This window comes from Staurois parvus, unplaced genomic scaffold (genome assembly GCF_062004578.1).
Source record: "Staurois parvus isolate SC_StPar_1 unplaced genomic scaffold, SC_StPar_1.0 ptg000422l, whole genome shotgun sequence".
In the NCBI taxonomy this organism is placed as follows: Eukaryota; Metazoa; Chordata; class Amphibia; order Anura; family Ranidae; genus Staurois; species Staurois parvus.
Window position 1 is genome coordinate 9,045,128 of NW_028318218.1, and position 72,089 is coordinate 9,117,216.

Sequence of the window (72,089 nt, forward strand, 5' to 3'; positions counted from 1 at the left end):
GTGTGGGTGGAGGCCTGCACAGCCTGCACTGTTTTCAAATCTGACAGCTAGTACGGGGGAACTTCTCCCTGTACTATGTCAGAGGGAGGGGGCGACGGGGGCGGCTGTGGCTATGGATACATGTTACATGTTCCACCCTAAAAATAGGTGAAACATGTTCTAAAGGCGAACTTATCTTTTAATAAAAAAAATCAGTGTATAGTGTGCACACTTCAGGTTGCCAAAAAACAGAAAAAAATCAAACAAGGAGTACAGATCTAAAGAAAACTTAGAGTATAGGGCCCATTCACATCTGTCACTGTCACCACTGTCAGATTTGAAAACAGTGCGGCCGTGCGGGACTCCACCCACATGGACACGTCACTCATTCACAGTGTTTTGTGAATGAGTGCCTACAAGTTCCTAGAGCGTTAGCAGCTGTGGGCTTGTAGTTTTCAATGAACTACCACAGCATTGGGGAGCACCGTGGTAGTTCATTGAAGCTTCCTGTCAGAATATCTGCTTACTCATACATCCCGTACGGCAAACAGGCACTCTGACAGGTCTGCAGGAGACCTGCATGGCATCAGCAATCTACTGATCGCTGGTGCAATGCTTTCCAGGCTCCTTTGGACAAAAATAGTAAATGCACATTTTTTTACCTGAAAAAATATGTGCATTTGTTATTTTTTCCAAAAAGTGAACTTATCCTTCAAATCTCCAGCAGTGCTTGCAACACTGTCCTGTCTTTTTGCATAGGTACAGATAATTGCATATGCTCATTTTCTCATTGGAGATTTTAGAATATGCAAAGTTTAATTTGTAATTAACTTTGATAACGGTGGTTATCCCTAATAGTGTTATAATTACGCCCCTATGCACAAAGAAACCAATTACTGCTTAGAGAGCTGCTTGAATGTGCCTGAAGCCTCCATTGCAGCCATCCAAAGGTGATACGAGGTAAAACAATTTATTGTAATAGATAGGCATCTTTTGGATAATCATATGTAAATGCTTTTAATTAGTATATACATTTGGTACCCATTTGTAGATAGTAAAGGTGACTTTGAGTTTTCTTCACTTAAGATATACCAAAGAGAAAATAAAAACCCTGTGTAGCTTATGGGTCATATATCATTTCAGCGTTATCTTGGCATTCTAACTAAATTATGCCCGGAGCTCATGACAAAGTCTACGCATTATCTCCTTAGAAAATATCACGTTCCACAGCCTATTACTGTCTATCATAGCATGACTCCTTTACAATACACAATCTTCTTAATATTTTTTTGTGACAGAATGCTATAAGAACACTTTATGGGCCAAGAGATTGCCTTAGGGCTAGGCAATGGAAAAGGGCATTTAACTAATTTTTTGCTATTGAGGACTTTTTTGTTTTAAACTAAAACAGCCTTTTCCAACCAGGGTCCGGTGGAACCCTAATGTTCCTCTAGTGGTTCTTAGTGGTTCCTTGAGCAATGGGCAATTCCGATCTCTTAAATAAGTAACCACTATCCGCTTGCTGACCGCATCACTTAAATGTGCGGTGGCAAAGCAGCTCTCCTGCGATGGATAACATACCTAGCACGTGATCCAGTTCTTTCTCGTAGGGGGCAGGTGTGCACCCACTGCTTGGCTGTGCTGTGATTAGACAATGCACAAGAACATCAGCGGGTCCCGGCCATGATTGAAGGCTGGGACCTGGTGATCATCAGAGAGGCTGGCAGGACAGAGCTCTGTGAACGTAAATAATATAGAGCTCTGCTCTGTCAGCAGGGATGTGCTGGTTTTGTTTCCCTGCAAAGAAGAGAATAAAAAGTGTCTCATCCCCTAGTAAAAGCACCTCACAGTACACACACAAAGCACTGTTAAGCATACACATAACCCTTTGATCACCCCTAGATGTTAACCCCTTCCCAACCAGTGTCATTAGTAGAGTGTCAGTGTATATTATTAGCACTGATCACTATATTAGTGTCATTGGTTCCCACAAAGTGTCCGTTAGTGTCAGATTGACTACCGTACTATTACAGTCCCACTATAAGTCACTGATCGCCGCCATTACTAGTATGAAAAATAAAAAGATATATGAAAAAAAAAGAAAAAAGTTCTATAAATTTTTTTAACCTGAGCATAATGTATAACAAATATACAACCAAATTCCTTTTACAGACAAAGTAACAGGTCCTCTTGAAAGGACACCCTGAACCCACTGATATCCACCACTCCATTCATTTGTTTCATCTGTGAAAGTTTGGTAATGATCATTTTCATTTTTGAAAAGTTTTCACCACCAGCAGGTTTACCCAAGTCTTGTACAGTTTGGTGTTGTGAGACATACAGTACTGTGCAAACATTTTAGATAGGTGTAAAAAAATGCTGCAAATTAAGAAAACTTTCAAAAATAGAAGTGTTAATAGTTTATTTTTATCAGTTAACAAAATGAAAAGTAAATGAGCAGAAGAGAAAAACAAATCAAATAAATATTTGGTGTGACCACCTTTTGCCTTCAAAACATCATCGATTCTTCTAGGTACCCCTGTATACAGTTTGTGAAGGAACTCGGCAGATAGGTTGTTCCAAACATCTTGGAGAACTAACCACAGATTTTCTGTGGATGGAAATTGCCTCAAATCCTTTTGTCTCTTTATTTAATGCCAGACAGACTCGATGATGTTGAAATTTGGAACCAATCACATGCCTCCTTGATGGTATGGCATGATGGATAAGTATCTGCCTGTATTTCTCAGAACTGGAGACACCATTGATCCAGACCAAATCTTCAACGCCATTTATAAAAGTGCAGACCCAAACTTGCAAGGAACCTCCACCAAGCTTTACTGTTGTCTGCAGACACTCATTAAATCACTCTCCAGCCCCTCGGTGAACAAACTGCCTCTTGCTACAGCCAAATATTTAAAATGTTGACTTATTGGTCCAGACACCTGCTGCCATTTTTTTGCACCCAGTTCCTATGTTTACATGCATATTTGAGTCACTTAGCCTTGTTTTCACATTGGAAGTATGGCTTTTTGGCCACAGTTCTTCCATGAAGACCACTTCTGATCAGACAGTAGATGGGTGTACCTGAGTCCCGCTGGTTTCCACCAGTTCTGTGTTGATGGCACTGCTGGACATCTTCCAATGTCAAAAGGAAGTAAGCATGATGTGTCTTTCATCTGATGATTAAGTTCCTTGGCTGACTACTGCATCTACGGTCCTCAGTGTTGCCTGTTTTTTTGTGCTTCTTCAAAAAAGCATGAACAGCACATCTTGAAACTCCATTATGCTTTGAAATCTGTGCCTGGGAGAAACTATGCTGATGCAGTATAACTATCTTGTGTGCTCAGTCTTGACATTCTGTCTGGTCTTGACATGAACACAACCTCACCTTGGTAGGAGAGTTTGGCTGTTCCTCATCCAGTTTTACGCTAACTACATAGCTACAGTATTTCTGTTTCAGTTAATGACTGTGTTTCAACCTACATATGAAATTGATGATCATTGGAACCTTCTTGTTATAATTTGTTAATCATACACCTGACTCTAATCCTACAAAATCGCTGACTTTGTGCAAGTGTACAAAGTGTGCAAGAGTAAGAATTGATGCTGGTTTGAAGCCAAAGGGTAGTTACACCAAATATTGATTTAATTTAGATTTTTATTCTGTTCGTTCACTTTGCATATTGTAAATTGATAAAAATAAACAATTCAAATATATATTTTTGCAAGCATTCTTACTTTACAGCATTTCTTCACACCTGCCTAAAACAATTGCACAGTACTGCATGTGCAGGTTTTTGTCCATTTAGACCACAGAAAATGCATTAATTAACCAGAATGTCAATAAAAAATATGAATACATCTCTAGCAACTGCAGCCAGAGTGCATAGCCTTTTAACAATTCCATCATTACTAGACTATAGTCATTGATTGGTAAAATGAGAAAGGGATGGAATCAGCAATACATTCCTTTATTATAAATGACTGAGAAGAAGTGCAGATTCATCAATTTAGTTATGAAATTTCAGATCAAGCATGTAAAAATTACAAGGTTAATTTAAAATGTTCTTGATATTAATTTAAACTGTAATCCAGTACAGATGAAATGATTACTGCAGTCTTACGCTTCAAGAAGCAGTGAGATATCAAGGCTTTATAGCAATTATGAAAGTTTTTACCAATGCAAATGGATGTTTCTGAGATTTCTGATAAGCCCGTGCGTTCTATGGAACTCTCAGAAGAGGTCATAGCAAATGACTGCAAATTAAAGTCAATGCTGGAGTAAAGGTTTGCTTGTATTAATGCATAACTTATCACTGACTCCTCCTTTTACATCTCTTTACCTGGCTGCCATATATATGTGATAAGCCATAGTCCTCTTCCCCCTTTCAGTAAAGATCACAAACCTACTCTTCCCGGTTCCATAAAATGATCAGGGTATGGGAACTGCGTTCGATAGCATTTGCAAGAGCAGTCTTTGCAGAATTTTTTGCTTCTCTTTTATTTGTTTTATTTGGGTTGGGGTCAGCTTTAAACTGGCCTGGAACAAGTCCAAATGTCCTACAAATTGCCTTGGCCTTTGGACTTGGTATAGCTACCTTGGTTCAGGCTTTTGGTCATGTAAGTGGTGCCCACATTAACCCAGCTGTAACCCTGGCCTTTATGGTGGGTTCTCAGATTTCCTTCCTGCGGGCCGTGTTTTATGTTGGGGCTCAGCTGCTGGGAGCTGTTTCTGGAGCAGCCATACTTCAAGACCTTACTCCTTTGGAAGCTAGAGGAAACCTATCAATAAATGGGGTGAGTTCATTTAATTGAGCCTTGTTTATATTGTACATATATTTTCATGTTGTACAAGTGAAGCCTAAAAACTTTCTTTTCTAGTCTTGTATAGGGCTCTATTTGTTGGACAAAATGTCACACACATGTGAAGGCTGCACATGTGTGTGTGGCCGTAATTTCTGTAATTAATTCCTATGATTGTCCGCTCCATCAAATGGCCAAATTGAGCTATAGTTTTCTGAACTACCTCAATTAGAAAATATACTGCATTTCAGCCACTAGATGAAGATGACAATCATAGGAATCAATCTGTTACCAAAATTATGGCCAAATTTTGTGCAGCCTGCACAAATGTGTGTGATATTAATCTAGTTAATTGTTTTTTTTTATAAATATCCCTTATAGTGGAGAAGGCTTAGAATTCTGGGGTTTTTACTGCTATCAGGGGGACAGTTACAGACATTTCCCCTCACTTCTTGTTCTGCTGACAATGGAAGTCAGAAAAAAAATTGCAACAGAAATACATACAGAAATAAAAATCTGACAGGGGTTCTAGTCTTCCCCCAACCTTTTTAGTGGGCAGAAAGTGAGGGTAAATCAGATACCGCCAAATAGCATTAAACTCTGACAGGGGTTCTAACTCTTTGACACCCTGTCCAGAACTAAGAAACAAAATGTGTAAGTGTAACGCTTCTAAGTATTGCTCACCATTCACAGAAATCACTGCACTCCCCCTGACAATGATTTAATCTTTTTTTTCTCTTTAGTAGGATGGCCCCATCTTTGTTCAGGCATTACCATAATTTTTGTAAGAGAATATTGCCTGTATCTTCAGCTTTATTTAGTGGCCTAAATGTGGCATTGCTTTTTGAAACAGGCATTAATCCCTTACAAAAATGACAGTCATGTTTCCTTCACCGTGCATGAATGCTTCTGATGTTCGTGCAACGGATGTCTCATAAATAGACCCCTAAGTGTACAGTCAGATCCGTAATGTCTTGTTGAACACCATACAATCTGTGGGTTGCTTAAAATGTAGTTTCAAATCAATCATTCAGCAAGAATGTTAATTGCACTTACTGATATATTCATACTGTACATAGTAAAACAATTTACAAATCTGTATGAAATATAATGAAAACATGACAAGTCGTACTGAAGATACAATAAATGTGAAGAACTGTACTTCCTGCCTAACCATAACTAGTCTAGAAGATGTCTTTTTAAATTTGATTTGCTTGTAGAACTGGTAACAGAAGGGGGTTTGGGCTGGTGTGGGATAAAACGTTTGGTATCACAAGCAGAGGACACTTCTCGCTCAGTAACAGCAGGACAAGTAAAAGGTAGACTGGAACAGTCTGTAACTTCACAGCTGGAGGCCATGAAGTAGATCTGAGTACAAGTAATGGTAGACTGGAACAGTCTGTAACTTCACAGAGGGGGCCATGAAGTAGATCTGAGTACAAGTAATGGTAGACTGGAACAGTCTGTAACTTCACAGAGGGGGCCATGAAGTAGATCTGAGTACAAGTAAAAGGTAGACTGGAACAGTCTGTAACTTCACAGCTGGAGGCCATGAAGTAGATCTGAGTACAAGTAAGGGTAGACTGGAAAAGTCTGTAACTTCACAGCTGGAGGCCATGAAGTAGATCTGAGTACAAGTAACCTTAGACTGGAACAGTCTATAGGTTTACAGCTGGGGACCATGACATAGGTTTGAGAATAGCTGGAGGCAAACTGGAACAGTCCACAGGTTCACGGCAGGGGACCATGAAGTAACTTGAAGACCATTAAAAGGTAAACTGGAGCAGTCCACAAGTTCACGGCTGGGGACCATGAAGTAACTTGAAGACCATTCAAAGGTAGACTGGAGCAGTCTACAGGTTCATGGCTGGGGAACCATGAAATGAGATGCAGCACAGAAGAGAGGCTCTATTCATAAGATTCTGGCACAAGATCAGTCCATAGGTGCATTCTCCCTCCCTAAGTTCCAGAAACCTTCCAGAAAGACAGGGGGAAGCAATCACACTCTCTGTAAAGCCCTGAACAGACCATGTGGAGAATTTTGACTTGCAAAGGGAATTTCTCTTTAAGGAGGTGTGAAGATTAGTGTGAAGATTTTTTCTGACACACAATGCTCATATATTTGGGGGAGGGGGGTGATTGTTTGGCATCATTGCCCTGGGCACTAGATGTTCCTGTCCTGGCACTGACCACAGGAGGCAAAAACTAAATTTATCTAGAAACCAAACTAAGAGGGTGCTACAGGAGCAAAACTACTGTAAAGTTAAAACTAAATCTGCAAGTACATCTAACACTTCCCATCCCCTAGACTGGCAATGCTACCATCCAAAGCCCCTGTGCTCCTTCTTCCAGAGTGGAAGCACTCTAAGACAGGAGATGTGTTACTGGCCAGATAACCAGGTAAAAACAGAAAAAGCCTAAAAAAAAAGAAAACTAGCGCAGCCACCGCATCTGATGACTGGTAAGCTGCAATATATTGAATTTTTGGTTTAGGGTTTAATACAACTTTAAGTATCTATTACAATACTTTATTGCCTTGATGTGAAGTCGGAACTCATTCTAACTGGGAATTCTTGACTCCTTTTCTGAATCTTGTTTTATTCATAACCACCAAATTACAGCTTCCCAGATTACATAAATGTGATAACTTCTATTTATACAACAAAATCCATTTTTTCACACTTTCTTTTAAATCTCTTTTTTTTTTCCTGCGTCCTTCTATCTGTTTTTATTAACCACAGAAGAGGTATTAATTTTCCTTGCTTTGAGAAATGACATAACAGAACGATTTTCTGCATAAAGTGTGCAGAGCACAAGGTTATATCCCAGGGCCAGACATACAAAACTGTGAAAGGCAATGTAGATTTTATGCTGGAAGACACGGAAGACTGCAAAACACAAAAAGCACTAAACCTGGTAAACTTTGAGGAACATCTGCAAACCAAGACAATGGTCCTCATTCATCACGCTGTGATATCACCTACAACCTTCAGTATATATTCCATGGAATATGAAGCTTATCTTCAATCATCTTACAAATTACATATCTTAAGCTGCAACTCCCTGCACAGTGGTTTAGTGGCTAGCACTTATGTCTTGTGGCGCTGGGGTGCTTGATTCAAATCCCTGGACACTACCTGGAGTTTTCATGATCTCCGGTTTCCTTCCACACTCCAAAGACATCCCGGTAGGTTAACTGAGGCTTGTCTAAATTTGGACCTAGTATGCAAATGTATGCATATAAGGTAAGGACCTTAGATTGTAAGCTCCTTGGGGACTGATGTGAATGTACAGCCTGTAAAAGTGCTGCATATATTGTTAGTGGTGTATAAATACCTATAAAAAATGTTACGATTAGCCCTCCAGTGGCCCACATTTTCTACCTTCTCTCCATTCCAGCACTGCAGTCTCTGCCAGAATTTTCAGCAATCAAAACTTCTGGGGGTGCCAAATGCCTGTGTCGCTCAATGTGCTGTACTTTCACCCTCCAACCTCTACGTCATTGCAAGACATACCATTGACGCAGGGGTCATGGGATAAAACTGCACCAGACAGTGGGGGTCACAGCATCTGACATACTTGGCAGAAATTAGTTCTTAATAGAGATGAGCGAAGAAATGAAAAATTCGATTCGACTGATTCGGCGAATTCGTGGACAATATTCGATTCGAGTCGAATAAATTCGCTGTGAATTTAACTTAAAAAAGGGTGTTTCTAGGCTTCAGAGAGACTTAATATTAGTGCAGAACACTGTACCTTTAATTTAAATGCCCTTGGAGTCTGCTGGGGAAGAGAAATAATACTGTCAGTCAGTATGACATGCAGATGAGTGCCGTCGATCTTAGAATCACCGCACACTTCACTCATTTGGGCAGTCACGGGGCCAAAACCAGAGTGTGGAGCCACAGTGTGGCGGTGGAGGCAGCAGCAATGGGAGGCCATACAGCACCCTATGACAAAAATGGAAACCACCAGCAGTGTGAGGAGACCTGAAAGTGGCACATGGCAGAGTGTGGCGATAGAGACAGCAGCAATGGGAGGCCGTACAGGGACCCATGACACACTCTGGACCTGGCAGCAGCATGAGGAGGCGGTACAGGGGCCCATGACAGATTACGGGCCTGGCAGCAGCATGAGGAGTCGGTACAGGGGCCCATGGCAGATTACGGGCCTGGCAGCAGCAATGGGAGGCCGTACAGGGACCCATGACACACTCTGGACCTGGCAGCAGCATGGGGAGGCGGTACAGGGGCCCATGACAGATTACGGGCCTGGCAGCAGCATGAGGAGTCGGTACGGGGGCCCATGACACACTCTGGACCTGGCAGCAGCATGAGGAGGCGGTACAGGGGCGCATGACAGATTACGAGCCTGGCAGCAGCAACTTGGACAGGAGGACGTTCAGCTTCTGCACCGTCGGGTGCGTGCTCGCAAACTGTTGTCTCTTGGAAACGGATTCCAAGAAAGACTGCTGACGGAATCCGTGAAGAGGAGTAGCAGGAGAAGGAGCATCTGAACGAGCGGAATATGCCAACAAGCGACAACAGTGGCCCATGACAGATTACGGGCCTGGCAGCAGCATGAGGAGTCGGTACGGGGGCCCATGGCAGATTACGGGCCTGGCAGCAGCTATGGGAGGCCCGTAATCTGCCAGCACCCTATGACAAAAAATGGAACCCACCAGCAGTGTGAGGAGACCTGAAAGTGGCACATGGCAGAGTGTGGCGATGGAGACAGCAGCAATGGGAGGCCGTACAGGGACCCATGAGAGACTCTGGACCTGGCAGCAGCATGAGGAGGCGGTATAGGGGCCCATGGCAGATTAGGGGCCTGGCAGCAGCTATGGGAGGCCCGTAATCTGCCAGCACCCTATGACAAAAAATGGAACACACCAGCAGTGTGAGGAGACCTGAAAGTGGCACATGGCAGAGTGTGGCGATGGAGGCAGCAGCAATGGGAGGCCGTACAGGGACCCATGAGAGACTCTGGACTTGGCAGCAGCATGAGGAGGCGGTATAGGGGCCCATGGCAGATTAGGGGCCTGGCAGCAGCTATGGGAGGCCCGTAATCTGCCAGCACCCTATGACAAAAAATGGAACACACCAGCAGTGTGAGGAGACCTGAAAGTGGCACATGTTTGGGGCATGATTCATGGCGGATTTAGTCAGTTGTGTCAGGAACTGGTGGTTTGAAATCCAGACTAATCCACGCCTGATTCATTTTCACAAACGTCAGTCTCTCCACACTTTGGGTGGACAGTCGTGTCCTCCGCGGAGTTGCAATACCTCCTGCCGCACTAAACACGCGCTCCGATGCCACGCTACTGGCCGGGCATGACAGCCTTTCAAGGGCAAATTCAGCTAGTTGGGGCCAAAGGTCAAGTTTCGTTGCCCAGTAGTCAAGGGGATTGTCTACCTCGGTTGGCAGGGTGCTGTCCAAGTAGGCCTAAGCCTGTTGTTTGAGGTCCTGCTCCAGGTCCACCTGATGCTGCTGCTGCTGCTGCGGCTGGTTAGTAGTTTCCTCACTGCGCTGGTGAAGAAAGCTACTCATCATCGACTGCAGACTGAGGCAGCCGCTGCTGGTGGAGCTGCCACTGCTCCTACCACCCCACCCCTCCCCTGCTGCCATGGCAGCGGAACACGAGCGCACAGGGCCCACAGTGTCTGAGGATGGACGTTGGCGCAGACAGGCAGAGACCAGCTGACTACATAGGTGTTTTTTATAGTACGTTATTTTGGCCTCCCTCTCAGCAGGTGTGAAAAAGGCCACCATTTTTGAACGGTAGCGAGGGTCCAACAAGGTGGACAGCCAAAAGTCATCCCTCTGTCTGATGGTTATTATTCGGCTGTCGCTACGCAAGCAACCGAGCATGCTATGGGCCATTTGTGCCAAGGAATGCGAGGGACTCCCTGCCTCCATCTCCACAGCATACTGCCACGGTGCGTCTGGGTCCTCTGTCTCCTCTTCCTCCTCCTCTACCAGATGCTCCTGCTCCTCCACTCCTGTCCGCTGAGTGGAAAAACCACCCATTTCACTCAATAATTCCTGAGCACCAATGTCCTCCTCTACCTCCTCCTCTTCTTCCAGTCCTGCCCCCACAGGGGCCATGTGGCGTTGAGATCTGTGCGCCACGTCTACCGCACCCTGACCAGCCATTGTTAACAGCATTTGTTCCAGGACGTGCAACAGAGGAATGACGTCGTTCATCCCATAGTCCTGCCGACTCACGAATAGCGTGGCCTCCTCAAAGGGCCTGAGCAAGCGCAGGTGTCACGCATGAGCTGCCAATGGCTGACATCTAAGTTACACAGGGAGTACCTTTATCTGCTTTTAACATCAGGAAATCTGTGATGGCCTTTTGCTGTTCGTAAAGGCGGTCTAACATATGTAGGGTTGAATTCCACCTTGTTGCAACGTCACAGCATGAGGAGTCGGTATAGGGGCCCATGGCAGATTAGGGGCCTGGCAGCAGTTATGGGAGGCCCATAATCTGCCAGCACCCTATGACAAAAAATGGAACACACCAGCAGTGTGAGGAGACCTGAAAGTGGCACATGGCAGAGTGTGGCGATGGAGACAGCAGCAATGGGAGGCCGTACAGGGACCCATGAGAGACTCTGGACCTGGCAGCAGCATGAGGAGGCGGTATATAGGGGCCTACGGCAGATTAGGGGCCTGGCAGCAGCTATAGGAGGCCCGTAATCTGCCAGCACCCTATGTCAAAAAATTCAACACACCAGCAGTGTGTGAGGAGACCTGAAAGTGGCACATGGCAGAGTGTGGCGATGGAGACAGCAGCAATGGGAGGCCGTACAGGGACCCATGACAGACTCTGGACTTGGCAGCAGCATGAGGAGGCGGTATATAGGGGCTTATGGCAGATTAGGGGCCTGGCAGCAGCTATAGGAGGCCCGTAATCTGCCAGCACCCTATGTCAAAAAATTCAACACACCAGCAGTGTGAGGAGACCTGAAAGTGGCACATGGCAGAGTGTGGCGATGGAGACAGCAGCAATGGGAGGCCGTACAGGGACCCATGACAGACTCTGAACTTGGCAGCAGCATGAGGAGGCGGTATATAGGGGCCCATGGCAGATTAGGGGCCTGGCAGCAGCTATAGGAGGCCCGTAATCTGCCAGCACCCTATGTCAAAAAATTTAACACACCAGCAGTGTGAAGAGACCTGAAAGTGGCACATGGCAGCAGAGTGTGGCGATGGAGACAGCAGCAATGGGAGGCCGTACAGGGACCCATGAGAGACTCTAGACTTGGCAGCAGCATGAGGAGGCGGTATATAGGGGCCCATGGCAGATTAGGGGCCTGGCAGCAGCTATGTGAGGCCCGTAATCTGCCTGCACCCTATGTCAAAAAATTAAACACACCAGCAGTGTGAAGAGACCTGAAAGTGGCACATGGCATGAGAGACTCTGGACCTGGCAGCAGCAGGAGGAGGCGGTATAGGGGCCCATGGCTGATTAGGGGCCTGGCAGCAGCTATGTGAGGCCCGTTATCTTGCAGCACCCTATGTCAAAAAATTTAACACACCAGCAGTGTGAAGAGACCTGAAAGTGGCACATGGCAGCAGAGTGTGGCGATGGAGACAGCAGCAATGGGAGGCCGTACAGGGACCCATGAGAGACTCTAGACTTGGCAGCAGCATGAGGAGGCGGTATATAGGGGCCCATGGCAGATTAGGGGCCTGGCAGCAGCTATGTGAGGCCCGTAATCTGCCTGCACCCTATGTCAAAAAATTTAACACACCAGCAGTGTGAAGAGACCTGAAAGTGGCACATGGCAGCAGAGTGTGGCGATGGAGACAGCAGCAATGGGAGGCCGTACAGGGACCCATGAGAGACTCTAGACTTGGCAGCAGCATGAGGAGGCGGTATATAGGGGCCCATGGCAGATTAGGGGCCTGGCAGCAGCTATGTGAGGCCCGTAATCTGCCTGCACCCTATGTCAAAAAATGTAACACACCAGCAGTGTGAAGAGACCTGAAAGTGGCACATGGCAGCAGAGTGTGGCGATGGAGACAGCAGCAATGGGAGGCCGTACAGGGACCCATGAGAGACTCTAGACTTGGCAGCAGCATGAGGAGGCGGTATATAGGGGCCCATGGCAGATTAGGGGCCTGGCAGCAGCTATGTGAGGCCCGTAATCTGCCTGCACCCTATGTCAAAAAATTTAACACACCAGCAGTGTGAAGAGACCTGAAAGTGGCACATGGCAGCAGAGTGTGGCGATGGAGACAGCAGCAATGGGAGGCCGTACAGGGACCATGACAGACTCTGGACTTGGCAGCAGCATGAGGAGGCGGTATATAGGGGCCCATGGCAGATTAGGGGCCTGGCAGCAGCTATGTGAGGCCCGTAATCTGCCTGCACCCTATGTCAAAAAATTTAACACACCAGCAGTGTGAAGAGACCTGAAAGTGGCACATGGCATGAGAGACTCTGGACCTGGCAGCAGCAGGAGGAGGCGGTATAGGGGCCCATGGCTGATTAGGGGCCTGGCAGCAGCTATGTGAGGCCCGTTATCTTGCAGCACCCTATGTCAAAAAATTTAACACACCAGCAGTGTGAAGAGACCTGAAAGTGGCACATGGCAGCAGAGTGTGGCGATGGAGACAGCAGCAATGGGAGGCCGTACAGGGACCCATGAGAGACTCTAGACTTGGCAGCAGCATGAGGAGGCGGTATATAGGGGCCCATGGCAGATTAGGGGCCTGGCAGCAGCTATGTGAGGCCCGTAATCTGCCTGCACCCTATGTCAAAAAATTTAACACACCAGCAGTGTGAAGAGACCTGAAAGTGGCACATGGCAGCAGAGTGTGGCGATGGAGACAGCAGCAATGGGAGGCCGTACAGGGACCCATGAGAGACTCTAGACTTGGCAGCAGCATGAGGAGGCGGTATATAGGGGCCCATGGCAGATTAGGGGCCTGGCAGCAGCTATGTGAGGCCCGTAATCTGCCTGCACCCTATGTCAAAAAATGTAACACACCAGCAGTGTGAAGAGACCTGAAAGTGGCACATGGCAGCAGAGTGTGGCGATGGAGACAGCAGCAATGGGAGGCCGTACAGGGACCCATGAGAGACTCTAGACTTGGCAGCAGCATGAGGAGGCGGTATATAGGGGCCCATGGCAGATTAGGGGCCTGGCAGCAGCTATGTGAGGCCCGTAATCTGCCTGCACCCTATGTCAAAAAATTTAACACACCAGCAGTGTGAAGAGACCTGAAAGTGGCACATGGCAGCAGAGTGTGGCGATGGAGACAGCAGCAATGGGAGGCCGTACAGGGACCATGACAGACTCTGGACTTGGCAGCAGCATGAGGAGGCGGTATATAGGGGCCCATGGCAGATTAGGGGCCTGGCAGCAGCTATGTGAGGCCCGTAATCTGCCTGCACCCTATGTCAAAAAATTTAACACACCAGCAGTGTGAAGAGACCTGAAAGTGGCACATGGCAGCAGAGTGTGGCGATGGAGACAGCAGCAATGGGAGGCCGTACAGGGACCATGACAGACTCTGGACTTGGCAGCAGCATGAGGAGGCGGTATATAGGGGCCCATGGCAGATTAGGGGCCTGGCAGCAGCTATGTGAGGCCCGTAATCTGCCTGCACCCTATGTCAAAAAATTCAACACACCAGCAGTGTGAGGAGACCTGAAAGTGGCACATGGCAGAGTGTGGCGATGGAGACAGCAGCAATGGGAGGCCGTACAGGGACCCATGACAGACTCTGAACTTGGCAGCAGCATGAGGAGGCGGTATATAGGGGCCCATGGCAGATTAGGGGCCTGGCAGCAGCTATAGGAGGCCCGTAATCTGCCAGCACCCTATGTCAAAAAATTTAACACACCAGCAGTGTGAAGAGACCTGAAAGTGGCACATGGCAGCAGAGTGTGGCGATGGAGACAGCAGCAATGGGAGGCCGTACAGGGACCCATGAGAGACTCTAGACTTGGCAGCAGCATGAGGAGGCGGTATATAGGGGCCCATGGCAGATTAGGGGCCTGGCAGCAGCTATGTGAGGCCCGTAATCTGCCTGCACCCTATGTCAAAAAATTAAACACACCAGCAGTGTGAAGAGACCTGAAAGTGGCACATGGCATGAGAGACTCTGGACCTGGCAGCAGCAGGAGGAGGCGGTATAGGGGCCCATGGCTGATTAGGGGCCTGGCAGCAGCTATGTGAGGCCCGTTATCTTGCAGCACCCTATGTCAAAAAATTTAACACACCAGCAGTGTGAAGAGACCTGAAAGTGGCACATGGCAGCAGAGTGTGGCGATGGAGACAGCAGCAATGGGAGGCCGTACAGGGACCCATGAGAGACTCTAGACTTGGCAGCAGCATGAGGAGGCGGTATATAGGGGCCCATGGCAGATTAGGGGCCTGGCAGCAGCTATGTGAGGCCCGTAATCTGCCTGCACCCTATGTCAAAAAATTTAACACACCAGCAGTGTGAAGAGACCTGAAAGTGGCACATGGCAGCAGAGTGTGGCGATGGAGACAGCAGCAATGGGAGGCCGTACAGGGACCATGACAGACTCTGGACTTGGCAGCAGCATGAGGAGGCGGTATATAGGGGCCCATGGCAGATTAGGGGCCTGGCAGCAGCTATGTGAGGCCCGTAATCTGCCTGCACCCTATGTCAAAAAATTTAACACACCAGCAGTGTGAAGAGACCTGAAAGTGGCACATGGCAGCAGAGTGTGGCGATGGAGACAGCAGCAATGGGAGGCCGTACAGGGACCATGACAGACTCTGGACTTGGCAGCAGCATGAGGAGGCGGTATATAGGGGCCCATGGCAGATTAGGGGCCTGGCAGCAGCTATGTGAGGCCCGTAATCTGCCTGCACCCTATGTCAAAAAATTTAACACACCAGCAGTGTGAAGAGACCTGAAAGTGGCACATGGCAGCAGAGTGTGGCGATGGAGACAGCAGCAATGGGAGGCCGTACAGGGACCCATGAGAGACTCTAGACTTGGCAGCAGCATGAGGAGGCGGTATATAGGGGCCCATGGCAGATTAGGGGCCTGGCAGCAGCTATGTGAGGCCCGTAATCTGCCTGCACCCTATGTCAAAAAATTTAACACACCAGCAGTGTGAAGAGACCTGAAAGTGGCACATGGCAGCAGAGTGTGGCGATGGAGACAGCAGCAATGGGAGGCCGTACAGGGACCATGACAGACTCTGGACTTGGCAGCAGCATGAGGAGGCGGTATATAGGGGCCCATGGCAGATTAGGGGCCTGGCAGCAGCTATGTGAGGCCCGTTATCTTGCAGCACCCTATGTCAAAAAATTTAACACACCAGCAGTGTGAAGAGACCTGAAAGTGGCACATGGCAGCAGAGTGTGGCGATGGAGACAGCAGCAATGGGAGGCCGTACAGGGACCCATGAGAGACTCTAGACTTGGCAGCAGCATGAGGAGGCGGTATATAGGGGCCCATGGCAGATTAGGGGCCTGGCAGCAGCTATGTGAGGCCCGTAATCTGCCTGCACCCTATGTCAAAAAATTAAACACACCAGCAGTGTGAAGAGACCTGAAAGTGGCACATGGCATGAGAGACTCTGGACCTGGCAGCAGCAGGAGGAGGCGGTATAGGGGCCCATGGCTGATTAGGGGCCTGGCAGCAGCTATGTGAGGCCCGTTATCTTGCAGCACCCTATGTCAAAAAATTTAACACACCAGCAGTGTGAAGAGACCTGAAAGTGGCACATGGCAGCAGAGTGTGGCGATGGAGACAGCAGCAATGGGAGGCCGTACAGGGACCCATGAGAGACTCTAGACTTGGCAGCAGCATGAGGAGGCGGTATATAGGGGCCCATGGCAGATTAGGGGCCTGGCAGCAGCTATGTGAGGCCCGTAATCTGCCTGCACCCTATGTCAAAAAATTTAACACACCAGCAGTGTGAAGAGACCTGAAAGTGGCACATGGCAGCAGAGTGTGGCGATGGAGACAGCAGCAATGGGAGGCCGTACAGGGACCATGACAGACTCTGGACTTGGCAGCAGCATGAGGAGGCGGTATATAGGGGCCCATGGCAGATTAGGGGCCTGGCAGCAGCTATGTGAGGCCCGTTATCTTGCAGCACCCTATGTCAAAAAATTTAACACACCAGCAGTGTGAAGAGACCTGAAAGTGGCACATGGCAGCAGAGTGTGGCGATGGAGACAGCAGCAATGGGAGGCCGTACAGGGACCCATGAGAGACTCTGGACTTGGCAGCAGCATGAGGAGGCGGTATATAGGGGCCCATGGCAGATTAGGGGCCTGGCAGCAGCTATGTGAGGCCCGTTATCTTGCAGCACCCTATGTCAAAAAATTAAACACACCAGCAGTGTGAAGAGACCTGAAAGTGGCACATGGCAGCAGAGTGTGGCGATGGAGACAGCAGCAATGGGAGGCCGTACAGGGACCCATGAGAGACTCTGGACTTGGCAGCAGCATGAGGAGGCGGTATATAGGGGCCCATGGCAGATTAGGGGCCTGGCAGCAGCTATGTGAGGCCCGTTATCTTGCAGCACCCTATGTCAAAAAATTAAACACACCAGCAGTGTGAAGAGACCTGAAAGTGGCACATGGCAGCAGAGTGTGGCGATGGAGACAGCAGCAATGGGAGGCCGTACAGGGACCCATGAGAGACTCTGGACTTGGCAGCAGCATGAGGAGGCGGTATATAGGGGCCCATGGCAGATTAGGGGCCTGGCAGCAGCTATGTGAGGCCCGTTATCTGGCAGCACCCTATGTCAAAAAATTAAACACACCAGCAGTGTGAAGAGACCTGAAAGTGGCACATGGCAGCAGAGTGTGGTGATGGAGACAGCAGCAATGGGAGGCCGTACAGGGACCCATGAGAGACTCTGGACCTGGCAGCAGCAGGAGGAGGTGGTATATAGGGGCCCATGGCAGATTAGGGGCCTGGCAGCAGCTATGTGAGGCCCGTAATCTGCCTGCACCCTATGTCAAAAAATTTAACACACCAGCAGTGTGAAGAGACCTGAAAGTGGCACATGGCAGCAGAGTGTGGCGATGGAGACAGCAGCAATGGGAGGCCGTACAGGGACCCATGAGAGACTCTGGACTTGGCAGCAGCATGAGGAGGCGGTATATAGGGGCCCATGGCAGATTAGGGGCCTGGCAGCAGCTATGTGAGGCCCGTTATCTTGCAGCACCCTATGTCAAAAAATTTAACACACCAGCAGTGTGAAGAGACCTGAAAGTGGCACATGGCAGCAGAGTGTGGCGATGGAGACAGCAGCAATGGGAGGCCGTACAGGGACCCATGAGAGACTCTGGACCTGGCAGCAGCAGGAGGAGGTGGTATATAGGGGCCTATGGCAGATTAGGGGCCTGGCAGCAGCTATAGGAGGCCCGTAATCTGCCAGCACCCTATGTCAAAAAATTCAACACACCAGCAGTGTGTGAGGAGACCTGAAAGTGGCACATGTTTGAGGCATGATTCATGGCGGATTTAGTCAGTTGTGTCAGGAACTGGTGGTTTGAAATCCAGACTAATCCACGCCTGATTCATTTTCACAAACGTGAGTCTCTCCACACTTTGGGTGGACAGTCGTGTCCTCCGCGGAGTTACAATACCTCCTGCCGCACTAAACACGCGCTCCGATGCCACGCTACTGGCCGGGCATGACAGCCTTTCAAGGGCAAATTCAGCTAGTTGGGGCCAAAGGTCAAGTTTCGTTGCCCAGTAGTCAAGGGGATTGTCTACCTCGGTTGGCAGGGTGCTGTCCAAGTAGGCCCAAGCCTGTTGTTTGAGCTCCTGCTCCAGGTCCACCTGATGCTGCTGCTGCTGCTGCGGCTGGTTAGTAGTTTCCTCACTGCGCTGGTGAAGAAAGCTACTCATCATCGACTGCAGACTGAGGCAGCCGCTGCTGGTGGAGCTGCCACTGCTCCTACCACCCCACCCCTCCCCTGCTGCCATGCCAGCGGAACGCGAGCGCACAGGGCCCACAGTGTCTGAGGATGGACGATGGCGCACAAAGGCAGAGACCAACTGACTACATAGGTGGTTTTTATAGTACGTAATTTTGGCCTCCCTCTCAGCAGGTGTGAAAAAGGCCACCATTTTGGACCGGTAGCGAGGGTCCAACAAGGTGGACAGCCAAAAGTCATCCCTCTGTCTGATGGTTATTATTCGGCTGTCGCTACGCAAGCAACCGAGCATGCTATGGGCCATTTGTGCCAAGGAATGCGAGGGACTCCCTGCCTCCATCTCCACAGCATACTGCCACGGTGCGTCTGGGTCCTCTGTCTCCTCCTCCTCCTCCTCTACCAGATGCTCCTGCTCCTCCACTCCTGTCCGCTGAGTGGAAAAACCACCCATTTCACTCAATAATTCCTGAGCACAAATGTCCTCCTCTACCTCCTCCTCTTCTTCCTGTCCTGCCCCCACAGGGGTCATGTGGCGTTGAGATCTGTGCGCCACGTCTACCGCACCCTGACCAGCCATTGTTAACAGCATTTGTTCCAGGACGTGCAACAGAGGAATGACGTCGTTCATCCCATAGTCCTGCCGACTCACGAATAGCGTGGCCTCCTCAAAGGGCCTGAGCAAGCGGCAGGTGTCACGCATGAGCTGCCAATGGCTGACATCTAAGTTACACAGGGGAGTACCTTTATCCGCTTGTAACATCAGGAAATCGGTGATGGCCTTTCGCTGCTCGTAAAGGCGGTCTAACATGTGTAGGGTTGAATTCCACCTTGTTGCAACGTCGCAGATCAGGCGATGCTGTGGAATTCCGTTCTGCCGCTGCAGCTCAATGAGGGTGTTCTTTGCGGTGTAGGAATGGCTGAAATGCATGCACAGTTTACGTGACATTTTAAGGATGTCTTGCAGTGGGATGGTGGATTTTAGGAACCGCTTGACAACCAGATTGAACACGTGAGCCATGCATGGCGCATGGCACAACCTTCCTTGACGCAGAGCAGACACCATGTTCTTTCCGTTGTCAGTCAACATGGTTCCGATTTTTAGTTTGCGCGGAGACAGCCATCTGTCGATTTCTCTGTTCATTACACTCAGCAGTTCCTCCCCTGTGTGACTACGTTCGCCAAGGCATACCAGGTGCAGCACAGCGTGACACCGTTGCGCCCTGCACATGTGATATGCCGGTCGGGTAATGGGACTTGGCACGGGGGTGGCGGCTGAGGACACGGCGGAAAAAGAGGTGGTAGAGGCGGACATGCTTGCTGGACCAAGGACGTGCAAACGTGGAGGCAAAAGCGTCGTGACCTGTCCAAGTTGCTGGTGCGGCTGTGCCGGCACCACGTTCACCCAGTGGGCCGTAAATGACATGTACTGTCCCTGACCGTAGTTACAGCTCCACACGTCGGCGCTGCCGTGCACTTTGGCAGAGACCGACATGCTCAAAGACTGGCCCACCATCTCTTCTACATGTGAATGCAGGGCTGGCACTGCCTTTTGGGCAAAGAAATGACGGCTTGGCACTCTCCACCGCGGCGCGGCACAAGCCATCATTTCTCGGAAAGGTGCTGAGTCCACCAGTTGGAAAGGGAGGGACTGCAGCACCAGCAACTTGGACAGGAGGACGTTCAGCTTTTGCACCGTCGGGTGCGTGCTCGCAAACTGTTGTCTCTTGGATACGGATTCCAAGAAAGACTGTTGACGGAATCCGAGAAGAGGAGTAGCAGGAGAAGGAGCATCTGAACGAGCGGAAGATGCCAATGAGCGACAACTCCCCTCAGCAGAGGTGTTGGAGCCTTGACTGGCTGATAGAGGGCGATTGACGACGTCGGGTGACGGAGCAAGTAACGGAGCGGGTGATGGAGCGGGGGCTGGGGCAGGCAGAACCGCCGTATGTTTATCACGGTTTTCCCAGGCTACCGAATGGTGACGCTGCATATGCTGACGCAACGCTGTAGTCCCAACATGGGCCCCCTGGCCACGCTTGCATTTCTGGCCACATAGTCGACATACGGCTACGTTTACTTCCTCGGGCGGCTTGAGGAAAAATTGCCACACCACCGAGTAGGAAACTTTGCCCCCGCTACTCTTCACTGGCTGACTGCTACTTCCTCCGTGCGCACCGGCACCACTACTGGCCGTGGTGGTAGGCTGCAGTGGAGCTGGTGCTCTACTCCGTGGACGTTTGGCTCCACTGACACTGATGCGACCCTGCTGCTGTCTCCTGGGCAACCCACCGACTGTTTTGCTCGCTGCCAAGCTGCCACCCTCTTCTCCTGATGATGCGGAAGAAATTGCCTGATGACGACGAGGCTGCCAAGTGCGATCAACCTCCTCATCATCAAGTAGGGTCTCCGCCTCACTACTAGCCCCCTCGGCTGCGTCTGGGTCAGGAGACAGACCTGTCTCTAGACCGGCTACCGAGCCACTCTCCTCGCCAGTACTTGTTCGCTTGGCTGCTGAAAAGGCCGATGTCTCCCCCCGTTCCTGACCGCCCTCTGTTAGCTCTTCCTCACTGTACAGTGGGGCTGAGCCCACAGCATGCGATACTTCGCTTGGTGAGGGAACAGCAAAGGACAGGGGCAGGTAGAGGACACGTGATTTCAGTGGGCTTGGTCCCGGGCCATGCCAACTAACGGTTGTGTCTGACGTACCCACCGACCGTTGGCTGTAGGTGTCAGAGGTGACCTGGGAAGAGGAAGACGACCGAGCCAACCAATCAATGACGGCAGGGTTGTCGGTGGAGACACGACCGCTGGATGACACCGGGAGCACTGGCCTCTGGCTGCGAATACTGCTGCCTCGACCCCTTCCTCTGCTGCCACGTCTGCTCGCTCCTAAAACATTGCCTCCTCTGCCACTCCTCTGCATGTTGTCTGACATACTATTTAATTCAACGATTAGGTGTCCCTGAGTAACAATTCTCTGGCACTCAGTAACAATTCTGTCTGTCCCTGAGTATGAATTCTGTGGCCCTGAGTAACAATTGTGTGTCTGTGCAAGTAACAATTCTGTGTCTGTGCAAGTAACAATTTTGTGTCTGTGAGAGTAACAATTCTCTGGCACTCAGTAACAATTCTGTCTGTCCCTGAGTAACAATTCTCTGGCACTCAGTAACAATTCTGTCTGTCCCTGAGTATGAATTCTGTGGCCCTGAGTAACAATTCTGTCTCTGTGCGAGTAACAATTCTGTGTCTGTGCAAGTAACAATTTTGTGTCTGTGAGAGTAACAATTCTCTGGCACTCAGTAACAATTCTGTCTGTCCCTGAGTAACAATTCTCTGGCACTCAGTAACAATTCTGTCTGTCCCTGAGTAACAATTCTCTGGCACTCAGTAACAATTCTGTCTGTCCCTGAGTAACAATTCTCTGGCACTCAGTAACAATTGTGTGTCTGTGCAAGTAACAATTCTGTGTCTGTGCAAGTAACAATTTTGTGTCTGTGAGAGTAACAATTCTCTGGCACTCAGTAACAATTCTGTCTGTCCCTGAGTAACAATTCTCTGGCACTCAGTAACAATTCTGTCTGTCCCTGAGTATGAATTCTGTGGCCCTGAGTAACAATTCTGTCTCTGTGCGAGTAACAATTCTGTGTCTGTGCAAGTAACAATTTTGTGTCTGTGAGAGTAACAATTCTCTGGCACTCAGTAACAATTCTGTCTGTCCCTGAGTAACAATTCTATGGCACTCAGTAACAATTCTGTCTTCCCTGAGTAACAATTCTCTGGCACTCAGTAACAATTCTGTCTGTCCCTGAGTATGAATTCTGTGGCCCTGAGTAACAATTCTGTCTCTGTGCGAGTAACAATTCTGTGTCTGTGCAAGTAACAATTTTGTGTCTGTGAGAGTAACAATTCTCTGGCACTCAGTAACAATTCTGTCTGTCCCTGAGTAACAATTCTCTGGCACTCAGTAACAATTCTGTCTGTCCCTGAGTATGAATTCTGTGGCCCTGAGTAACAATTGTGTGTCTGTGCAAGTAACAATTCTGTGTCTGTGCAAGTAACAATTTTGTGTCTGTGAGAGTAACAATTCTCTGGCACTCAGTAACAATTCTGTCTGTCCCTGAGTAACAATTCTATGGCACTCAGTAACAATTCTGTCTTCCCTGAGTAACAATTCTCTGGCACTCAGTAACAATTCTGTCTGTCCCTGAGTATGAATTCTGTGGCCCTGAGTAACAATTCTGTCTCTGTGCGAGTAACAATTCTGTGTCTGTGCAAGTAACAATTTTGTGTCTGTGAGAGTAACAATTCTCTGGCACTCAGTAACAATTCTGTCTGTCCCTGAGTAACAATTCTCTGGCACTCAGTAACAATTCTGTCTGTCCCTGAGTATGAATTCTGTGGCCCTGAGTAACAATTGTGTGTCTGTGCAAGTAACAATTCTGTGTCTGTGCAAGTAACAATTTTGTGTCTGTGAGAGTAACAATTCTCTGGCACTCAGTAACAATTCTGTCTGTCCCTGAGTAACAATTCTCTGGCACTCAGTAACAATTCTGTCTGTCCCTGAGTATGAATTCTGTGGCCCTGAGTAACAATTCTGTCTCTGTGCGAGTAACAATTCTGTGTCTGTGCAAGTAACAATTTTGTGTCTGTGAGAGTAACAATTCTCTGGCACTCAGTAACAATTCTGTCTGTCCCTGAGTAACAATTCTCTGGCACTCAGTAACAATTCTGTCTGTCCCTGAGTAACAATTCTCTGGCACTCAGTAACAATTCTGTCTGTCCCTGAGTAACAATTCTCTGGCACTCAGTAACAATTGTGTGTCTGTGCAAGTAACAATTCTGTGTCTGTGCAAGTAACAATTTTGTGTCTGTGAGAGTAACAATTCTCTGGCACTCAGTAACAATTCTGTCTGTCCCTGAGTAACAATTCTCTGGCACTCAGTAACAATTCTGTCTGTCCCTGAGTATGAATTCTGTGGCCCTGAGTAACAATTCTGTCTCTGTGCGAGTAACAATTCTGTGTCTGTGCAAGTAACAATTTTGTGTCTGTGAGAGTAACAATTCTCTGGCACTCAGTAACAATTCTGTCTGTCCCTGAGTAACAATTCTATGGCACTCAGTAACAATTCTGTCTTCCCTGAGTAACAATTCTCTGGCACTCAGTAACAATTCTGTCTGTCCCTGAGTATGAATTCTGTGGCCCTGAGTAACAATTCTGTCTCTGTGCGAGTAACAATTCTGTGTCTGTGCAAGTAACAATTTTGTGTCTGTGAGAGTAACAATTCTCTGGCACTCAGTAACAATTCTGTCTGTCCCTGAGTAACAATTCTCTGGCACTCAGTAACAATTCTGTCTGTCCCTGAGTATGAATTCTGTGGCCCTGAGTAACAATTGTGTGTCTGTGCAAGTAACAATTCTGTGTCTGTGCAAGTAACAATTTTGTGTCTGTGAGAGTAACAATTCTCTGGCACTCAGTAACAATTCTGTCTGTCCCTGAGTAACAATTCTATGGCACTCAGTAACAATTCTGTCTTCCCTGAGTAACAATTCTCTGGCACTCAGTAACAATTCTGTCTGTCCCTGAGTATGAATTCTGTGGCCCTGAGTAACAATTCTGTCTCTGTGCGAGTAACAATTCTGTGTCTGTGCAAGTAACAATTTTGTGTCTGTGAGAGTAACAATTCTCTGGCACTCAGTAACAATTCTGTCTGTCCCTGAGTAACAATTCTCTGGCACTCAGTAACAATTCTGTCTGTCCCTGAGTATGAATTCTGTGGCCCTGAGTAACAATTGTGTGTCTGTGCAAGTAACAATTCTGTGTCTGTGCAAGTAACAATTTTGTGTCTGTGAGAGTAACAATTCTCTGGCACTCAGTAACAATTCTGTCTGTCCCTGAGTAACAATTCTCTGGCACTCAGTAACAATTCTGTCTGTCCCTGAGTATGAATTCTGTGGCCCTGAGTAACAATTCTGTCTCTGTGCGAGTAACAATTCTGTGTCTGTGCAAGTAACAATTTTGTGTCTGTGAGAGTAACAATTCTCTGGCACTCAGTAACAATTCTGTCTGTCCCTGAGTAACAATTCTCTGGCACTCAGTAACAATTCTGTCTGTCCCTGAGTAACAATTCTCTGGCACTCAGTAACAATTCTGTCTGTCCCTGAGTAACAATTCTCTGGCACTCAGTAACAATTGTGTGTCTGTGCAAGTAACAATTCTGTGTCTGTGCAAGTAACAATTTTGTGTCTGTGAGAGTAACAATTCTCTGGCACTCAGTAACAATTCTGTCTGTCCCTGAGTAACAATTCTCTGGCACTCAGTAACAATTCTGTCTGTCCCTGAGTATGAATTCTGTGGCCCTGAGTAACAATTCTGTCTCTGTGCGAGTAACAATTCTGTGTCTGTGCAAGTAACAATTTTGTGTCTGTGAGAGTAACAATTCTCTGGCACTCAGTAACAATTCTGTCTGTCCCTGAGTAACAATTCTATGGCACTCAGTAACAATTCTGTCTTCCCTGAGTAACAATTCTCTGGCACTCAGTAACAATTCTGTCTGTCCCTGAGTATGAATTCTGTGGCCCTGAGTAACAATTCTGTCTCTGTGCGAGTAACAATTCTGTGTCTGTGCAAGTAACAATTTTGTGTCTGTGAGAGTAACAATTCTCTGGCACTCAGTAACAATTCTGTCTGTCCCTGAGTAACAATTCTCTGGCACTCAGTAACAATTCTGTCTGTCCCTGAGTATGAATTCTGTGGCCCTGAGTAACAATTGTGTGTCTGTGCAAGTAACAATTCTGTGTCTGTGCAAGTAACAATTTTGTGTCTGTGAGAGTAACAATTCTCTGGCACTCAGTAACAATTCTGTCTGTCCCTGAGTAACAATTCTCTGGCACTCAGTAACAATTCTGTCTGTCCCTGAGTAACAATTCTGTCTGTCCCTGAGTATGAATTCTGTGGCCCTGAGTAAGAATTCTCTGGCACTCAGTAACAATTCTGTCTGTCCCTGAGTATGAATTCTGTGGCCCTGAGTAACAATTGTGTGTCTGTGCAAGTAACAATTCTGTGTCTGTGCAAGTAACAATTTTGTGTCTGTGAGAGTAACAATTCTCTGGCACTCAGTAACAATTCTGTCTGTCCCTGAGTAACAATTCTCTGGCACTCAGTAACAATTCTGTCTGTCCCTGAGTATGAATTCTGTGGCCCTGAGTAAGAATTCTCTGGCACTCAGTAACAATTCTGTCTGTCCCTGAGTATGAATTCTGTGGCCCTGAGTAACAATTGTGTGTCTGTGCAAGTAACAATTCTGTGTCTGTGCAAGTAACAATTTTGTGTCTGTGAGAGTAACAATTCTCTGGCACTCAGTAACAATTCTGTCTGTCCCTGAGTAACAATTCTCTGGCACTCAGTAACAATTCTGTCTGTCCCTGAGTAACAATTCTCTGGCACTCAGTAACAATTCTGTCTGTCCCTGAGTAACAATTCTCTGGCACTCAGTAACAATTCTGTCTGTCCCTGAGTAACAATTCTGTCTGTCCCTGAGAATGAATTCTGTGGCCCTGAGTAAGAATTCTCTGGCACTCAGTAACAATTCTGTCTGTCCCTGAGTAACAATTCTCTGGCACTCAGTAACAATTCTGTCTGTCCCTGAGTAAAAATTCTGTGGCCCTAATAACGTTTCTGTGGCCCTAAGTAACAATTCTCTGGCACTGAGTAACAATTCTGTCTGTCCCTGAGTATGAATTCTGTGGCCCTAACTAGCGTTTCTTTGTCCCTAAATAACGATTCTGTGGCCCTCATTAACAAGTCTGTGTCCCTGAGTAATGGTTCTCTGTCCCTAAGTAACTTCTCTCTGTCCCCAATTCTCGTTTCTGTGGCCCTAACTCTGTCCCTGTCCCTAGTACAGAGCGGTCTGCCTCTGTTCAATGACTGCAGGCAAATGAAGATTTCCAAAATGGCCGCTATATATACCTCGACCATTACACAGTGCTGGCTGGCTGGCTGCTGATTGGCTGATGCGATCACATGTCGTTGAGGAATGCATTATGGGGCAGCGCGCCTTGTCTGCGCGCCTTCCCCGACATCCCCGCTCCGTCGCCGCACATGTCAGCCGCCATTTTCGGAAAAATTTCGATTCGCGCGTCCGAATTAGGCTGTTTTTCGGATTCGGCACGAATCGAAATTTTTCCGAAATTCGACTCGAATTCCACTTCGGATACTTCGATTCGCTCATCTCTAGTTCTTAACGTCTTGCCAACCACATAACACATATGCGCAGGGGAAAGAAAGGTGGGCTTTAACCGCTTGCCCACTGCCCTATAGCAGAAATACTGCTACAGGGCAGCACGGCTGCGCAAAATCACGTATATATGCATGATTTTGCATTTCCGGATAAGGGGCGTGCATTGCCGGGTGGGGCATGCATGCAGCAGTGTGCTGGAGCTGACAGGGGAGAGATTTGTATTGTTTACATACTGACCTCTCCCCCGTCAGTGATACTCGGGGAATCACCAGCCAGGACCTGATGATCAATAGCTGAAGCCGCCAATGGCAGCGCTGCCATTGGCAGCTTCAGCTGGAATCTCGACCAGTGATTCTTCGCCAGCACCGGGCGATCACCAAGTATCACTGACGGGAGAGGTCTGTATGTAAACAATACAGATCTCTCCCTTGTCAGCTCCAGCACACTCCTTTGTATTGCTCTGCATACCAATACAAAGCAGCATGCTTAAACTGTAAAACACACACAGACAACACAGTACAATAGCACACAGTTAACCCTTTGATTGCCCCAGATGTTAACCCCTTCCTGCCCAGTGTATTAGTGTCATTGGGCTGTCAGTGACAGTCAGTTCCCCCCCAGTGTCAGAATGCCTGCCACAGTCCTGCAGTCCCACTATAAGTCGCTGATCATTGCCATTATTAGTATAAAAAAAAACATTCCAGTAAATATACCGCCATTTGTAGACGCTGTAACTTTCACGTAAACCAATTAATCGCTTCTCGGCCTTTTGGCTAAGATCAAGTGTAGTATCTGTTCTTATCAGTGTCCAGTGGGGGTGCTCCCGGCCATTCTAGCTTTGTGGGGATGGCTGTTGTATAGTACCCTCACTGGTATGATGGGGGTCTGGAAGGCTAGTACCGGGGGGACAGAAACCGGGGAGCCCACGAGTTAAGCTGGGGCCCTGGGAGTAATTCCCCCGAGAAGACCGGAAGGACCCAGTACCTCCTGATTTGGACGGATCTACCTTGTCTGGCCAGGGGCTGGGAAGGCAGAGAGTCCGCAAACACAGTGCCCCCTGAGTAGTCGCCTCAGGGGTGTTCTGAGTAGCACTTGGGTGTGGGACCCCATGTTGCGAAAGAGCACATGGTCACTGAGTTTAAACACTTTTTGCACTGCGCCTCTAGGACCGGGCCTTTTGGCTAAGTTCTGGGCAATTTTTGCTACAGGCCTCAGGGCCTGGTTAGTGCACAATTTGGCACGACCACTTTTTTAATTTTTTTAGATATATATATTTATTTATTTATTTTATTTATTTTTTCACTCCCACGTTTGTCACTTTTTACTTATGTGTGTGTTTTCTTCACATGATGGAGGGTGTGGGTCCTCGGGCCTGCCCTGAAGTCTAGGGGGAGAATGTGTGGCCTTTTGGTTCCTTCCTCCCCTGTCCCTAGGGGGTTTTCTCTTCGGGAGAGCCCCCTGACCAAGTACTGGGTGTCCAGCTTCGGCTGGACACAAGGAACGGTGGTCCACCAGGCCTTTTGGCCAGGAGGACCAAATGGGAACCTTGTCCCTGTCAGGAGCTTCGTGCCCCGGGGGATCAGGGTAGTGGTCCAACCCCTTTGGGGGTAGGACAAAGCACACCCCTAAGTGCACTTTTTGTGTGGTGTTTTGCACTTGCACTTTTTTGTGAACACTTACGGGTTTTTCGTTGTAGTTTGCACGTTTGCGGACTTAAAAGAAAAATAAAAAAATAATTTACATGTAATTGACCTAACTGTATGAAGAAATTTGATTTTTAAAAATTTTCTACTGGACATGTTTAATAGCAAAAAGTCAAAAATATAGTTTTTTGTTCTCAAAATTGTTGGTCTTTTTTTGTTTATAGCGCAAAAAAAAATAATGCAGAGGCGACCAAATATCACCGAAAGAAAGCCCATTTGTGAGGAAAAAAGGACATAAATTTAATTTTGGTGCAGCATTGCATGACTGCACAATTGTCAGTTAAATTAATGTAGCGCCGTATTGCAAAAAAAGGGCCTGGTCAGGAAGGGGGGTAAATCCTCTGGAGTGCAAGTGGTTAATACCTAGCTCCAGTGCATATGTGTTCATGGCGGCAGGAGGTTGTGTGCTGAAAGTATGCGAGCTTCCAGCACACTGAGCAAGCTGTCACTGACAGCTCTTGTTCCAGGCTTCTGATCAGAAGCCAACTGGATGAGCTCCCAATCATGTGACCACTGCAAGAGCCAGTGGTCATGACTAACAAATTAAAGCTGAACTCTAGCTAACGCTTTTTTATGTACTTCGCACCCGTAAGATGTCATATGACAGTCTAGACTTTCAGTGGTTATAAAGGGGAGGATGCCTGAAGCTGCAGGCATCATTACAGTATCAAAATTCTCAGCTGGCGATGATGAAAAATGCAAATGCACCTGAGCTGCAAATAGACGCTGGATTTTAAATGTGAAAGGACGGGGTCCCCCCCCCCTTTCCACCTCCTTCCAGTTCCAGAACTTTCCCGATTACACTGTTCAACAAATTTTTATTTTTTGCCAGTTTTGGAAACAAAAGGATCCATTTCTTAATGAATTTCACATTCTGAGTTCATATATAACAATGAAATTTGTCAATTGGCTCTAGTTTTTCTGTAAACGGAAAGTTTTCTACTATAGGCATAATGACTACATAATGCACAATAATTATATAGATAGATGTCTTTCCACAAATATAAAGCAAGTGATATTGACTACATAACAAAGCCTAAATGGCATAATATATTGCATAGGATTACCAAGAAAAATTATAGCCATAAGCTAAGTTGAATCATTTTAATACTTAGGATTCTCACTAGTTTTGTCTTCAGTTTGTGTCGGTTTTGCTTCTCTTGGCTTTTCTCTTGTATTCGAGGAAAGGGCTATCTCTTACAACTGTCCAGCAATAGTCAGCAAGCATTGATGGGCTCCATTTACCTTGATATCTTCTTTCCATAGCTGCAATGTCTTGATGGAAGCGCTCTCCGTGTTCATCACTCACTGCTCCACAGTTTGGTGGGAAAAAATCCAGATGCGAATGTAGAAAATGAATTTTTAGAGACATGTTTTTAGAGAATTTTTAGAGACATTTTTAGAGACTCTCCAAATCATTGGCACAGCGAAAGGCATAGATGCCTTTTTTCCATTCAACCATTGCTCCAGTGCCGTCCCACAAGAATTGCAGCATATATGTGGTGCCCAGCTCTTGTCCTGGTCTCCTATCTTGCAGCCAAAATACAAGTTGTAGGCTTTCTTAATCATTCCTGTTATCCTCCTTTTTTGTGAGATAAAAGTTATTTCACCGCAGATATAGCAGAAATTATCTGCTTTATTCACACAAGTTCGAGGCATTACTGAGTAGCCTATATAAGCATAAAACGAAATGTAAAGACGCTGTCGAACTACAATCAGCTACAGATACTGCAGCTTTTATGCAGTGAAGTGATGCAATTAAAGGCTAATATTGCATCATCTCAGTATACATGCAATTTTCTATTGGTCACCAGTATCAATTGCGCAATATGCGGCTGAAGTTGCATCATAATTTTGAATGGCTTACGTCATTAGATGGGTGAATATATCATGGAAACTAGAGCCAATCAACATTTTTTAGGGTCATTTTCGTTTTCAGCACCCCAAAATTATGTAAGATTAGCTAATTTTATGCCCAAAACGTTTTACCTGTTGAACAGTGTTATCTCTATAGTATAAGAAACTAGAAGCAATGAGGGTTTTGACACTTCTGGTTTCACCAGGATGTATACAAGCCATTACTGCCTTGTGAAAGCATCTGATCAAACCCGATTTGGTTTGATCAGATGCTTTTAAGGGCAGAGGAGAGATCTGGGATCTAACAGACCCCAGATGTCTCAGTAAAAAGAACCTGTCACTTCTCCAGCTATTGTCCATCCCTTGTGATAGCAATAAAAAAAAAATTAAAGAGACAATGTAAAAAATGTTTAAAAAAATGAAATAAATAATAAAATAATTAAAAAAATGTAAAGTGTCCCTGCCTCCATGCTCATGCGCAAAGGTGAACGCATACGTAAGTCCAGCACGCATGTGTAAACGGAGTTCACACCACACATGAGGTATTACCGTGATTGTCAGAGCAAGAGCAATAATTCTAGCACCAGACCTCCTGTATAACTTTAAACTGGTAACTTATAAAGGCTTTTAAAGCATTGCCTATGGAGATTTTTTAGGTACCATAGTCTGGTGCCGTTCCACAGGCGTACGCAATTTTAAAATGTAACATGTTAGATATCTATTTACTTGGTGTAACCTCGTCTTTTATATTTTGCTAAAAATGGGTATTATATTGTGTTTGTGTGCACCAAAATTTTTCTTTTCAAAAAATTTGCATTTAAAAATTACTGTGCAAATATCATATGGCATAAAAAATTGCAACAATCACTATTTTATTCTGTTGGTCCTATGTTTAAAAAAGTATTCTGTTAAAGGAAGTTGAAAAATAACAGACTTAGAATAACTGGCAAACTGCAATATAATACATAATATAAATAATTGTATTTTTGGATATAATACTGCTTTAATGATGAATTCTGTTCCTAGCACAAAGTTTATCAATGCATTAATTAACTGCAGATTGTTTGTGATCACATATTATTGTACTATTACTCAGTTAAATAAAATATCCATAATCATGGTGTGTTTTTTTGTTTTTGTTTAGTTATTTAATAACACGGAGGCTGGAAAGGCTTTTACCATTGAGCTATTGCTAACTCTTCAGCTGGTTCTGTGTATATTTGCCTCCACCGATAATCGAAGGACAGATAATTTGGGATCTCCAGCTCTGTCTATTGGTTTTTCTGTGGCTTTTGGACACCTACTTGGAGTAAGAATTAGATATGTTCTTTACTAGTTGTGTAAGCAATGGGATATGTATTTGTTTTGTTCTCTTTTTTTCAGGCTTTTCCCATTTTTTTTTATTTTTTCATCAAGTATATAACACACTTCCTATCCTAGGGGGCAACGCTCACTCACTGCACTGTATCTATGTTGGGAACACTGTTAGAGCTTATTCACACATATGCGGTGCGGATTTGACTCTCAAAATTATAGTGTTAGGACTGCAGTACACTGGGGTGCCTTGACATAGTCACTGCAGCTTACACAAATATTTGCAAATTTGTGTGACTAAACCCCTTGTTTTTAACGTGAACTGTTAGACAGGGTCATTTGGTTTGTTGCAGGTTGGCTGGTAAGTGAGTTGGGAATTTTTTTGTTGTTTTTTGACATGCCTCACCCTTCCATGTGCTCCTTACTGCAAAGGTCAGTTATAGGTTGGGGTGGTTGCCATTTGTTTATAGAGTTATTACCCTAGGCTGCTCTCCTGATTTGGGCTACAAACACCTCCTCCTTTCCTCATCTCCTTTACATAGGGAGGAGGGGTTAGTAGTTCACAGAAGAGAGCTCAGAAAGCTAGGTGTTTGTAATCCAAATCAATACAACAGCCCAGGGTAGCAATGCTGTACCTCCTTAGATACAGTACAGGTGTGAGCATTGTCATCCTAGGACTGAAAGTGTGTTACTGGCAGGATCACCGGACAGAACTGAGGGACTGAAATGTAGAAAAATAAATCTAAAGCAGCCACCACATTAAAAGTGGTTGTAAAGGCTGAAGTTTTTTTCCTTCTTGCATTGTATGTATGCAGATAAAAAACCTTTTGTATGCAGCAGCCCACCCCCCCCCCAAAACTCATCGCGATTCAGTGATGTTCACGAGAGTCTCAGCTCTCCAGGGACTCTTCCTCTTCATTGGCTGAGACAGCAGCGAGAACCATTGGCTCCCACTACAGTCACTCACAGGCAGTGAGCCAATGAGGGTAGAGAGGGTGCCAAGGCTTTGTGTGTGAATGAGCAGCCTGTTTAGGTGCCCCATAGTAAGCTAAAAGCTGTGGGGGCACTTGGCAGAAGGGAGTGGCCAGGAGCACCAGCGGGGATCCGAGTAGAGGAGGAGCGGAGCTGCTCTGTGCAAAACCACTACACAGAGCAGGTAAGTATGACATGTTTGTTATTTAAAAAAAATGCTGCTAAGACCACTTTAAGAACTAGTAAACTGCAATACATTAATTTTTTTTGTTCTTGGGTTTAAATATCCTGTAAAGGGGATTTCTACTTTCTAACAAAAATTTAGCAAGGACACTTAGTCAGGCAGTAGAGGGCGCTCCACTGCTAGAACTGTGGGAATCTAAGAAGCGATCTAGAGCAGCCTTGAAACGATGAACAGCAGAGAAAAAAACATATGTATCAATATTGGTACAAATAAAAGTTTCCCAGCATATTGCAGCGACATAGGGGAAAATGAGAACTCATTTAACCAAACCTTTGACATTCAGGGGTGATTCCAGCATAAGATGAACAAAATATAATCAAGGGTTCCTATCAATGAAAACTGCACAGAAAAATGATCCGCAGATCCAGAAATATTGGGGTTGATTTACTAAAGGCAAATCGACAGTTAACTTTGCAAGGAAATTATCTTTTTATGCAGAAATGAAGTTCCGCTGTGACAAACAGTGAGCAGGCAGGCTTTCATTGCAGAAGAGACATGAAAAGTTTGCCAAAAAAAGCTGCAAAGAAAAGCAATCATTCAGAAGGTGGCTACATTGCCTCCTGAATGTCTGCCAGCTGCTACTCTATCCCCCTCTAAAATGTGATCTACTGCCAATCGCTTTTCAGAGGGGGGGGGTAAGTAGATAATGCTGGAACTTGGAGCTGGAAGTGAGTGATAGCCTTGTGTTCAAACTGTTATGTTAATATGATCCTTGTAGAGCATCTGATTGATAGGTTGGCCACATCCGCCAACAAAGGAGTCACAACCCTGGGTTGTGTAGGCAAAATTCTGATCTGGAGATGAAGTGCCACACCAAAAGATTATAATCAAGAAAGACATTTATTGATTGGGTGTAGTATCCAACGCATTTCAGGGGTCCAAAATCATCCCCTTTATCAGAGCATAAAGGAATGTGACTGGTGATATAGCTGGTTTGTGTACACATTGCGGCACGGTTCTGTTCAGCCATTAGTTTGAAAGTTTCCCAAACTGAACAGCACCATGCTGCATTGTGTACACACACCAACTACATCACCAATTACCTCGGGATTTCCAGACTGGAAACCCCAACATTCTTTTAAAGTGTAACTAAAGGCAAAACTTTCTGTTTTCTTGTTGTTGATAGGGTGGAGATGCATTGGAACACTTGTCAGTTTTTATTGTTGTTTGTGCCCCCGTTAACTGCTTCCGCGTCGCCCTGTAGCAGGAATACTGCAACAGGGTGGCACATGTATATATATGTGATTTTGCAGTTCCGGGTAGGGGCCCCATCCACGGTGCCATTCACGGCCTTGGCTTTCAATCATCGGGTCTTGGCCAGTGATTCCTCCCTGGCAATTGGTGATCACCAAGTATTACCAATGGGGGAGAGACCTGTATATAAACAACACAGATCTTTCTCCTGTTAGCTCCTGCACAATGCATAGCAGAGCCATACAAAGCAGTGTGCTTAAAGTGAAACACAGCACACACAACACACAAAAAACCAAAAAAAAAACCAAAGAGCACACAGTTAACCCTTTGATCGCTCCAGATATTAACCCCTTCCTGCCCAGTGCCATTAGTACAGTATCAGTGCTTTTTATTGGCACTGATCACTGTATTGGTGTCTCTGGGGATGTCAGTGACTCCAAGTCAGTTCCCCCCAATGTTAGAATGCCCGCCGCAGTCCCACTATAAGTCGCTGATCGCAGCCATTGCTAGTGAAAAAAAAAATTTAAATTCCAGTATATATACTGCCATTTGTAAACACTATAACTTTCACGTAAACCAATTAATTTACATGTATTGAGATTTCTTTTTAGCAAAGACATGCAGCAGAATACATTTTGCCCTAAATTTATGACGAAATTAGATTTTTCAAATTTTTTTACTGGACATGTTGAATAGCAAAAAGTCAAAAATAAGTTTTTTTTTCTCAAAATTGTTGGTCTTTTTTTGTTTATAGCGTAAAAAATAAAACAAAAAGAGGTGATCAAATACCACTGAAAGGAAGCTCTATTTGTGGGAAAAAAGGCTGTAAACTTCATTTTGGTGCAGCGTTGCATGACCACACAATTGTCAGTGAAATTAACGCAGCGCTGTATTGCAAAAAATGGCCTGGTTAGGAAGGGGGGTAAATCCTGAGGAGGGCAAGTGGTTAAGGAGACTCACCCTCTCTATTTGTCCTGTTTATCATAGAAATTGAAAGTAAAAGAAAATCACAAATTTTAGGTTGACATTGGAACATCAATAGAGGGGAAATCTTCCAAAGAGGATACTAGTTCTGTTGACTCTGGTGACCAGGATTTCCTCATTTTGGAGGGATTTCCTCTCACTTCCTGTTTCGGCTAACGGACAGGAAGTGAGGGGAAATCTCTCCAAGAACAAAGATGAGAAAAAAAGCTAACAGGGGATATAATCCTCCCTTACAAAATGAAAAAGAACACTTTTTTTCAACAGTGTAAGGGTGTAGCTATGGGAGCCAAATATGCCCCTAGTGTTGCCAATCTGGTGATGGCTAAATGGGAAGAGGAATGTATCTACAATAGATGTCCAGAGATGGCACTATATATAGGAGGTACATTGATGATATTATTATTGTTTGGAAAGGTACCCAGGATGAACTTGAAGTGTTCTCCAGGGTTATTAATAATAATAATAATAATAATAATAATAATAATAATAATTTTTACAATGACTAGTGACTTGAATCAAGTAGATTTTTTGGACCTCACCTTATTTAAGTTTGAAGGTCAAATTTATACCAAATCTTTTTTCAAAGATGTTGACAGGAATAGCTATATACCTGTATTGAGCTTCCACCACCCTAGGTGGCTTTATAGTACCCCTAGGAGTCAATTCACCCGAATTAGAAGAAATTGTAATAGAAATACAGATTTCATAGCACAAACTGATACGCTGATAAGGAGGTTCATAGAAAAAGGATATAATAGTTCATTTTAGAAAAAAAAGAGATCTTACAAAAAAATAGAGAGTCCCTTTTTGAGAAAAACAAGGATTATAGTAAGGTAAATGAAGGAGTTATGTTTATTACAGATTTCAATGCCCAATATAAAGACATAGAAGAGATTTTTAAAAAATACTGGCCTATTCTATTGAGAGATGAAACATTAAAGAATATCATTCCCAAAAGACCGAAATTTGTCTATAGGAGAAATAAATCATTAATAACGAGAATTATGCATAATATCATTGATCCACCAAAATCTATCAGCCTTTTTCCAGGGTTGGAAGGTTTTTATTGCTGTAAGAAATGCAAGGTTTGTAAAAATACCTTGAAAAATAGGAATAGAACGGTAAAGAATTTTGTATCAACTTCCACTAAAAAGAAATATAAGATCAAATCATTAATATCATGTGACCCTACACATGTGTTTTATGTGTTAGAGTGTCCTTGCCATTTTCAATATGTGGGAAGAACAATTAGGTCATTGAAAACTAGAATAGGAAAACATATTAACAATATAAAAAAAGGCTTTGATAAACATAGTGTTTCTAGACACTTTAAGTTACAACATAATTGTAATCCAAATTTACTGACTTTTTATGGTATTGATAAAATTGTTCAACATTGGAGAGGAATAGACATGTTAAAGGAGGTTTCCAAAAGGGAAACTTATTGGATTTATAATTTAAATACTCTGCGACCCCAGGGGTTAAATACTGACATCGATCTTAACTGTTTTCTCACAGATTTCTAGATGGAGTTGATATAGATGTTAATTACTTTTGGTGTCACTTATTAAGTGTTGGCCATCATAGATATTACCTCGGCCTGAGTTGGTGGGGCAGATGGGCTGACATTGATATTTGTGGCATAATATGGATATTAATTTATATTCTTTGATTGCATATTTGGATAATATATACATGTTTGATGTATCAGAGGATTGATCCCCTTTTTCAGCGCACATTTTTTAATATATTTTTGATAATTTTTTTATGTATATTTTTTTATTTATATTATTGTACGTTGAGAGGTAGAGTTCTGCTTTAATATTGACTGGCCCTTTAAATGATAATTGATTCTTATATTGCCCAAATCGAGTACATAATGATTATCATATAAGTATATGGGTTAGGATATTAGAATGCTTTAAAGTTGCTCTGAAATGACATTTATATATGCATTTTTGCCAAACTAATTTGCTCTTATACATCTATCATGTGGAGTATAAATTGTTTGTATGCGGTGATGTTCACCCTTCCACTCCGTGAAGACATTAACCAGCTGCCGACCGCAGATAGCCGAATGACGGCTTCACTGCGGCCGGCCAGTTCTGAGTGGACGTCATATGACGTCCTCCCAGATCGCGCTCTCCTGCGCGCCCCAGGGGGCGCGCACCCGGCGATCTCCGTGATCGCTGTGTCCTACGGACACAGCTGATCACGTGATGTGGTAAAAGGCCAATCACAGCGGCCTTTTACCACCTGATCAGCGGTGTCCAATGACACGCTGATCAGAAGGAAATGCAAGTGCCGGTTCTCGGCTGCACTTTCCTCACGCTGTCAGATCGTGAGGAAAGTACTGCCGAGAACCGGCAGTTGTCAGAGCGGGGATCGGCAACGATCATCAGGGCACTGATGATCAGTGCCCTGATGATCGGTGCCCAGCAGTGCCACCCGCAAGTTCCGCCCAGCAGTGCGCCCACTAGCTCCGCCCACCCGTGCCCATCAGTGCACCCACCTGTGCCCAGCAGTGCACCCAGCTGTGCCCAGCAGTGCACCCACCTGTGCCACTCTGCAGTGCCACCTACATGTGCCCAGAAGTGCCACCTACATGTGCCCAGCAGTGCCACCCACCTGTGCCCACCAGTGCCACCCACCTGTGCCCACCCACCAGTGCTGCCCACCAGTGCCACCCACCAGTGCAGCCCAGCAGTGCTGCCAGTCAGTGCCACCAGTCAGTGCCCAGGGGTTGTGCCAGTCAGTGCCGCCAGTCAGTGCCCAGCAGTGATGCCAGTCAGTGCCGTCTATCAGTACCCATCATCAGTGTCACCTATCAGTGCCGCCTATCAGTGCTGCATATTAGTGCCGCCTATCCGTGACCCCTAATTAGTGCTGTCTATCAGTGCCGCCTATCCGTGCCACCTCATTAGTTCTGCCTATCAGTGCCCTTTAGTGCTGCCTATCAGCGCCCATCAGTGCCTCCTATCAGTGCCCATCAGTGCCGCCTATCAGTGCCCATCAGTGCTGCCTCATCAACGCACATCAGTGAAGGAAAAAAAATACCTGTTTGAAAAATTTTATAAAAGAAACAAATAAACTTTTTTTTTTTTTTCAAATTTTTTGCACTTTTTTTATTTATAGCGCAAAAAGTAAAGCGCCCAGTGGCGATTAAATACCACCAAAAGAAAGCTCTATTTGTGAGAAAAAAATGATCAAAATTTCATATAGGTACAATGTTGCATGACCGCGCAATTGTCAATCAAAGTGCGGCAGCACTGAAAGCTGAAAATTGGCCTGGTAAGGAAGGGGGTATAAGTGCCTGGTAGGCAAGTGGTTAAGTGACGAAACGTGTAGGGTGGAGCCTCGGAGTGACGTTGCCACGTGCCATAAGCTGCTGGCGCCTCCGGCTTTTAAAGCGGTTTTATGTGTTTGCGGTTTATGCTAGTGTCGGCTTATAGAACTTAAAAATGTGAGTTGTTTGGTTATAAAACTTTTAAATAAAAACCTGCTATACAATATTACACTATTTCCTGCTCTGTTCTCTTCCTTTGAGCCTATATGATATACGAAGATCCGTACATTATAAGAAAGACGTTCTGCTGCCGGTCATCAGTCTGCAGACCATTGCTCCCAGAGTTAACATGCAATTTGCTAGTTTATAATTTTACTAGCAATTTGCTCTTGTGAGTTTATTCAGTTCTATTGGTGATGGAGTTTTGCAGAACTGGTGGTGGATTTTCAACATTATGACACTTTTGAATTGAAAGACATTAGAGACATTGTTTGACTCACTTTATTAAATATTCTGTATTTTTTATGAATATTTGCACAATTTTTTATTGTATTTATTTTTATATTTTGTGCATCACTGTCACAAAAATAAGTTTGTTTAATTAGCGCTAGCTTTTCACTTTGATTTACATTATTACCTCTGGTAGAGGGTGAGGTTTAGCAGCTTGAATTTTATATTTTATTTTTTGGCGCTGTTTTCACTCATATGTTATCTCAATACTTTAAGCCCTGATGAAGGTGTGATTTTTGGCTCCTGAAATGTGTTGACTACTACAATCAATTACTAAACCTCAGTTTGAATGATAGCCTTATGGTTTGACACTTCCATCTCTGGATCAGAGGATTGCACATATAAACGTTATCTTATCTTGGATTGTTGCCTTCTCTAATGAAGCAAAGAGATTGATCTCTGATCATTTATTGATGTTTACTGACGCATTGAAAAATTTCTATGATAATGAGCACTTTCATTGTTTGCATTATTACAGATGTGTTACTCCCCAGGACTGCCTGATTATCACAAGCAGTATCCCTTGTTCCCTGAACTCATGTTCTCTCGTATTAGTCTACCATCGCAGGGTTATGATGTCTATTGGTAGAAACAGGAATCCTCATTTCTTGTTCTGTAGGAATCTTCTAACAATATAGATGATTACCAACTCTCTTTTACTCAGCTTCTGGGAAGCTTTGATATCCTACAACTACTAAATGCGTCTTTCAATAATAGTGAAAAAAGACCATTCAGTTAATGGCAGTGGGTATATTATTGCTCATAAATTAGCTATATGCATAGATAGACACATACTTCAGCATATTGTATATTCATAAACCATAATTTATAGCTACACCAACAATAACTATCACGCTAGGCAATAGCCTTCACAGATACAATTATGTTTCATTTACAAGTCAAGGAGAATCTCTTGGTAGGAAGAGAGGAGTACTGAGATAATAAACCATTAAAGGATCTAAAGAATGCTTATTTTACTCTCTGTAATATAACCGCTATATTCATATATTAACTATTAAAGCCTAACTTCATCCAAACTTCTTTTTTTTGGTTTTAGATACAGCAAGGAGGGGTTGCAACAACGCCCAGGTTTATACTTCTGACTGTGAGCCCACTGGCCACATTTTCCTTCACTTCCTGCCCTAGTGACACCAGTACAGAAAATGAGAGTAGTTTCCATCAGGAAAGGAATGTACAGACAGCAGCAGTAACAACAACAACAATAAAAATGTCAGAAGTTCTAAGTTTTCACACTTTTAAAAATGTATTTTTGTTTTTGTCTGTGTTGGGGAGATTATTCATCACTTCCTGTAAGGAAAATCTCTCCAAAAGGCTTACAAACAGCAATAAAGAGCTGGCAAAGACCCTAACTTTTCCTTTCTATAGCCAATGAAAAAAAAAGGTTTTATCTGTACTTGGGCTTAAAGAATGAGGCCCATGTATTAGACGAGATATCAATGAAAAAAAGTAGAATAGACAGAAAAGGTTGTAGCGCTATACTCGTATCAGCTGCTGGTTGAATGGGTCCTCTGTTCCTTGCCTCAACCTCCTCAAGAGCCTTAGCCCATCTGACACAGTAGATTGAATACACAGAGCATGCGATATCACAGAAAATCACTGAAGGCAATACCTGATACCAAGTAGTGGTACTATATCAAGAAACAGGCTCTAAACAAGTTAGTAAAGGCAAGTCTTAATGTATTGTCACTCTATATTGATGGTGATGAAAGAAAGCATAAAATAGATCTGCAATAGTAATGACACAATTTGATATAAAATTAAATCAGTAGCAAGCACTAGACATGAGATGGCACTTTGTGGCAGATCAGCGTAAACAGTAACAAAGTCACTGAAGAGCATCAATGGAGATTAATTTATGTTCAGGAGACTATACTGCCTAGGTGATTTACTGGGGACTATGCTAGGCCTAGCCTCACTGGGTGGAGGTACCCGATAAATGAATAATGAGAAGGGACTAGTAGAATGGTTAGGTGAGGGACAGACTTTTATAATGTTCTTCTTCCGGCTATAGAGGGGGCCCTTTGAGAAGAGTTGGTGCACTAAATAACAGTCTTGCAGTCATGCAGTATAGGTGCAGTCTAGGTGTGGAATAAATACAGTATAGGTGAAAAGTATCCTGCTTCCAGCAACCGTTGGGTGGGTGAGTATCTGAAATGTGCACAACACAACACAGAGTAATCAGGGGTTTTAAAAAAAATGAGGGAAGGGTGAAAATTCACTTTAAATTTTGACCATTGACAATACACAATGTGTTTGTAAAGTTTTATTTTTTTATTAAAATAATAAACATGCTATGCTTACCTGCTCTGTGTAGTGGTTTTGCACAAAGTGGCCCTGAACGTCCTCTTTTTGGTCCCCCCTAATGCTTCTGGCTCCTCCCCTCCACTGAGTGCCCATATAGAAAGCCGTTTCCTATGGGAGTACTCGTGCATGCTTGATCCTGAGCTGGGCCGTTTGTCTGTTCAGACACTGATGGTCAATGGCTCCTGCTGCTCTTAGTCAAGCCTGTGAGACTGGGGAGAAGGGAGAAGAGGTGCTACAGAGGTGCATGGCACTGAATCAAGATTTAGTGGGTTTTTGCAGGGCTGTGGGGGAGCTACTATTAAAAGTTTTTTTTTTTTACCTTAAAGTGTTACTAAACCCACAACAGTAAAATCAGTCTCTATATGCAGTAACACATGCTTGCAATACTCAATGAGGAGCTCCCCTCCTCCACTCCTGTCCATCCCAGGTTCTTGTATGTGACATCAAATGGGGTGAACAGGAGGGGAGGAAGGACTGGTGGGGGACTGCATGCCAGAAGAGGACTCATCACAGGCACGTTCCTGCCTAGCTCTGCATATGAAGGAGGACACTGTCCTGCCATGTGCCCTTATCCCATGTAGGGTGCTCTGCTGTGTGCCCTGATCCTATGTAAGGTGCCCTGCTGTGTGCCCTGAGGCCATGTAAGGTGCCCTGCTGTGGATCCTGATCCAATGTAAGGTGCCCTGTGCGCCCCATAATGTGCCTTGATTCCAAATATTGTGCACTGATCGCATGCAATGTACTCTCATTTCCATGTAATATGTCCTGCTGTGTGCCCCAAAATGTGGTCTAACCCAATGTAATGTGCCCTGCCCCCACGTAATGTGCCCTACGCCTATGCAATATACCCTACTCTCATGTAATGTGCCCTGCTTTCATGTAATCTGCCCTATTCTCATGTTACATAGTTACATAGTTTGACTGAAAAAAGACAAAAGTCTATCCAGTTCAACCATTAAAACAAAAAAAAGTTATAATTCTACACCCACAGTTGATCCAGAGGAAGGCAAAAAAAAAACTAGCAAAGCATTACCCAATTTGCTTTGCAGGGGAAAACATTCCTTCCTGATCCCCCGAGAGGCAATCAGATATTCCCTGGATCAACTTTACCTATAAATGTTAGTATCCAGTTATATTCTGTGTATCCAAGAAACAATCCAGGCCTTTTTTGAAGCAATCCACTGAGCTGGCCAGAACCAACTCTTCAGGGTGTCTATTCCACATTTTCACAGATCTCACTGTGAAGAAATCTTTTTGTGTTTGGAGATTCAATTACTTTTCCTCCAGACGTAAAGAGTGCCCCCTTGTCCTCTGTGATGACCTCAGGGTGAATAGCTCTACACCGAGTTCACTATATGAACCACTGATGTATTTATACATGGAGATCATATCCCCCCTTATCTCCTCTTCTCAAGAGAGAATAAATTCAGTTCTTCTAATCTTTCCTCATAGCTGATCTCTTCCATGCATCTTATCAGTTTGGTTGCCCTTCTCTGTACTTTCTCCAGTTCCCCAATGTTCTTTGTTTCATGTAATGTGCCCTGCTCCCATGTAATGTGCCCTATTCTTATGTAAAGAGCCCTTACCCCGCGTAATGTGCCCTTCTCTCATTTAATGTGCCCCGCTCTCATGTAATGTGCCCTGCTCTGATGTAATGGACCTTGCTCTCATTTATTGTGCCCTACTCCCATGTAATGTGCCCTGCTCCCATGTAATGTGCTCTATTCTCAAATTAAGAGCCATTACCCCATGTAATGTGCCCTATTCTCAAGTAAAGAGCCCTTACCCCGTGTAATGTGCCCTACTGCTATGCAATGTGCCCTGCTTTCATTTAATGTGCTCTGCTCTCATGCTATGGACCCTGTTCTCATGTAATGTGCCCTACTCCCATGTAATGTGCCCTGCTCTCATGTAATGTGCACTATTCTCATGTAAAGAGCCCTTATCCCATGTAATGTGCCCTACTGCTATGTAATGTGCCCTGCTCCAATGTAATGTGCCCTATTCTCATGTAAAGAGCCTTTACCCCATGTAATGTGCCCTGCTCTCATTTAGTGTGCCCTGCTCTCATCCTATGGGCCCTGCTCTCTTGTAATGTGCCCTGCTCTCATTTATTGGGCCCTACTCCCATGTAATGTGCCCTACTCCCATGTAATGTGCCCTGCTCTCATGTAATGTGCCCTATTCTCATGTAAAAAGCCCTTATCCCATGTAATGTGCCCTACTGCTATGTAATGTGCCCTGCTCTCATTTAATGTGCCCTGCTCTCATGTAATGGGCCCTGCTCTCATTTATTGTGCCCTACTCCCATGTGATGTGCCCTTCCCTCATGTAATGTGCTCTGCTCTCATGTAATGTGCTCTACTCTCATGTAATGTGCTCTACTCTCATGTAATGTGCCCTGCTCTCATTTAATGTGCTTTGCTCTCATGTAATGTGCCCTGCTCTCATTTAATGTGCTTTGCTCTCATGTAATGTGCCCTGCTCTCATGTAATGTACTCTACTCTCTACTCTTTAAAAAGCAAAACGTTGCATTTTTGGTTCTATAAATTTTAATGGATACGCTGCAGAAAAGCATGTAGTGTGTTTTTGATGTGTTTTTGAAGCGTTTTTGATGCGTTTTATTCTGCCCAGCAACAAGTTGAAAAAACCCCAGAACGCATCAAAAACGCACAGCAAAAAGCACTGCAGAAACAGATCAAATGCAAACTACATAGGTGTGAAACTAGCCTTAGAGTGGCCTCATTCTGGATGGATAACCACAGGAGGCACCTTTGGACAGCAGCACAGTCAGTCTGGGGGAGGGGAGTGTTAGAAATACTCACGGATTTAAATACACTAACAAATTAAAGCGAAACTCCAGCTAACATTTTATAATCAGTTACAACTAACAGCTTTTTTTCCTTTTGGGATAAAGGTTTTGCATAACTAAATAAAAGAATAATAATTTTAGCACCCCTGTCTTAATGCAGTGAATTCACTAAGGTAAAAAAAACCTCATGCCTTTATAACCACTTTAAGGGTCACATTGGTTTGAGGGCACAGGCAGTTTCAAAAGCAGGTTCTGGTCAGGCTTTCCGGTTGTAGATATGGCTCAGGTCAACCTCTATGAGTTTGTTTACCTGTACAAATTTCTAATCCCTAGTATCTTGAAGAATAAATTCCATGCTTCTTTATAATGTGAAAATAAATGATAATGTCTTTGCTTGCAATAATTGTCTTCTGTCTTAGATCCATTACACCGGCTGCTCCATGAATCCAGCAAGATCTTTTGCACCTGCAGTTATAACGGGAAACTTCACTGCCCACTGGGTGAGAATAATTGCTCCACTCCTTCATTTAACTCTGCCATGATTGCTCATGTGTGGACCGCTTGTCCGTTTTTCATTCATCCATTGATGGACGAAAAACGGACATCAATGCATCTCTGTGGAAAAACGTATGTAAACTAATGGTCATCTGTTTACATCAGCCAACATCCATTTTTTTTAATGGATCGAAGCCCTATTTTTGGTTTGTTAAAAAAAAACGGAACAGACGGAAAACGGATATAATCGGATAAACAGTGCATTTTTACATTCGGTTTTGCATTGGTAGTTACATAGTTAGTCTGGCTGAAAAAAAGACAAAAGTCCATCCAGTTCAACCATTAAAAAAAAAAAAGTTATAATCCTATACCCACAGTTGATCCAGAGGAAGGCAAAAGAAAACAGCAAAGAATGATCCAATTTTCTCCTGCAGTGAAAAAAATTCCTTCCTGATCCCCGGAGAGGCAATCGGATATTCCCTGGATCAACTTTACCTATAAATGTTAGTATCCACTTACAGTACTGCGTGTAAAAAACTGATGAGAAACTTGTGAGAAACTGATGATAAGCTGATGCAAACCTGATGAAAAACTGATGATAAACTGATATGTAGCGCCCAGGGGCGGACTGACAACTCATGGGGCCCCCGGGCAATAGGGGATCATGGGGCCCCTGTGTCCTTGCCCAAACTCAAAAAAGCCTATGAAAAAGGTACCAGGGGCATCTCATGGGGCCCCCTACTGACCCCGGGCCCTTGGGCAGTGCCCGAATTTCCAAATGGTCAGTCCGCCCCTGGTAGCGCCCTCCAGTTAAGGGAGAATTTTTGTCTATTAGTCAGAGGTTTGTTAAAAGTCTGGTAAGAATCAGCCTGGAAGGTTGTACAGGTCAGGGCTTCTGGAGCCCTCCCACCCTTCTAGAAAGCTCTGGCACTTTCTAGAAGAGGGGCAGTGGAGGGGAGGAGGCCTGGATTTGCATGGTTGACAGCTGTCTGATTTGACTGTGATATTACAATTTCTGGATTACTTCAATCTGGTGCCCACAGAACTGTTATAATTTGAAAACTGTCAACCTGCACAGATTAATACAAGATTATTTAGTGCACTGAAGACTGTGTGTATGATTACTCCTTACCTGGGTACCCGGGCCAAGTCCCTGCCTACAAGCCGCTCAGCAGAGCTCTCAGAAGCTAGTGACAATCACTGTAGTAGGGGTATCTATTACAAAGATTTCCAGCTTCCACAGGGATTCCACAGGTATGGTACATACAGTACATACTTCCATTGCTTCAAGCTGGATCAATATAACAATGTACAAATTGCCATACCTACGCTTCAGCTTTTTTTCTATAATGGTATGAAAAAAAAATTAGGATTCTTAGGTCTAAATGTGTCAGTTAAAGTACCTGTGATATGTCTCGAGAAAAAACAACACAGCAATCACAATTTCCAGGTCACCTATATATATATCCTATAATATCTCCACTATACATCAGGCAACATTTACAATAATGTACTATAATAAAACAAAGGATGTTGCTCTCACACCAGATATACAAGTAAATAAAGTGTGGTACATACAGCAGCCTCATATGATAATTGCTGGTAATTTGTGATTGTGTGTATATATATATATATATATATATATATATATATACAGTGGGGGAAATAATTATTTGATCCCTGCAGATTTGCAGGTTTTCCTGCTTACAAAGAAAGGGTCTATAATTTTGATTATATTTTAAATGATAGAAACAGAATATCAACCAAAAATCCAGAAAAAACACATGATACAAATGCTATAAATTGAGTTGCAAGTCAGTGAGTAAAATAAGTATTTGATTTCCTACCAACCAACAATACTTCTGGCTCCCACAAACTGGATATGTGCTCATGTGGTACACAGATTAGTACTCTCAATTAAAAAAAGGTGCTCCTAATGACAACTCTTTATGTGTATAAAAGACACCTGCCCACAGAATCTCTTTCTTGGGCACCACCATGGGCAAGACCAAAGAGCTGTCAAAGGATGTCAGGGACAAGATTATAGACCTGCACAAAGCTGGAATGGGCTAGAAGACCATCAGCAAGAAGCTTGGTGAGAAGGAGAAAACTTTTGGAGTTATTATTCGCAAATGGAAGAAATACAAAATAACTATTAATCTCCCCCAGTCTGGAGGTCCATGCAAGATTTCGCCTCATGGGGTAAGGACGTTCATGAGAAAAGTGAGGGATCAGCCCAGAACTACACAGGAGGAGCTTGTGAATGATCTCAGGGCAGTTGGAACCACAGTCACCAAACAAACCATTGGTAACACAATATGCCGCTGTGAATTTAAATCCTGCAGCACCCACAAGGTTCCTCTCATCAGGCCCGTCTGGAGTTTGCCAGTGAAAATCTAAATGATTCAGAGAAGTATTGGGAGAAAGTGCTGTGGTCAGAAGAAACCAAAATTGAGCTCTTTGGCATAAACTTGACTCGCTTTGTTTGGAGGAAAGAAAAATGCTGACTATGACCCTAAGGACACCATCCCTACAATCAAGCATGGAGGTGGAAACAGTATGCTCTGGGGCTGTTTCTCTGCTAAAGGTACAGTCTGATTTAGCCGCATTGAGGAGCCAATGGATGGGGCCATGTATTGTAAAATCTTGGATGAGAACCTTCTTCAGCCAGAACACTGAAGATAGCTTATGGATGGGTCTTCCAGCATGAGAAACCCAAAACATACCGCCAAGGCAACAAAGCAGTGGCTAATGAAGAAGCAAATTAATTAAAGTCATGGAGTGGCCTAGCCAGTCTCCAGACTTTAATCCTATATACAATTTATGGAGGGAGCTGAAACTCGAGTTGCCAAGTGACAGCCAAGAAACCTTAAGGATTTAGAGAAGATCAGTGAGAAGAGTGGACCAAAATCCATCCTGAGATGTGTGCAAACCGGGTAACCAACTACAAGAAAAGTCTTATCTTTCCATCAAGGGTTTCTCCACCAAGTACGAAGTCATGTTTTGCTTGGGGATCAAATACTTAGTTTACTCACTGAACTGCAACTCAATTTATAATATTTGTATTTACTTTTTCTGGATTTTTGGTTGATATTCTTTCTCTATCATTTAAAATACACCTAGGATAAAAATTATGGACCCTTCATTTCTTTTTAAATGGGCAAACTCACAACATCTGCAGAGGATCAAATAATTACTTTCCCCAATATATCTATATATATATATATATATATATATATATATATATATACACACACACACACACTGGCCACTTTATTAGGTGCACCTGTTCAACTGCTTGGTAACACAAATGGCTGATCAGCCAATTACATGGCAGCAACTCAATGCATTTAGGCATGTAGACGTTGTGAAGATGACTTACTGAAGTACAAACAATGCATCAGAATGGGGAAAAACGGAGATTTAGGTGACTTTGAATGTGGCATGGTTATTGGTGCCAGACGGGCTAGTCTGAGTATTTCAAAAATTGCTGATCTACAGGGATTTTGAACCATCTCTAGGGTTTACAGAGAATGGTCTGAAATAGAGAGAATATGCAGTGAGCAGCAGTTGTGTGGACGAAAATGCCTTGTTGATGTCAGAGGTCAGAGGGGAATGGGCAGACTGCTTTGAGATGATAGAAAGGCAACAGTAACTCAACTGCTCGTTACAACCAAGGTATGCACAATACCATCTCTGAATGCACACCACCTCGAATGTTGAAGCAGATGGGCTACAGCAGCAGTAGACCACATCAGGTGCCACTCCTGTCAGCTAAGAGCAGGAAACAGAGGCTATAATTCACACAGGCTCACCAAAATTGGACAATAGAAGATTAAAAAAACTTTGTCTAGTCTAAAGAGTCTCGATTTCAGCTGCGACATTCAGATAGTAGGGTCAGAATTTGGCATAAACAACATGAAAGCATGGATCCATCCTGCTTTGTATCAACAGTCCAGGCTGGTGGTCATAGTGTAATGGTGTGGGGGATATTTTCTTGACACTTCAAGGTGGACCTAATAAAGTGGTGTATATATATATATTTATATATATACACACACACATACACAGTATATACTGTATATGTATATTGCTGCCTTTAAAATTGATTTGCTGCATTTATACAGTCAATTCACTAGCCAGATTTATCCCTGTTTTCCTTGCTTAGCGTGGAACTAGAGGGGTTAAACTTACCTTTCCAACACACCAGCATCTTCTGTGTCTCGGTTTCAGCCATTTTCATTGGCCAGCATGGGATGTCGTTAGTCCTGCGCATGCAGGTTGTTATTCCGGCACACAGAGACTGGCCTGGCACTTTAAGCTGAGTTTACAGCATCAGAAAGGACAGCAGGCAGGTAGGGGCATTATATTGCAGAAGGGACAGTGCATATCTTGCATATCTATTCTGCAATAAAAGCCTTTCTGCTTGCTGTTTGTTACAACAGAAATTCAGTTCTGTTTAAAGTGTATGTATAGCAAAACACTTTGTTTTTATTTTTGGGGCTAGATTAGGGAATGAAGGCCCCTGACCCCCCTCCATCCTCCTAGGGAAAGGGAGCCTTGACTTGGCAGCTACGTGTGAGTAAACCTAAAACAGGGATGCTAAGTGGCTCCGATAGGATTGACCACCCAGACATGAGGTGACTGGGTGGAGCCTAAACTATAGAAAAAGGTTACTCAGGAGCACGTCCCACTATTCTGAAGAGATTCAGACGTCACAAGAATTTCCCACCCATTGTGAGTTTCGTCACAGCTTTATTGGCAGTTTTACCTTGCCAGTGCTTGATATTGCTTTATGGGCTATGTCCTCAAGTTTAAGGGCTCATGTACACTGCAGCTGATAAACTCACGTTTAGGAGCCGTTTAGCGTTTTTTTCAGCAGCCCCTGAACTCACCCAAATTTTTCCTATGTGTCCATGTACACATCTTCGTTTACAGGCATTTGAGTTTACAGTCTTTTTTTGAATGCAGAAAACTTACGTTCAGCAGTCGATTTTATCAGCATTTCAAATGCAAAACACTTGTAAACACAGAACAATGTGGCAAATCACGTTTTTAAGCGTTTGCAACATTTTTTTAACTCTTCCAGTTCCCGATGCTTTCCAGAACCTTTTTTCATCATGAAAAATGCATGCAAAGCATTTTCAAGGTACTCAGATGGACAAAACACTGAACACAGGATGTTCCTACCAAGCTGGTCACACACTGTAATGACCTATTCACACCTCAGACCTCTCCCACCCTTGGAAACTAAAGATATGTTAATGACCATTCACACCTCAAATTCCTCCAGGTGGCCTTAATGACTCACTCCACCAGACACCTTTCCCACCCTTGGAAACAATAGAAATGTTAATGAGCAACTCACACCTAAGCTAATCTCAACGCATACTGCTGTCTTTGCTTCTACTCTCTGTATTTCTCTGAAACAGTCTGAAATAGTTAATAATTTACCACTTCCCAGTGCATTCTGGGCATTTGGGAGGTTCTCCTGTGCTAATATTTAAAAAAAACTTCTAAATGCAAACGCACATAAATGCGCATAAACGCGTCATGCAAACACGGCTAAACAGATGTTTTTTAACCTACGTTTTCCAGCAGTCATTTTCCATCGTTCAGAAGTGTCCCGTGTACATGAGGCCTAATTCTGGGGTCAGTTTAATGCCTGTCTGGCACTGATGGTGAAGACAGGCTTCTTAGACTGTGTTTTTGTTACAGATGCTCACAGTATAACTGTGACTGGCATTGTTATATGGTTTTTTGAATGTTGCTACATTTTGGAAAGTTCAATACACACAGAGCAGGTAAGTATAACATGTTTGTTATAAAAAAAATAAAAATGAAAAAAATTATATATATATATATATATATATATATATATATATATATATAATTGTTTTTACCTACACTGCCCCCCCTACCTGAATTGCAGGAGGGGAATCCTTTGATATACACCGCGTTCCAAATTATTATGCAAATTCTATTTAAGTGTCACAAAGATTAAATATTTTGTTTTTCAGTTTAAATCATGGATGGCATTGTGTGTCAGGGCTCTTTTGATCACTGAAAACAATCTCGGACACCTGTGATAATTAGATTGGCCGGTGAGCCCAATTTAAGGAAAAACTACTAAAGGAGGGTGTTCCACATTATTAAGCAGAGCACCATTTTCAAGCAATATGGGGAAGAAAAAGGATCTCTCTGCTGCCGAAAAGAGTGAAATAGTTCAATGCCTTGGACGAGGTATGAAAACATTAGATGTTTCACAAAAACTTAAGCATGATCATCGCGCTATTAAGAGATTTGCGGCTGATTCAGAGCACAGACGGGTTTGTGCAGATAAAGGCACATTGAGGAAGATTTCTGCCAGATCCATGTATCGGATCAAGAGAGCAGCTGCTAAAATACCATTACATAGCCGCAAACAGATATTTGAGTCTTGCAACTGTGCATAAACCTTCTATTCAGCCACCAATAACCAGTGCTCACAAGGAGAAACGGCTGCATTGTGCAGAAAAATACATGAAGACTAATTTTCAAACAGTCCTGTTCACTGATGAGTGCCATGCAACCATGGATGGTCCAGAAGGATAGAGTAGTGGATGGTTGGTGGACGGCCACCCTGTTCCAACAAGGCTGCGACGTCAGCAAGGCGGTGGTGGGGTCATGTTTTGGGCCGGAATCATGGGAACAGAGCTGGTTGGCCCCATTAGGGTCCCTGAAGGTGTAAAGATGACCTCTGCAAAGTATATGGAGTTTATGACTGACCACTTTCTTCCCTGGTACAGAAGGAAGAACTATGCTTTCCGTAATAAAATCATCTTCATGCATGACAATGCACCATCTCATGCTGCAAAGAATACCTCAGCATCAATGGCTGCTATGGGGATAAAAGGAGAGAAAGTCATGGTGTGGCCTCCATCCTCCCCTGACCTCAATCCTATTGAGAACCTTTGGAGCATCCTGAAGCAAAAGATATATGAGGGTGGGAGGCAGTTTACATCCAAACAGTAGCTCTGGGAGGCTATTCTGACATCTTGCAAACAAATTCAAGCAGAAACTGTCCAAAAACTCACAAGTTCAATGGATGCAAGACTTGTGAAGCTGCTATCAAATACGGGGTCCTATGTTACAATGTAACGTGACCTGTTAAAATGTTTAAAAAGTTAAAATGTTGTTAAAAGTTTGATTGAAATAGCTTTTGATTTCAGTAAATATGCTGCAAACACAACAAATTACAATTTTCATTTCTTTACAACTTATAAAGTGTTTTGAAACTTCCTGTGCGTAATAATTTGGAACAGTGCATTGTAAGTGTTTTATGTTTAACAAAAATCCTGTTATCATTAGGAGGTTTGTTCAATAAAATTTGAATTGTACTCTTAATAGTTGATAACATAAGAATTATGCTGACTGTTATTTACATCAATTATTTAGGTAAATGAGAAAAATATAATTTGCATAATAATTTGGAACACGGTGTATACAGTGAGGAACAGAAGTATTTGAACACCCTGCGATTTTGCAAGTTCTCCAACTTAGAAACCATGGAGGGGTCTGAAATTCACATTGTAGGTGCATTCCCACTCTGAGAGACAGAATTTAAAAAAAAATTCAGGAAATCACATTGTATGATTTTTAAAGAATGTATTTGTCTTGCACTGCTGAACATAAGTATTTGAACACCTGAGAAATTCAGTCTTAATATTTGGTATAGAAGCCTTTGTTTGAAATTACAGAGGTCAAATGTTTCCTGTAGTTCTTGACCAGGTTTGCACACACTGCAACAGCGATTTTGGCCCACTCCTCCACACAGATCTCTAGATCTGTCTGGTTTCGGGGCTGTCGCTGAACAACACGAAGTTTCAGCTGCCTCCAAAGCTGTTCTATTGGATTTAGGTCTGGAGACTAGCTAGGCCACTCCAGAACCTTGATATGCTTCTTACGGAGCCACTCCTTGGTTATCCTGGCTGTGTGCTTATATATATATATATATTTTTTTTTTTTAATTCACACATTGTGTGGCACCACCTGAATGCCATCTTTTCTAATTTTGTTACTGTTTACCTGCCACTGTGGCAGTTCAGCTGCAATTCCTGCAGATAAGTTAGTACAGAGGCTGGTAGGGGAGCTTTGCAAGAGCTTTTGTACTACACCCTTGACCAACTGATCACAGGTGCAAAGCTCTGTATGCTTCATTGCAAAAACATTACTAGCTGCATTTACTCATTGTTTGAAAAAGGTGGACTTAGTTCGATCTATGAGACAGTGCTTTAAAGAATGGTTATTGCTGGCACTGATACATTCTGGGAGTTGTCATTTCTGGCAATGACACCAGTGCTGAGGGTTATTTTGCTGTCACTGACACCAACAATGGAGCCTATTTTCCTCCAGTAATCCCTTTGCCCTATTTATCATGAATCAACACCCACTCTATTGATCACATCTACTTTTTTGGGGCTTAGAAACACCTACCCCCTCCCCAGGGACAAATCTATGCCCCTGGCCATTCAGAAATAGATTAATTACATTGCTTATCTTTCCCAACTGCATTCATGTGGTAGCAATGCTCAGTAAGAAAGGTCCCATGACTGGTTAGAGACTGTATGTCAGGGATCGCGGCTCCTCTCCCGGCGCACGCGCACTGGCGGCAGATCATGCCGGGACACAGGCACTAGGTCCCGGCGAGCCGCGGCTGACAGGGCGCCGAGCATGCGCAGTAGGAGCCGCGGGCGCGCCTCGAGCGGCCAATGACAGCCCGGGGGCGCGTCCTGGCCGGCCAATGACAGTGAAGGGCGCACTATTTAAAGATGCCCTGCACTGTCACAGATTGCCGCAAGGTCTATCTGTGATCCTGAGTTCCTGTACCTGTTTAGTGACCCTGATTTCCCTGACTACGCTGCCTTCTCCTGTGATTTGACCCGGATTGCCCTGACTACGCTGCCTTCTCCTGTGCCTTGACCCGGATTGCCCTGACTACTCTGCCTTCTCCTATCCTGACCCCCGGCTTGTCTGACCATTCTGCGGACTGACTTATCCTGCTGACCCTGCGTGTGACCTGACTACTCTTCGCCTGCCGATTCGGTACCTCGCTTACCCCACGGGACCACGGCTCGTGACCATCCTGCTAGGTCCCGCCGTCCTCTTCACATCTGGCTCTCCCGGTACCTGCATACATCCCCGGAGGCTCCCTCTGCCACTGGTGGGCCTGCTCGGAGGTCGTGACCTGGCCCTGGTCTGTTACAAGTCCATCCCCACCATCAGGGGCCCTGGTGAAAGCACAGACCGGGCTTAGACTCCATGCTCTGGGTAGGTCTGTCCAGTGGGCAGCCTGAGGCACCACCTGGCAGATCCTAACACTGTAGCACCAACCAGAGGAACTTAGCAAAAATATTCAAGTTAAATTGATTGCCCTGGTTTAAGCAGAACCAAAGTGTTTACAGGGTAGCTTTAGCAGTTCATTCAATAATTTTATTGGAGTTGATCTCTAATTTGGCACTTTCATTTCAGGTGTTCTGGTTAGGACCGATGCTTGGAGCAGCCTTAGGATCTCTAATCTATCACTATGTCCTCATCCCAAACACCAAGACCTTTTCAGAGAAGCTGGCAATCCTGCGAGGAGAGTTGGAACTTGAAGAAGACTGGGAGGAGAGGGACATACGTAGAAGACAATCAGTAGAGTTACACTCACCACAGACAATGCCAAGGATTGGGATCGGGATGACAGAGAAAGTTTGACCGGAATGAGAAAAATCTTCTGCACAAAATAGTCATGAGGTCTAAATGACAAACAGTTGAGACTTTAAAAGTTTAGTAATACACATTGGTTATCAAAGTAATTATCAATATTTTTTAGTCAGGACAAATGACAAAATAATACAAAGCAACAGCTTTGTGACTTTGCACATATAATATATAGTCACACAGTATGCTGTTGAATCTGGAAGGACAGTCCTAGTTTTATACATTTGCCCTGCCACCTAATATCTCTACATGGATCTGTGTTCCCAGTCACAAACTACTAAATGCATTCCAGTTGGCAGTTGGTTAGCCCTTCTGCTAATTTTGCAGATAATGCATATCCACGAGACATATATTTTAGCTGATAACGGTGTCTATGTTGTAGTTTCAATGGAATTCATCTAGTACCTGCTGGCCAAAACACTGCACAATGTAATGGCCTTTATAATTACTGAAACCTCTTTACTCCATTACAATTCATTATACTGTTTTCACAATTTTGAATTAGCCATTAAATGGTACAGAATACATCAAATCTTTGTTGTATATTATGACAATGTTTATCTCTAGCTAACATAGGATCAAATAAAAAAGAAAAGTTAAATGGCAAAGACAACGATTTCTATGAATACAAAAAAAGCCACCCCTATCTCTTGTGCCAATTACGCACATTCATATCATCAAGGAACATACATGTCTACAAACACTTGTGAGCGTGGGGCCTGGTATTGGATACCTAGAAGGGAGGAAAGACACACAGAGATCCCAGATTACAACGTAGTGTATTAACGCTCCACCAACACAGTACAGAGTCTAGGTGGAAGTGGTGAACTAGTAACAACACTCACAGTGAGCTGTGCAGCTCTTGCGGAAAGTGACACTTGAATGCCGACAGTACCTGACATAGAAGGCAGCTTGTAGGCAGTGTTACAGCAAGAAGTTGTAGCAGAGAGGTTCCATCCTGAAGAACTTGCGGACAGTCCCTATTCTGTCCCTCCTCCACTGTAACATCACCCTACACCAAGCACACTCTCCCTGACCAGTGGATTCTTGTCCCTGTTCTAACCAATACGCCAACTGTAGGGAGTCAACGCTTTTGTAAGCGCTGCCCTCACTAAAGATGGCTGCGGGGTCATCCGAGGCAGCTGTGTCTAATCGGAAAGCCACTCACCTGATGACCCCTATGGAATCCTAAGAGGAACTTGAAATCCTCCTGTTCTCCACTCTTCCAGCATGGTGGTGCTGTCAGTGCTACCTGTGCAGGGAGGCCAAACTACACCTGCCTACACACTAAAACCACCTCAATATGCACTTATTATGTGGAAAGATCCAGAAGGCTTTTTTGTTTAAAATGACCCTGCTATGAATATGAAAGTTGCCAAAATGAATACCCTGCGAAGGAAGAATGTAGATACTTACCTTCCCACTGTTCAAGCAGCTGAATATTGCTCTGTTCAAGAGGAATGGTCTCCCCAGGTCTGCTGGGAAATCAACATTTCTAGGAAAGTCAGGCTCATGTGCAGTTGATCCCTTGTGTACAAAAAAGATATCTGTGGAATCACAGGACACAAATAAGAGCCTCAATCCCTAACCCCCCCCCCCCCCCCCAAGGTGCAAGGCTCCTGACCATGGATATAGCATACTATGGTCTGTCTTGCCAAAGTCAGGTGGACCCCGATATTTAGGGTCCTGGAAAAGCATGTCCTCCAAGTACTTGTTGGGAGCTACCCTAGAAACATGTGCAAGAAAAGTAATAAGTGCCATTGAAAAACACAATGGTGTACTGCAACCAAAGTGTTTTTTCTGGCACCCCTGGGACTCCACTCCAAGATGGCACATCACCTGGAGCTCCTTGCACCAGACAACATAGAAGTGCTGTGTGGGTTGGGAGGAGAAACCAGTGAGCGCAGCGAGGGACCCGGATAATCAACACTTCCAGAAGTATTGGTTTCCTAGTAAACTTTGAGAGACTATTTCTCTTGAACGGAATGGCATTTGGAGGCATGGTGAGCAGTATTTGCATTCTTCTTTTGATGTAGACAGTGTATACACTCACCGGCCATTTTATTAGGTACATCTTGCTAGTGCCAAGAAAATATCTCCCACACCATTACACCACCATTGATTCAAGGCAGGATGGATTTATGCCTTCATGTTGTTTACCCCAAATTCTGATCCTACCATCTGAATGTCGCAGCAACCAGTCTGCCCATTCTACTCTGACCTCTTACATCAACAAGGCATTTTCGTGCACACAACTGCTGCTCACTGGATATTTTCTCTCTTTTGGACCATTCTCTGTAAATCCTAGAGGTGGTTGTGCATGAAAATTCCAGTAGATTAGCATTTTTTTTAAATACTCAGACCAGCCTGTCTAGCACCAACAACCATGCCACTTTTAAAGTCACTTATATCCCATTTCTTCCCCATTCTGATGCTCGGTTTGAACTTCAGCAAGTCTTCTTCACCACATCTAGATGTCGAAATGCATTGAATTGCTGCCATGTGATTGACTGATTAGCAATTTGTGTTACCAAGAAATTGAACAGGTGTACTGATTAAAGTGGCTGGTGAATGTATGTTGTGGCAATTTCTCATGACAGGATCACATTCAAGAGAGCATGCCAGTCTATCCTGAACTCAGCGGCTAGACTCATCCACCTCACCAACCGCTCCACATCTGCCACCCCCCTCTGCCAATCCCTTCACTGGCTCCCGATTGCTCAGCGCATCAAATTCAGATTACTAACTCTGACCTACAAAGCCATTCATAACGCTGCCCCAAAGTACCTAACTGACCTGATACCCAAATACCACCCTACCCGTGCCCTTCGCTCCTCACAAGACCTCCTACTCTCTAGCTACCTGGTCTCTTCCTCCCACGCCAGACTCCAGGACTTCTCCAGGACGTCCCCCATCCTCTGGAACTCCCTACCCCATCCATCAGACTGTCACCTACCCTCCTCACCTTCAGATGCACCCTGAAAACCCATTTCTTCAGGGAAGCCTACCCCACCCTCACCTAACAACCGATCTCCTCCACTCCTCCCACCACTCCATCCCCCACAGCCACTTCCTCCTGTACCACTATCCCCTCCCTCCTAGATTGTAAGCTTGAAAGAGCAGGGCCCTCGAACCCCTCTTGTATTGTACTGTTACTGTATTGTCTCATGTTCTGTCCCCCTCGCTATTGTACAGCGCTGAGCAAACCCTTTGGTGCTATATAAATACTGAATAATAATGCCATGATACAAAATATGAAACCTGCTAACCCTGACTTTGCTTGTTCATGGCTATACAAAATCTTTCTTTTAACCCTGTCCAGGAGCATATTCTCACCTTCCCTTTGCTCCCCTGGCACTCCATGTAGTGTTGGAAGCCAATGGAAATAGCCAGTACTTGTATGAGCCATGTGACAGAGTTGGATCAGTAGTCATCATTTTGCATAAGTTAGGACTCCAGCGACACATAGCTTGCACAGAGTTTTTCTTTCAGTCCTGGTGCTGGACATGCCCAAGGGAAACAAAACAAATTTTAGTTTATGGGTCTCTGGAAGTCTAAATTAAAGTAATTCTGTTGTTTAGCCCTGCATGGGTAAAACACAAAGAAGGTATTGACTTCGCCATCTGCAAAACTGTTCACACAATGTTTGAGCCTACATCATTCTTCTGGTAATGTCCGTGCTGTTTCTTATGGTTATCCATGTGTGAGAAGAAACAAAACAAAAAAGATCTCAAGGTTATGAAAGTGAATTTATTTGCTTACTGGCCTGAGCAGCAGATACTGTGGAATCATCAGCCTGTTGTTCTTGTTCTTATCTCCCGGGTGTCATTTTCATTAGATAACTCTGCCAAAAGCTCCAGCCAGACAAAAGTGCAGGCCATATTGGCCAAATTCTAGACAGCACTTTATAGACAGACTTTCCTAGCCTCGGTGCTGATTGCATTGCTGCTTAGTGCCTGCTGTGATCATTATTTTATTGCACAGTTGTGACTGCTCTTACATTTGCCTGGGTTTCAATGTTGAAAAGTCCATTTGACTTGGAAAAGGTTCATTTAGGCAAAATGTTTTACATAAACAATACCGAGAACAAGTTTTAAAAGAACAGAACTGAAATCCTAATACCTTTTTAAGGCTTATTTTGTCCCTTTACCTGTCAACCTTTTTTGGTCTCTACATTTTAAATTTATGTCTTTACACCACTCTATAAGCAAGGAAAAACTACCTTCAGCAAAGACTGCAATTTACAAATTAGCAATACCCCTAGTGCCAAATCTGTAGCTTAGGGACCACATGTGGTCCTTTGGCACTTTTCATGCAGACACTAATCTATGCTTCCCTATTTCCCTATTACAGCAGTTATCTCTAGTCTCATGTAATATGTCTCTAGTCTCTGAATGTCTCCTGCAGCATGTCCACAATCTATGATCATCTCTTGTGTCATGCTCACAGTCTCTGACCATCTCTTGAATCATGCCCACACTCTGACCATCTTACCATGTCTGCAGTCTCTGACCATCTCCTGTATTATGTCCACAGTCTCTGACCATCTCTTGAATCATGCCCACACTCTGACCATCTTACCATGTCTGCAGTCTCTGACCATCTCCTGTATTATGTCCACAGTCTCTGACAATCTCCATGCTCATAGTCATTTATTATATTTATTGAGTGCCTGCTGTCTCTGACACTGAATATTCACTGAATGTTGTGAGTGGACCTTTGGTGATGTTGGGGGCCACACTTAAGGCCCTCTATATCAAGAAAGTTGAACCCCTATCTGCCCACCCATCAACCTATAATATCTATCTATCTATCTATCTATCTATCTATCTATCTATCTATCTATCTATCTATCTATCTATCTAGAGACAGGAAACCAGTCCTTGAGCTTTGTTTTGAAGTTTTATTAGGGATGTGGGGTAAGGGGTGCATGGGATGCCTAAAGGAATGGCAACTGAAGACAAACTTCCTGAGCTATGTTACAAGTCTCATAGTCAGACCTCTTCCAGGAGAGCTCTCTAGCCTCTCCTGGTGCACTATCCCAATCATCTTCTTTATCCAGCTGTCTAAAGTAATCCCTGGGCAAGGGAGCCCAAAGCTGCCACTTAAAATGTAACAGTCCCGGGTGCAGAGATAGTCAGGTTCCCCACCCAAATGCTCTCTCCCATTTCTAGCCCAGGGAATGTAGGAGTACTTACTGAGTCCTTCTCCTGTGCTGCTGTTAGATAGGTGGCTGCTACTAGGCTATTAGCTGGGCCGCTCCTTCCCTGCTGCCAGGTGGTCCTCTCTCAGGGGGCCAGTGAAGTCCACAGCTTTCTTCCTTTCAAGATCCCTCTGCCTGGAGGTGAGCCCCTTCCAGCCTGGGCTCCTGCATCTCAGCCTCACTTCTCCATATTTCACCTGCACTTCTCCTTCAACTCTCCTCCAACCCTCCTGCTACTAAGCAGGCTCCAACATTTTTAAGGGTGCCCCAACCCCTTCACAGGGTTTTTAAGGTTACAGCCAAAAATTGCTGGATTAATTCAGGTAGGACATCGCTGAAGGCCTAGGTGTGAAATGCAAGGCCCGCCAGTACTATCTATCTTCTGTCTTATTTCAGTGATATTATGCAATTCATGTATTGAATCATTGACTTATGAATTTATATATTGAAGCATGCTGAATAATGTGAGAAATGATAAAGTGCAATGTTAGGTCAGTCATAATACTGTCATGCTCCATACAAGGCTAAACAGAGTAGCAATACAGTGCAGAGGGACAATATAGGCTGGGTGCATGCATGTGTTCCTGCCTAAAAGTGCACCAACCACCAATCAAAATTAAACCTGATCTGAAAGTTTCAATCTGGCTGATGGCTATAAGGAAGTAACTCAAGTTCTTAAAAGTTCTGAAAAATGTACCTGTAAAGAAAAAAGTTAGTGTTTATACTTACATTGCAGCAAAAAAAACCTTTTTTTATTTGTTTTTTGTTAATCCATTCTCCTTTCCCTCCTGTGGCTGTTCTACCCTTATGTGATAATGTCGTCTTCTCTCTTAAAGCGGAAGTTCATTCAAAAGCTAACTAAGGCTAAACCTACTCCCACACCTATTCTAAGCCAATTCTATCTAACAGTGTGAAAGGAAAGATCTGTATACTTACCTATTCTGAGGCCGTTCTGGTCCCATGAGCAGCTTCAATGTAGAGAAGAGACAGCTGACATCAGATGCCCCATTGTAAGTCTATGGGCAACGTCATTGGCTGAGCATTTGCAGCCCTTGTCAGTGATCCCTACACAAAAGCTGCAGCTGAAGAGATCATGTGACTAGACCTTAGCATCCCTTAGAATATGTTAGTATATAGATCTTTCTTTTCACAGGGTTAGGTACAATAGGCTTAGAATGGGGGTGGGAGTAGGTTAACGTTTGACTAAACTTACACTTTAAGCCACCTGGGATATCCACATCACATATTCCAGGAGGCTGAAGGAGCAAGGACCCAGTGGGAGGAGCTAGTGTTCATCTTCAGGGGTGGGCTACCTGAACCCTTAAAAGGCAATCAATTCCTGATGACATCAGAGAAAAAGACGGGGCTCAGGCTGTTGCACCTGATCAGCAGATCACAGCAAGACAACACTGGATTCAGTAGGCAAGTGTGTATTTGTATCATGGACAACCCAGCATAACAGGTAAGTATGGGGGTGGGTAAAAAAAAGTAGGGTGGAGTGAAGTTCCTCTTTAACATACAGTATATCTTCCGTGGGAATTTACCAGTTAGTAATTGAAATCCTAGTTTGAACTGGTGAAAGACTGGAATCAGATCCATGCTGGTGCTTTCACATTTAGCTTGACCAACATGCAGCACCAATGGGAAGCAATACTCAATAGTTATTATTGTAGCATTGTAGTGTCCTCTGTTTCTCCAAGATGCCACCTCCTCTAGCCTCATTATTGGCTACTTTGCTCAGACTGGTGGCAAGACCAATAAAAGTTCCACTACTAATTGACATTTTACAGTAGTAGGTACATTACCATCCATGAAAACCTTCTCTAGATCATTTGTGCACTATTTATGGACTACACATGGAGAAATGTGTCGGGAATTAAAATTCAGCTCTTTATTATGTGCTTTTATTATCATGTATTTGAATTGGCTGATCTAGGAAGCCATAAAATAAAGTATTGTACAACATATTTCATTAGGTAAGACACAAGGGAATGACAAGGAAATGGATACACTGAAACGTAAATCAAAACACTGCGACAGAATTTAGTGCCAGCGCAATATTTTATGTTTACATCACAAGCAAATTAAATAGAAACATTAGCATTGCTGTTCAGCTCTGAAACATCTCTCCACTAAATCTTCTGAGCTGACTATGTTACCATCCACTAATAATATTAATCTAGAGGAAAATGTCTTTCTGTGGAATGTTCTTGGAATAAATCCAACGTTCAGGGTCATGTAAGAATAAGGAAAGGAAAAAGATCTAATGTTTATGGATTTTTTCAGAAGTATTTGGCATTTTATATTTTATGATATTGATTGTAAGTAAATGGCTTTTTCTTTTCTGTAGCAGCCCTTGTCATCAGAAATGTTACAGAACTTTGTATGGCAGATAACCAAGACTTCTACACTTTATGGGACATAATAAAAATGGCAGGTTCGGTGACCTGAACATTTACTACACAGGTACCCTTTTGCTATATATATATATATATATATATATATATATATACATATATATATATATATATATACAAAAATTCAAGATGCACTTGACCGAAAACCGGAAATAGTTAAAAAAAAATAAAATATATATATTTATTTGTATTATATTCAACTTTTTAATTACCATAATAAATTTAAGTGAACATGAATTTAAAAAAATAGAGTCCAGTAACGTAAAATAACTTTTATTGAAAGTAACACCCAAAAAATTGGACAGAAGATAAAATTAAATATATATAAAATTAAAAAACTTAAAAAGAGGCATTTTTGCATAGAAGTCAATAGGGGGTGTTTTTGCATTACAGTCAATGGGACACAATTTCGCATTGAACTCAATAGGGGGCATATTTGCATTGAAGTCAATGGAAAGCTATTTTGCATTTAAGTCAATAGTGGGCATTTTTGCATTGAAGTCAATGGGATGGGTTTTTTTTATTGACGTCAATAGGGGGTGTGTTTGCATTGAAGTCAATGGGACATTATTTTTGTATTGAAGTCAATGGGACATGATTTTTGCATTGAAGTCAGTTATCATTATTGACACCTTTATTTTTCTATCAGCAAAACAATGATAACCCTATTTTTGCCTGATCATTTTTGATATCCGATATATTGGCGCATCATTAATACACTATATTGTCAAAAGTATTGGAACGCCTTCCTTTACACACACATGAACTATAATGGCATCCCATTCATAATACGAAGGGTTTAATATTGAGTTGGCCCACCCTTTGCAGCTATAACAGCTTCAACTCTTCTGGGAAGGCTGTCCACAAGGTTTAGGAGTGTGTCTATGGGAATGTTTGACCATTCTTCCAGAAGCACATTTGTGAGATCAGGCACTGATGTCAGACCAGAAGGTCTGACTCGCAGTCTCGCAGTCTCGCAGTCTCGCAGTCTCCACTCTAATTCATCCCAAAGGTGTTCTATCGGGTTGAGGCAGGCCAGTCAAGTTCCTCCACTACAAACCTGTTCATCTATGTCTTTATGGACCTTGCTTTGTGCACTGGTGCACAGTCATGTTGGAACCGGAAGGGGCCATCCCCAAACTGTTCCCACAAAGTTGGGAGCATGAAATTGTCCAAAATGTCTTGGTATGCTGACGCCTTAAGAGTTCCCTTCACTGGAACTAAGGGGCCAAGCCCAACCCCTGAACAATAACTCCACACCATAATCCCCCATCCACCAAACTTTACACTTGACACAATGCAGTCAGGCAAATACCGTTCTCCTGGCAAACACCAAACCCAGACACATCCAACGGATTGCCAGACACAGAAGCATGAATGGTCACTCCAGAGAACACGTCTCCACTGCTCTAAAGTCCAGTGGTGGAGTGCTTTACACCACTGCATCCAATCCTTTGTATTGCACTTGGTGATGTAGGCCTTGGATACAGCTGCTTGGCCATGGAAATCTATTCCAAGAAGCTGTCTATGGACTGTTGTTGTGCTAATCTGAAGGCCATATGAAGTTTGAAGGTCTTTAGATATTGACCCTGCAGACAGACTTCTATGCGCTCTGCGCTTCAGCATGCACTCTCATTTTACGTGATCTACCACTTTATGGCTGCGTTGCTGTTGTTCCCAGTTGCTTCCCCTTTGTTATAACACCACTAACAACTGACCGTGGGATCCCTTGTGAAAAAGTCCAGGAAGTGATGAAACGCGTTGGGCCACGTGACATCTGATGCACTCACGCAGAACCGGAAGTGCGATCGTGGCCATTTTAGAAGTGGGAACATGCGGTTGTTCCCATACTAAAGAATACACTTGAGCTGTCTCTGATATTGGGAGCAGTTTTCTTCAGTTTTAAGATGAGCATGGAGGAGAGACAACAAGATTAATTAAGATCCTGGAGAGTGTTTTTCCTCTATTATTAGCAGAGCTTGTTTTTACTGGCATAGGGTAATTATTCACTGTTACACTAGCTGGAGTAGAACACTTTATTTTTTCAACAAGTATTTTGTGCACAACATAGGAATGGGTTTGATGAAGAAAACCATTTATAGAGTTGTTTTGGAAGTTCGATCACTTTTTTACATTGAGCTAAGTGTGTTTCTTACACTAAATTGTAGTGAATCACTGTTTATAGTTTGCAGTTGAAGTGTTCACAATTGGAGTGTACTCACGTGTGTATTTTATTATATTATTGCTTTTATATTGTTTATACTATATACTTTCATATTATATATAAAATTATATATATATATATATTTTTTTTTCCTCACGTGTGTTTATTGCACATGTTATGCAGTTTGCATGATACACGATTTGTGGCACATTGATAACTTATATAAAAGGTAATACACTATTTTGAGTTTATATTTGTTGAGGTACACAAGGAATCTGGAAACATCACGTGGGATTAAGTAAAGAAATACAATATTTGTTTGGAGGTGAAAAGACTGTATCATATAGAGACAATTTTTGGATATTCTTTGATTGAGGACATTTATGTTTTTGGACACTTATGATTTGTTATGGATTTATGTTAATTTTTTATTTTGATTTATTTATTGATTTATTTTTTGCTGAGAAAAGGTCGCTATTATTCACGTTAACTTTCAAGGGTGAAAGTTGTTGACTTTTCTTTAGGGTGTGGTAGTTATTGGCATAGGTGGTATTGTGTTGAAAGACTGGCTCAAAAAGCCAAATCTGACACATTCCACACAAAACCCCAAAAATGGACTGGACAAAATTATTGGCACCCTCAATTTATTATTTGGTAGCACACTCCCTGGAAAAAATAACTGAAATAAATCACTTCCTGTAACCATCAATGAGTTTCTTACACCTCTCTAATGGAATTGTGGACCACTCTTCTTTTGTCAACTGCTCCAGGTCTCTCAGATTGTAAGGGTTTCTTTTCCCAACTGCTGTTCTGAGATCTCTCCACAAGTATAACCTTTTCTGGGTGCTTTTTTACATCTGCTTTGGGTCATTGTCCTTCTGTAAGGTCCATTACTGCTGACAGGGACCCAACTTTTTGACACTGGGCCTTACATTGCACCCTGGAATTCTTTGACAGTCTTCAGAATTCATAATGCAATGCACACGATCAAGACATCCAGTGCCTGAAGCAGCAAAGAAACCCCAAAACATCAGTGAACCTCCACCATGTTTGACTGTAGGGACTGTATTCTTTTCTTTAGAGGCCTCATCCTCTTTTTCTGAAAACAGTAGAATGATGGGCTTTACTAAAAAGCTGTAATTTTGTTTCGTCTGTCCACAGTACATTCTCCCAAAAGGATTTTGGATTCCTCAGGTAAGTTTTGACAAACTCCAATCTGGCCTTTTTATGTTTCTGTGTCAGCAGTGGGGTCCTCCTGGGTCTCCTACCATAGCGTCCCTTTTCATTCAGATGGCGACTTATAGTGTGAGCTGACACAGTTGTACACTGTACCTAAAGGTCAGCTTGAATTTGTCTGGAAGTTGATTGAGATTCTTTAGCCACCATTCGAACAATCCTTCATTGCAATTTTTGATAATTTTTTATCTTTCATCCACGTCCAGGGAGATTAGCGAAAGTGCCATGGGCTGTAAACTTCTTGACAATGTTGTGAACAGTGGCCACAGGAACATTAAGATCTCTGGAAATATACTTGCAAACTTGAGATTGTCCATGCTTTTCCACAATTTTTGTTATCAAATCCTCAGACAATTATTTGCTGCTCTATCTCTTCTCCATGCTCCATGTGGCACGCAGAGACACAACATAAATCTTGAATCAATTTTTCACCATTTTAACTGGTTGCCGGAGTGATTTCTATACTGCTAGCACCTATTAATTGATACAGGTGAGTTTAATTACAAATTACAGGAGCATCATAAACTTGGAATGCAATTATTTCTTACAATTTTGAGAAGGAGCCAATTAATTTGTCCAGTCCATTTTTAGGGTTTTGCGAGGAATGTGTCAGATTTGGCTTTTTGTTTCTCCACTTTTTTGTGCCAAAACAAACAAAATAAATAAAATGAAATCCTTTAGGTGGAGGGAAGTAAAAATAAAAAACTAAAATAATATGGTTGCATAAGTGTGCACACTGAAGCACCTTTTGATTTTATTCCAGCACTCATTTATTTTTGGGTACAAGTCTATCAGCATGGCACATCTTGATTTGGCAATATTTGCCCGCTTTTCCTTACAAAAACACTCCAAATCTGTCAGATTGCAAGGGCATCTCCTGTGCACAGCCCTCTTCAGATCACCCCACATATTTTCGATCAAATTCAGGTCTGGGCTCTGGCTGGGTCATTCTAAAACTTTAATCTTCTTCTGGTGAAGTCATTCCTTTGTTGATTTGGATGTATGCTTTGGGTCATTGTCATGCTGAAAGATGAAGTTCCTCTTCATGTTCAACTTTCTAGCAGAAACCTAAAGGTTTTGTGCCAGTATTGACTGATATTTGGAACTGTTCATAATTCCCTCTGCCTTGACTAAGGCCCTAGCTCCAGCTGAAGGAAAACAGCCCCAAGCATGATGCTGCCACCACCATGCTTCACTGTAGGTATGGTGTTCTTTTGGTGATGTGCAGTATTGTTTTTGCGCCAAATATATCTTTTGGAATTATGGTCAAAAAGTTCAACCTTGGTTTCATCAGACCATAACTATCAAGGTCCTACCTTTCCTCAGGGCTTGTGCTGCTCCATGTGCTGGCATCCATCTTAGGTCTGCAAAGCATTGTGGGATCCTTTATGCTTTCATTCCTCTGCAGCTCCTCCCAGGAGGTGGCGGCTTATCACATTTAAGTCTGCTGTTTGTAGCTGTCCATTGCATTCCTGTCCTGTCTGTTGCACAGCAGCAAGCTCCTGTTCAGTTAACTCATTGCTCTCCTGGATATCGACTCGGCTTTGGCAAAGACTCCTTCTGGCTTCTGACCCGGCTCTGGCGACCATTCTTCCTGGCTTCTGACCCCGGCTCTGGCGACCATTCTTCTTGGCTTCTTACCCCAGCTCTGGCGACCATTCTTCCTGGCTTCTGACCCCGGCTTTGGCTATGATTCCCCCTGGTTCTCGACTTGATTATCCTGGAAGATGACCTCGGCAGGAGAACTTCTGTCCTACCAAGTCATCCACTGTTGCTGTCGGACTTGCATAGACTCTTGCCTTGTTTCTGTGTAAATAAACCTACCTTTAATTGCACCTCCTTGTGTGTCTGGCTCCTCGCTCCCTGACAATAACACATTTTCCCACATGCTTTTGGGAGACTTCAGATGTGTTTTTGCAAAATTTAGCTGGGCTTGGATGTTTTTCTTCGTAAGAAAAGGCTTCCGTCTTGCCACACTACCCCATAGCCCAGACATATGAAGAATATGGGAGATTGTTGTCACATTTACCACACAGCCAGTAATTGCCAGATATTCTCGCTGCTCTTTTAATGTTGCTGTAGGCCTCTTGGCAGCCTCCCAGACCAGTTTTCTTCTCGTCTTTTCATCAATTTTGGAGGGACGTCCAGTTCTTGGTAATGTCACTGTTGCACCATATTTTCTCCACTTGATGATGACTGTCTTCCATGGTATGTCTAATGCCTTGGAAATTCTTTTGTACCCTTCTCCTGACTGATACCTTTTAACTATGAGATCCTTCTGATGCTTTGGAAGTTCTCTGCGGTCCATGGCTTTGCTGTAGGATGCGACTAAGAAAATGTCAGAATAGACCTACTAGAACAGCTGAACTTTATTTGGGGTTAATCAGAGGCACTTTAAATGATGGCAGGTGTGTACTGATTCTTATTTAACATGATTTTGAATGTGTTTGCCTAATTCTGAACACAGCTACATCCCCCAATTTGTTTTTCAATTGAGTTGTACAGTTTATAGGTCACATTTAAGGTGGAACAAGTTCTCATTTTTTACATCACAGAAACCTGACATTTTCACAGGAGTGTGCAGACTTTTTATATTCACTGTATATATATTGTACATTCACATCAGTCCCTAACCCTCAAGGGGTGTATAATCTATGGTCCCTAACTCACATTCATACATACTGAGGCCAATTTAGACAGGATCCAATTAACCTACCAGCATGTATTTGGATGTGGGAGGAAACCAGAGTACCTGGAGGAAACCCACGCAGGCACAGGGAGAACATGCAAACTCCAGGCAGGTGGCCATGGCTGGGATTTGAACCAAAAACTCTAGTACTGCCAGGCGGAAGTGCTAACCATTTAGCCACTGTGCTGCCCTAATAATGACATACCCTTCCACCCTCCACAACAACCCCATTAACCACCTGCTCAGTGAGCAGAAATCTCCTTTCAAGGTTGTTTGTTCCACTCAGTGTTGCAATTTGCTCCTCCAGGTCTCTAATTTGAAGCTCCAAGAAGGGCAACTTGCTCACATCTGTTGCTGCAGTATTCATCTTGGAGCTGTTGCTCCATTATTGTGTACATGTGGCACACTGGGCACTGCACAAAACCTTCAACTCTGCTAGCTCTCATTATCCCAGTTACAATATTAATATTACTTGAAGGAAATGTAAGATGTTACTTACAGGTTAGAGGACTCCTATTTAAAGCTACTACAGTGGTGGCCACAATCTTCCAAGTGCTGTGCCAAGTGGCTGCCCTTCTGCATAGTAACCATAGCACTCACTTGTCCAGTATGGCTGCTATTTAGAGAACCTTTGCATTTTTTTCTCAATGAATGCAAAGCATTCTCTGATTGGATGAGGCAGAGTGGAAGGACAGGGGTTACTATCTAGATGGACAGCCCCTTGGCACAGCACAGATTTCTGCTATCACTGTAGAAGCTCAGGCTACTACAGTGGATTAGAACTTTTGTGGAATTCAATCTGGTATCGCATATATAGTGCATACTTATATTGTGCAAAGCTGGCTCAATGTACATATGCAAAGTCTATCATCACTAGAGTTCAGCTTTAAACACAGACATTTGTGTAAAAATGGACCATCCCATTAACATTAGTCTCTAGGTACTATATTTACAGCTGCCATAGAGGCTGAATGAATATCATATATGCATACTTATAGTGTGCCAAGCTGACCCAATGTAAGTGCAAAATATATCATCCCTGGAATTCAGTTTTTAAAATACTCATATATTATTTATAGGCCAAATTTTTTGTCCTTGGGCTGACCCCCATATTCTCCACAAGGGACCTTTATTCCTGCAGAGCATTGTGTCATTCATTTTGAGCACTGTGTCACTCAAGATAACAACTGTTTATAACCCTGAAATACACTATATTGCCAAAAGTATTGGGACACCCCTCGAAATCATGGGATTCAGGTGTTCCAATCTCCTCCATGACCACAGGTGTATAAAACCAACCACCTAGGCATGCAGACTGCTTCTACAAACATTTGTGAAAGAATGGGTCACTCTCAGGAGCTCAGTGAATTCAAGCGTGGTACCGTGATAGGTTTACACCTGTGCTATAAGTCCATCTGTGAAATTTCCTTGCTACTAAATATTCCACAGTCAACTGTTGATGGTATTTTAATAAAGTGGAAGCAACTGGGAACAACAGCAATGAAAAATGGTCAGCGCATGCTGAAGCGCACAGTGTAGAGAGGTCATCAACTGTCTCCAGAGTCAATAGCTAAAGAAGTTTGGCTTCATGGCTTCACGGACACTGGACTCTATATTACTTTTATATCCTGGAGCCCCAGTGAGATACATACATCGTTACATAGTTAGTCTGGCTGAAAAAAACAAAAGTCCATCCAGTTCAACCAAAAAAAAAAAAAAAGTTATAATCCTACACCCACAGTTGATCCAGAGGAAGGTAGAAAAAAAAAATCCCCAGTAAAACATGATCCAATTTGCTCCTGCAGAGGAATAACTCCTTCCTGATCCCCCGAGAGGCAATCAGATTTTCCCTGGATCCACTTTACCTGTAAATGTTATATCCAGTTATATTCTGTGTATCTAGGAAAGAATCCAGGCCTATTTTAAAGCAATCCACTGAGCTGGCCAGAACCAACTCTTGAGGGAGTCTATTCCACATTTTCACAGCTCTTACTGTGAAGAAACCTTTCTGTATTTGGAGATTAAATCTCTTTCCTCCAGACATAAAGAGTGCCCCCTTGTCCTCTGTGATGACCTCAGGGTGAATAACTCTACACCGAGTTCACTATATGAACCACTGATGTATTTATACATGTTGATCATATCCCCCCTTAATCTCTTTTTCTTAAGAGAGAATAAATTCAGTTCCTCTAATCTGATGGGCAGATGTGCATTACATCACCATTACCCCGGTGATCAGTGGGAGGAGGGCTCCATTACTCTGCTGATGTCAGCATATGATTATACAGTATATGTAAATCATTTTGCATATTATGATATACCCAATTTGAATGTCAATATGGAATTCCAATGGCAGCTTCACGCTGAACTGCTGTGCTTGGCCGCGGCACAGCGTCCTTGCGTTTTTTGTGCGGTTAGCTGCGCTTTACCATAGAATTCTATTATATCCTGTGGTTTTGGTGCGCTTTCTGAAAGCATATTGCTGTGATGCATATTACAGTGCGGTGCGCTGTCAGGAAAAACAGTCAGGGCTGATTTCTGGACCACTGAGCTGTGTGACAGGCCATTCATTTTGAAAGGGCTGCCTGACTCAGCGCATGTTGATGTGCAAAAACAGTGTGCGCTCCTAACACAATGCACATCAACAGTAATGTGGGAATCTAGCCTTGAGGATGTCTGTGTGCGTACATGCAATAAAATGCCATATTATTAATTTTATAGCTACTGGGATGTTGCCATATTTCAAAATGTTTTTATGTTTATATGTCTAATAAAATGTAGATTTTATGAGTATATGAAATTTTTGTATTGTAACATTTTAATTACACTTAAAACATCTAATGATTACACAGACTTTGTTGTTGTCAATGTATCTGCTAATGTGCAGTAGTGTCTTGATCTTGTTTCCCAATCCTTTTCGTACAGAAGGAATATTACAATTTTACTGACTTTACATACACTTTAGGTCTCGGTTCACACTGATGCGAATCTGATGCGGATCAGATGTCATCCGAAAGGCATAGATTCACATGGCATCTGAAAATACATTGTTTTCTATGCAGGCTATTCACATCTATGCCGTGTGATTTTAACCCGGGTAAAAAAAGAGTCCTATGTGAGTTTAGTGCGAGTGTGGTGCAAATGTTTTCTCCAGCTATGCCAAATCCCCTCAGAAATCGCATTACGTTTCCACCATAACAGTGTGAATCTAGCCAAAAGACTTGAGTTGATGAATGTCTGATGACTTGTAGAAAGGAGTATCAGAAAAAGAGAAAAAGGGGTGTGATGAAGAAGGAGAAAAAAGACCTTGTAGGCACAAGTGTTCATGAGCAACTGCTTGATTTCTATAGGCTGACTGCGCTCAGCACCTGGAAGTTCCAGGCAATGAAAATATGGCTGCTTCACGCTATATGGGTATCACTGCCAATGTGCATGAAGCTTTATTGTAAAAGTTTAAAGTGGTTGTAAACCCAATGAAGTGACTGGCCTCAGGTGATACACAGAGATGTAAAACAAATCCTGCTACATAAGTTGTACCTGTTTATCTGCAGCCCCCTCTTCTCTACAGTCGTTCATAGTACATAATTTATACAGCTTATCTGAGCTTTCAGAAAACAGGGGTCGGGAAGCTGAAATTACACTCTGCAGAGCTCTTTGAAATCTGACTGAAGGGAAAGGACGCATCCCCTTCACACAGCACACAGGAACACACAGTGTCAATCACAGGAAGTGTGCTGCAGCTCCCTCCCATGTCACCTTTTTTACCTCTTGGTGTTAGGAAAACTTGTCAGAAGTGACTCAATCAGAAAGCAGAAGAATGAAGCAGCATAGGGAAATGACACTTCGTGCTTTGGATTGAGACACAGACACACTAAAGTGGGATATGCTTTGTTCATTTTTTTACGTCAGAGGTTTACAACCACTTTAAATGAATGTCAACATGTAGACTAAAATGGAACTTTAAGGAGGGGAAATAATATCACAGAGGAAACTGACCTAATGTTACAGGCCGGTGG

General features: G+C 43.9%; 1 protein-coding gene and 1 pseudogene across 1 annotated transcript; both read left to right on the forward strand.

Annotated features, from left to right (window-relative positions):
- Positions 1 to 4,410: 4,410 nt before the first annotated feature.
- Positions 4,411 to 54,896, forward strand: LOC149454648 (aquaporin-2-like). The gene is made up of 4 exons (XM_089687248.1): positions 4,411 to 4,779; positions 31,628 to 31,792; positions 44,545 to 44,625; positions 54,131 to 54,896. The coding sequence occupies exons 1-4, from the start codon at positions 4,411 to 4,413 to the stop codon at positions 54,356 to 54,358; spliced, it is 843 nt and encodes a 280-aa protein (XP_089543374.1). The 3' UTR covers positions 54,359 to 54,896.
- Positions 27,677 to 27,850, forward strand: LOC149454649 (U2 spliceosomal RNA; annotated as a pseudogene).
- Positions 54,897 to 72,089: the final 17,193 nt, after the last annotated feature.

Coding starts and splice junctions, on each gene's coding strand:
- LOC149454648 (XM_089687248.1), top strand. CDS start 4,411: ATGATCAGGGTATGGGAACTGCGTTCGATAGCATTTGCAAGAGCAGTC. Junction 4,780..31,627: donor GAAACCTATCAATAAATGGG/GTGAGTTCATTT, acceptor GTTTTTGTTTAG/TTATTTAATAACACGGAGGC. Junction 44,626..54,130: donor GAAACTTCACTGCCCACTGG/GTGAGAATAATT, acceptor CTTTCATTTCAG/GTGTTCTGGTTAGGACCGAT.